Source organism: Podarcis filfolensis, assembly GCF_964270895.1.
Source record: "Podarcis filfolensis genome assembly, chromosome: 7".
Classification (NCBI taxonomy): Eukaryota; Metazoa; Chordata; class Lepidosauria; order Squamata; family Lacertidae; genus Podarcis; species Podarcis filfolensis.
Window position 1 is genome coordinate 26,796,300 of NC_139603.1, and position 72,089 is coordinate 26,868,388.

The 72,089-nt window shown below is 44.7% G+C and overlaps 1 protein-coding gene across 1 annotated transcript; it reads right to left on the bottom strand.

Annotated features, from left to right (window-relative positions):
• Positions 1 to 15,342: 15,342 nt before the first annotated feature.
• DUSP22 (dual specificity phosphatase 22) lies at positions 15,343 to 59,488 on the bottom strand. Its single transcript, XM_083624108.1, has 7 exons — positions 59,049 to 59,488; positions 52,866 to 52,899; positions 45,136 to 45,218; positions 35,769 to 35,818; positions 27,915 to 27,989; positions 26,143 to 26,314; positions 15,343 to 16,947 (listed from the first exon to the last, which is right to left on the bottom strand). Exons 1-7 carry the CDS (start codon positions 59,067 to 59,069, stop codon positions 16,759 to 16,761), a joined length of 624 nt encoding a protein of 207 aa, XP_083480234.1. The 5' UTR covers positions 59,070 to 59,488; the 3' UTR covers positions 15,343 to 16,758.
• Positions 59,489 to 72,089: the final 12,601 nt, after the last annotated feature.

The window sequence follows — 72,089 nt, forward strand, 5'->3', positions numbered from 1 at the left end:
CACCTCATGAGAAGAGAAGATTCCCTGAAAAAGACCCTGATGTTGGGAAAGATGGAGGGCACAAGGAGAAGGGGACGACGGAGGATGAGATGGTTGGACAGTGTTCTCGAAGCTACCAACATGAGTTTGACCAAACTGCGGGAGGCAGTGGAAGACAGGAGTGCCTGGCGTGCTCTGGTCCATGGGGTCACGAAGAGTCGGACACGACTAAACGACTAAACAACAAGTATTGTCACACCACTGGTTTTTGAAGCTGCGTATGCACAACTGTAAGCCACAACCCACACCTATCCTGTAGTTTCTTGAAATATACTGCATCTTGATGAATTTCCCCTAAAACCAACTATAATCCGATTTGAAAATGGAAGCCATATGAAAACATCCACATCCTCTGTGTATGTGTGTGTCCAGTGGTGTCAGAGCCAGCTCAAGACATTTTGGCACCTGAGGCAAACCACAAAATGGAGCCCCCCTTCCTGACAGTGAAGAAGGAATAAGGGAAGATTTAAATCAGGAACAAGGGGCATATAAAGATCCACATCAAAAATAAAATGAATGAACAAATGTTTCTCCTCATCTTTAGAATCTGCGAATTCATTGCTTTTTAGTTTTTAATAGCTTTTGGTAGTTTATAGTGAATCTTCATTGTTTTATTCGTTTTGTGAGCAACTTACGTTTTGGGCTGGCTGTATAAATTCAGTTAAGAGTAAATAAATATATCCTAGTATGACTGAGGGGCTTTTTGTTAAAACTTTTTTTCTGTGACCTGTTTCCACATTAACACCCAACAGATTTTTGCAGATGTATCCTAGACAGCACTAGAGTTGCCAACTGTTACTAGTCCTTCTTCTGTGTAGAAATTACTCAGGTGACACTTTTCTCACTCGCTGCCAGGAAAAACTTCGCCTGCTTCATGTTCCCATGTTTTGAAATGCATGGAATCAGGATCAATAACAACCAGTGGGTCTTATAACAAAAGGTCGCCATAGAGTATTATTGGTCTAGATACCACGTTCTATTCTCTCTCCCACAAATGCAACAATTATGATAAAATAAAAAGTAATAATCAGTATTCTGTGGCCACTAAATATGCTCAGTCTTCATTGGACTATACTGGTGGGGGTCCCCGCTTTAGGGTTTTCCCCTCTTTTTTTAAAAAAAAAGCACATTAGCAAACCCTGGGGTTTTCCTGAGTGTACAGACTCAGTGTACATCTGCGTGGGCAGTGCTGTTTTGGTTACATAAGGACCAGTGCTAAGAAAATTAAGGGTTTTTTTGTTCGTATACAGTACTGCGGAATCCTAAACATTGTGACCATGCAATGAGAAAAGTTCTGTTGTTTTAAAATTAAATAACAAGGGAGGGAGTGCCATTAACAGATCATGAATGGAGTAAATTATAATCTTCATGGATATAGCTTGGGGGAAATTGAGCCTGGGGTTTTTCCAGCCAGCTTGGATAGCAATATGAAGCGTCCTTCTGGTTTTGTGACAAGTTCAACAAGTATTTTTAGATAATGAAAAGCCAACTTGTGACCCAGATAATATGAAGCCGTTGAGCTGGAGGTGTGAGGGGTGATTTCTGGACACGGTTGAGTCTCAGGGTAACACACAAGTCATAAACATGCTGTCACAGGATCATGACAATGGACTAGTTCATATATTACCCATGCAGGTTTAACATCAAATAAATACGTGGCAGTCAGCTACAACCAATCCCTGCTTTCTGATAACTGGGTGTCTATAATGCATATGTTTTTAAACATACATCACTCGGGGTGGGGGAGACATGCTCTTTTAATAAACCATAGAGTTATATCTTTAAAAGTAACAAAAAAAAAACCACAAAGGGAACAATGTTGCAAAAGCAATCAGGACGCATCACTCAGATCAAACTGGATTTTAAAACACGTGCTTCATTGGTTTATCTGGGATGCGGGTGGTGTTGTGGGTTAAACCACAGAGCCTAGGACTTGCCGATCAGAAGGTTGGCAGTTCGAATCCCCGCAACGAGGGGAGCTCCTGTTGCTCGGTCCCTGCTCCTGCCAACCTAGCAGTTCGAAAGCACGTCAAAGTGCAAATAGATAAATAGGTACCGCTCCAGCAGAAAGGTAAACGGCATTTCTGTGCGCTGCTCTGGTTTCGCCAGAAGTGGCTTAGTCATGCTGGCGACATGACCCGGAAGCTATCTGCGGACAAACGCTGGCTCCCTCGGCCTATAGAGCGAGATGAGTGCTGCTACCCCAGAGTCGTCTGCGGCTGGACCTAACAGTCAGGGGTCCCTTTTCCTTTACCTTTATCATTGGTTTACACTCCCTTGCCATTTTCGAACAGAAGTACCTCCCAGCAAACTCAGCAGAACATCTGAGTCAACATTTTGGGGGAGATAAGAAACCTTCGTCTTTGGTGTCTCCATGCAAAACTCTCCCATTTTTTCTTGGGGTGGGGGAACAACACAAGGGAATTATGTAGTTTAAAAGCTGCTGGTTTAAACACATGCAGGTGGTCCAGCAAAGACATTTCATTTGTTTCCACCTCTGTTAGGAACATAGGAAGCAGCCTTATATCAAGTCAGAGCAGCAGTTCATCTACTCAGTATTTTCACTGCTTGGCAGCAACTCTCTGTTTCAGATATTTTCTCAGGTCTGCCTGGAGATGACAAGGACAGAACATCTTGCACGCAGAAGATGTGAGGAGTCCCAGAAAACTCCACAGAGTTGTTGCTACTCCACAGTCTCAAATTTCAGCAAAAGGACCTTTTAGCACATGCAGTCTAATCCCATGCCTCCTTGCTCTGAATTCAGTGAAAGAAACATACATCAGGTTGCAGCCTTAAAGAGGAACACACAGAGCATCGAAAATCTGGCACCCCGCATCCCCCATGAAAGACCTATTGCTGTTTTAGAAAACAGTTGGAAGATCAGTAACTTGACCTGCTCCACTCAACGATGAAATTATGAACAGGTTCTGAAGAGATTACGAATTTTGTCTGACGGTTAATGGTGACCCACAATTTTTTCCCCTCCAACAAGCAGCTGCAACGGCTGTTGACGGCTGATGGAATCTCAACTGCACCTTGCTAAAGCCCAGAGAGAATCGCCTTCCTCTCTTCTTCATGAAAAAAAAAATATGCCACTAAATGCCTGACTGCTCACCGTGAACAGGAAGGAGACTCGAAAGGTTGAGCTCCCAGCATGGCTGAGTGCTTTGCTTTTAATTGCTTTAAATGATACACTTACAGGGTTTTTAAAAAAAAAATAATGCAGAGAGTAACAACAACAAAAGTGGACTATGCACATATAGCCAAAGTAAAGTGAAAAAGGAGTCAAGAGAGGGGCATTGCATCTGAGTCACAAAAAGTGGGAGCTGTCAATCAATTGACTGAGAACTGAAATGGAGAGGAGACAATGTGCTTTTGCAACACTTTGGTAATGTTGTAGCAATGGTAATGTGCTAGATCAGGCATAGGCAAACTTGGCCCTCCAGATGTTTTGGGACTGCAACTCCCATCATCCCTAGCTAACAGGACCAGTGGTCAGGGATGATGGGAGTTGTAGTCACAAAACACCTGGAGGGCCGAGTTTGCCTATGCCTGGGCTAGATAGTAATCCAGCTAGATGCTGGATTATTTTAATTGCATTTTTACAGGCATGCCATGGACTACCTGAATGAAGCTTGCTGACCGCTGGTGATCCACAGGAGACATTTTGAGAACCCCTGCCCTAAGTCATTTCCCGAAATTTCCCTGAGCACTTGGGGATTCTATTAGCAATGCCGAAAAGGCTTTAAAAATGTGTATTTTTTTTAAAAAAAAATATGGGTAATTTTTTTATTCAATAAAAAGAAAACGCATAAGCTACTTTTTCCAAAAGGTTCACAAATAAAAGTATAGATAAAACATGGCTAAAATCCTCAAGCCAATTAAAAAAGCAAATATACCAAAATAAGCATTTAAAAAATGCTTGAGGATAAGTTACTCAAGTTACTTGAGGATAAGTTATTTAAAACCTGAGGGGTTTTCTGCATACTCGATCAAGTCCCTGATTGTCGGTTAATGCCAACACATCAAGCTGCTGTTAACGGCACAGCTACAGAAATAGGCTGAAAATTTGGCAATCTTGATTGACAGATGCCATTTACAATAGGGTTCCTGTACCATTGACAGCTGTGTCGAAGTGGGAATTTCCTCAGGTGCACCCCTGCATGACAGACTGCACCTGCCAGTTCTTTCCCCCCCCACTGCAGTAACTTGGCATCTGGTTGCTTTATGTTAAACTTTAATACCAAGGCTGTAATCCACAGCTTTTAATGTTCCTAACATTTTTACTGACCCTTGCCCCTGGGCCTTAAATAGCAGCGCACACACAGCACACAAACTTTTCAGGCAACACTCTCCATGGCAGGAAATGTTGTCCCTGGTTCATTTCTGCCTGTAGGCACTCTCTGTTAGATGCAGAAGCAGGTTCAAGGTAGAAGGTGGCAGCTCTAACACTTCTCTGCAAAATACAGGTGAAACTCAAAAAATTTGAATATCGTGGAAAAGTTCATTTATTTCAGTAATTCAACTTAAAAGGTGATACTATAGGGACGCGGGTGGCGCTGTGGGTTAAACCACAGAGCCTAGGACTTGCCGATCAGAAGGTCGGCGGTTCAAATCCCCGTGATGGGGTGAGCTCCCGTTGCTCGGTCCCTGCTCCTGCCAACCTAGCAGTTCGAAAGCACGTCAAAGTGCAAGTAGATAAATAGGTACCGCTCTGGCGGGAAGGTAAACGGCGTTTCCGTGCTCTGCTCTGGTTCGCCAGAAGTGGCTTAGCCATGCTGGCCACATGACCTGGAAGCTGTACGCCAGCTCCCTCGGCCAATAAAGCAAGATGAGCACTGCAACCACAGAGTCGGCCACGACTGGACCTAATGGTCAGGGGTCCCTTTACCTTTACCTTTAATATATGAGATAGACTCATGACATGCAAATGATATGTCAAGCCTTTATTTGTTATAATTGTGATGATCATGGCGTACAGCTGATGAAAACCCAAATCAACAATCTCAGAAAATTAGCATATTAAATGAAATCAGCAAAACAAGGATTGCAAATAGAGCAATATTGGACCTCTGAGAAGTAAAAGCATATCTCGCTTTGCATGTCATGAGTCTATCTCATATATTAGTTTCACCTTTTAAGTTGAATTACTGAAATAAATGAACTTTTCCACGATATTCTAATTTTTCGAGTTTCAACTGTAGATATTCTGTCTTGCTTCCAAAATCATGCAAAGCTAAAAACAAATAACAAAAACACAGTGTTCCCATAACAACGACACCCTGTGCCTAGGGACAGCAGACGAAAAAGCTTTCAAGAAAATGGGGAATATTCAGGCCAAGGCCTTTTTTTAAAAAAAGCAGGGGTTTTGTTATTCTTTTATTGGCATCCTAAATCAAGGAAGAGACTGATTGTGGTGAAGTTCAATCAGAGGAGAATTCCATAAGTAGCTCTCAGTGCAGAGAAATCTCTGTCCATGGTAGCTGTCCATGAGGCAGACTTGAGGGACCCAGAGCCAAACTTCCCAGGTTGAACAACGCATACAGGAAGGGAAAGAGGGGAAATTGTAGTCCTTAAAGTAAATGTAAAGGTATAGGACTCCTGGATGGTTAAGTCCAGTCAAATTTGACTATGGGGTGTGGTGCTCCTTTCCGCTTTCAGGCTGAGGGAGCCAGCATTTGTCCACAGACAGCTTTCTGGGTCAAGCGGCCAGCATCACTAAACTGCTTCTGGTGTATGGGTCACCATGATGAGTGCCAGAACGCATGGAAACACTGTTTACCTTCCCGCCGGAGTGGTACCTATTTATCTACTCGCACTGGTATGCTTTCAAATGGCTAGGTTGGCAAGAGCTGGGACAGAGCAACAGCAGCTCTGTCCGTCACGCGGATTCGAACCTCCGACCTTATGATCAGCAAGCCCAAGAGGCTTGGTGGTTTAGACCACAGCGCCACCCATGTCCCCAGTCCTTAAAGTACTGTAATAGTTGGGAGGCAAACACCATACTTGTTCATGATCATCATCATAAACTTTATTGCACTAGCCAAAGGCCTTGGCATCATTCACAAAGGAAAGGAAAAGAAAAACAACAATAACCATCAAAACATCAGGCACTGCAAATACAATAAACCACAGTCACGTCTCCTAGAAATTATTTATTGCGTACGATAGAATAGCAGGGGGTTCTCAGATAGAATGTTGTAGAGTTTTGCTTTTAATATTTTGTTGGGAGCCACCCAGAGTGGCTGGGGCAATGCAGTCAGGTGAGCAGCATATAAATAATAAAATATGAATCATCATCATCTGATGCAGCCCTGGATTTTCACGTGAGCAAAGACCCACCCACTTCTTCCAATGCCTGATACAATACTGGATCCCAAGGATTACCGGGTACTGAAGCAAGAGGGGTAAGTAACAGTCCCATAGTATTTCCCTGGCATATTGGACCACTGCATGTGAAGCATAGTTATTGGACTAGATCAGATGGAGCAGTCCAAAAGACCACAACCACATGAAGCTCTCGCATTTGGTTTTGTCCTGCCTTAGGGTCCTGGGTATAACTGGAGGAACGGCTAAGGGAGCTGGGCATGTTTAGCTTGGAGAAGAGGAGGTTAAGGGGTGATATGATAGCCATGTTCAAATATATAAAAGGATGTCACATAGAGGAGGGAGAAAGGTTGTTTTCTGCTGCTCCAGAGAAGCGGACACGGAGCAATGGATCCAAACTACAAGAAAGAAGATTCCACCTAAACATTAGGAAGAACTTCCTGACAGTAAGAGCTGTTTGACAGTGGAATTTGCTGCCAAGGAGTGTGGTGGAGTCTCCTTCTTTGGAGGTCTTTAAGCAGAGGCTTGACAACCATATGTCAGGAGTACTCTGATGGTGTTTCCTGCTTGGCAGGGGGTTGGACTCGATGGCCCTTGTGGTCTCTTCCAACTCTATGATTCTATGATTCTATGGAGACTCGGTGGCGTTGGCTCCCAGATAGCATAAGACTTGAAAGGTGTTGTTGCTAGCTAGATCACCATCTAGGCCAGTGGCAGAGAACCAGGCATTCTGGGTAAATCACACCCACTTTCCCTGCACCTAAAATCATATATGATGTCCGCAGGAGCAAACGTCAAGTTGTGGCTAAAAATGAAGGAAGATCAGGAATGGACTCTCCTCAGTCTCCCTTTGAATCAAAAGTCAGCTCTTTTAAAATTCAGAGCTATGGGAACTCATAATCTGCCTGGAATCTACTCTCCCCTCTTATTTAAACCAAGGCTAGGCAGGCTATAGACATGTGAAATCTACTTGGTGTTGTGTGTTTTCTTCCCTAGAACCCCAGTTGCAAAAGACATACACTTATAATTAACAAAGAGGGTTAAGTACATTTTGCAGCTAGGAATTAGTTTTCAGTGCCACAGCTCACAGACCTTTCACACAAAAGTCCACCGTGGGCTAGCTTTCTTCCGTTCAGCAACCAAATTTAGGTAAACGGAAGTATTTTTGTTGCTGCTGTTGTTAAACGATTGGGCGGCAGAAAAACCTTGCCGATCCACTGCAAATCACAAGTGGATTCCAATCTACCTCCTGCCAACCTCTGATCTAAGAAATCACAGACAGCAGGTAGCTGAGATGTCCAAATCGCACAAGGTATCTAGTCCCTTCTGTGCATCAACATTGACTTTTGGATTGGAGAGGAATCATGCCCCATGTACAACTGCCACTGGTGGGAGATTCGGGGCGCCTTTTGCCTTCCTCTGTAACACATAACTTGCCTGGCTGGCTTCCGTGTTTCTAAGCTACTTTTGAAAGCTCCCTCCTGTAATCTTCCTACTCTGCTTATGGCACACTGCGGTGGGGAATGACACAGTGGGTGGCTGTTTAGAGGGTGGCTGATCCTGCCTTTGAACTAGGACTTTGGATAGCAATGTGATGATGCCAGTTTTCTATAATTATCTAATTGACTCCCAAATCAGATCAGCCTGATGTCCACTGAGTAGCTTTCATGATACATGCTGGAAGTCACTCCACAATGGATGCAGGGTAAATGCATTGTTGGATGATGGGGTATAGTTGTGCGTTACAGTGCGGTACCTCGGGTTACAGGCGCTTCAGGTTACTGACTCCGCTAACCCAGAAATAGTACCTCGGGTTAAGAACTTTGCTTCAGGATGAGAACAGAAATCGCACGGTGGCGGCAGCAGGAGGCCCCATTAGCTAAAGTGGTACCTCAGGTTAAGAACGGTTTCAGGTTAAGAACGGACCTCCAGAACGAATTAAGTTCTTAACCCGTGGTACCACTGTACAGAGTTGGAGAGGCAGCTAACCAAGTATTTATCCAAGTTGTTCCCTGGCTGAAGGCCTTTTTGATAGGGTGTCATTGCACACACACACATCTCAGCAAGCTTCATCTCCAGAACAGGAATTCATTTCCTTTTCCCAAGTCAGACTGTGGGTCTGTCCAGCTCAATGTTGTCCAGTGTTCTCCAGGGTCACAGATTGGAGTCTTTCCCAAACCTACCTGGAGATGCCAGGAGCTGTCCCTGGGACTTTCTGTGTGCAGAGTCTGTGTGGCACAGCAGTCAACCCCTACTGGAAACAATAACCTGTTGCTTAGATTATTGGCTGAAGGGATGAAAGAGATAAGGATACAGTGGTACCTCGGGTTACAGACGCTTCAGGTTGCAGACTCCGCTAACCCAGAAATAGTACCTCAAGTTAAGAACTTTGCTTCAGGATGAGAACAGAAATCGTGCTCTGGCGGCGGCAGCGTGAGGCCCCATTAGCTAAAGTGGTACCTCAGGTTAAGAACAGTTTCAGGTTAAGAACGGACCTCCAGAACGAATTAAGTTCTTAACCCGAGGTACCACTGTATTTCTCTTCTGCTTGTCCATGCCTGAGTTGGCCTCTGTACATCGAGGGAGACCAGATGCAAATGAGGACAAGACTCTTCTACCTATGCTAGGGGACGAAGGAGGGGAATTTCACAGCAGCTGCAGTTCCACCTGCTCACATGGTGAACTGCGTTGACCTAATTTCCCTTTGCCACACAACTATTAGCAAGCTGCAAGACAAGCCATGCCATCTTTTGCAGCTGGTTGTCTTAAGCTTTCCCACGGCCCATTTCCCCCTCATATGTAAAAGTCTCAAGGTGCCAACTTTTAATGGCTCCTGCTCCTCTTCCTAACAGCGGCATGATCTTTCCAGACATTAGGAGGTGATAATGCTAAATAAATTAAGTGCTGTGAAAAGCCCCCACTCCACCCATTTCTGCCAGGGACACTGATGTTAAAATCGGAAGACCATAGGTCATTTGGCAGCCCTAGTTAGGTCAGAATGAATGCCGAAAGACAGCTTGTCTCTGATCCTAAACAGATACCTGGAAATAAATCCTGGTTTTGGTAGAATCCATGTAACATGTATTGAGGATTACTAATTTTTAAAAAAAATTAACTTATTGATACTTATTCAAAGATATACAAAAATACACACCCATTACAAAGTATCTTTTTAATAATATACTGAGATAAAACAGCTACTTAGTCTGAAAGAGAACAAAGTCAGGAGGAAGAAAAGACAAGGAAAGGAGAAACCTGAAGAATGAGGAAGGAGAGAAAAGGGAAAGAAAGAAAAAACTAAAGAAGGATAACGAACGTGTGTGTGTGTGTGTGTGTGTGTGTGTGTCTATTTACTACCTTAATTTCCCAACTCTAAACACAGAATGATTTAAACAACAACCATCACCCATCAATAACAACTCATGTGTACGAAGGATAATGATTTGGAAGGAAGACACCCCCCCCAATAGCTCTCTACTAGAGATATTTATTAAAAATTCTAAACAGTCCTTCACCCAAAAGGAGTCCAAGTTGTTAAGAATAAGAATAAGAATAAGAATAAGAATAAGAATAAGAATAAGAATGTGCAATAAATGCAAAAGACCAAAACCAAAGAGCAGACCAAAATGCAAATGTATGCCCCTTTCCACCTGCCTGGGCAAACAAGACTTAACCTGGCAGCTCTTATTGTCCTTCAGTCTAGAGTCATCCACAAGAGGCTATTGAAAGCAACAGCCACTGGGGGGCCTTCATAAGCTTTCACAGGAAAAAAAAAGTGAAGCCAACTTTACAGTGCTACTTGCAAGGTTTAGGGAAGTTTTGCTGCTGTATACAGTAGCATCTTCAAAGCAGGTAGTGTTTTTCCCTGAACTGCGACTGTGGTGCAAGGAGCAGACAGACAAATCTAGATTCCAGACAGATAAGGAGACTGAATGCACCTCCAGCCCTAACAGGTGGGAAAATCAAACAAAGCAATTAATACTGAAAGCAAATTGGAAGTGAAGGTGCAATCCCTCTTAAATCGAATACTTAAGGAGCAAGGGGAGGGGAAGGAATAAGAATGTGAAGATGAAGGAGAAGATCATTTAATATTAATTACACTTCTACCCTCCTGCCAACCTCGCAGTTCGAAAGCACACCAAAGTGCAAGTAGATCAATAGGTACTGCTCCGGCGGGAAGGTAAACGGCATTCTGTGTGCTGCTCTGGTTCGCCAGAAGCGGCTTAGTCATGCTGGCCACATGCTGGCTGTACGCAGGCTCCCTCGGCCAATAAAGCGAGATGAGCGCCGCAACCCCAGAGTCAGGCATGACTGGACCTAATGGTCAGGGGTTCCTTTACTTTACACTTCTACCCACATCTTCCTGAAAGGATTTCTTTTTTTTTTATGATTTTTTATTAAGGGTTTTTATAACAACAACAAAACATATAACAAATACATAAACAGACAAAAAACAAAAACAAAACAAAAAAAAACATGTACCATTTCGAATCTTAATTTCTTATACCTTTCTTCCCCGACTTCCTCATGCCTCCCTTTTCTGTATTCCAAATTCTTATCAATTGCTCAGCAAATCTTCCCTTATTTTAATTTAAATTTAATCTAGTCTTCCTTATTCTCCTTGTCTTAACCCTTACTAATAGTAACCATTTACTTTCCAGTCCAACATCATTCTAACTTTCGTTAATTTTGTAATATTTCTTTAAATAATCCTTGAACTTTTTCCATTCTTCTTGCGCTGTTTCTCTTCCCTGGTTTCGGATTCTGCTCGTCATTTCTGCCAGGCCCATGTAGTCTATCACCTTCATCTGCCATTCTTCCAGTGTGGGTAGTTCTTGTGTCTTCCAGTACTTCGCAATAAGTATTCTAGCTGCTGTTGTAGCGTACAAAAAGAAAGTTATATCCGTCTTTAACACCCCCTGTCTGACAATACCCACCTGAAAGGATTTCTTTCCCCTTCAATTTATCCTCACAACAACCCTGTGAGGTTGCTTAGGCGGAGAGATCGTGAGTGGCTCAAACTCACCCAGGGAGCTCCGTGGCTTAGCTGGGACTTGAACCTGGGTGTTCTTAGACCTGTCCTTCAGGCTAATGCTACACTTGACTTTCCTGATGGGCACCTTCTTCCCTGCATAACCTGATCAAAATGCTATTCACTCCCTCTCATAATCAGTGGCAAAAATGCCCCAGGATACCAAAAAATGTTTGATAGATATATTTGTTTTCCCATCCCTAGCCCCACCTTTTGGTTCACAGTCAGCCCCTCCAGGCTCCTCTAACATCCTAATATATAGCAGAAAAACAAGGGAAAACATCAAGATTCAATAAAACAACAACAGAGCCACACTGATAACAAATGCAAGCTCAAGATTAATACAGCTAGTAGTGACTCTGAATGCTCCTGCAGTCACACACACACACACACACACACACGCACACACCCATGGATGCCAAGCATCAAAAATATGGTATTGTAAAAGGTTTTTCCCACCCACTTTCTGAACAAAGAGCTGGCCTTCCAGAGAGATGTGCCGTAACTTTCTAGGTGTTGTTCTACAGGGGTGCTGACAGTGCAATCCTAAAACTTGTCCACACAGAGTAAGTCCCATTGGGTTCAAAGGGACTTACTCCCAGGTAAGTGGGGCTAGAATTGCAGCCCTAATATATAAGACAGGGGTCAGCAAACTTTTCCGGCAGGGGGCCGGTCCACTGTCCCTCAGACCTTGTGGGAGGCCGGACTAGATTTTTTTTTGGAGGGGGAATGAATGAATTCCTGCGCCCCACAAATAACCCAGAGATGCATTTTAAAGAAAAGCACACCTTCTACTCATGTAAAAATACCAGGCAGGCCCCACAAATAACTCAGAGATGCATTGTAAATAAAAGGACACATTCTACTCATGTAAAAGCACACTGGTTCCCGGACTGTCTGCGGGCTGGATTTAGAAAGCGATTGGGCCGCAACTGGCCCCCAGGCCTTAGTTTGCCTACCCATGCTCTAAGAGCAGCAACATACATAGCAAAGCCCCTAACAGCAACGCCAGAGTTTAGAATCAGAAGTTGTAAACACAACAAGACAGGCATGGTCCAGTCTGTTAAAATCACTTTTAAAGTTCTGTCGGTTTTTATGGGAGACACAAGTGCAGCATGGCAAATATGCCAGTGTTAACTGAAAAAGACATTGAATTACCTTGTGCTTTCATTTCATCTAGGCCAGCATGATCCTTATTCGTATTAGGGCGTATGGCTATCCCATGAGCCTCAGCAACATCCAGCCATTCAGCTGCTTTGAGCCACAGCCACGAAATGTAACAGAACCAGAGAGCTGTCTTCTTTCTGAGACAACCAGAGAGGGGGAAGTGTGGGATTTTTGAGTGTCGGTCTTTGGTGGCCAATGACTGTGATCTTTCTTTTCCCCTCATGTTATCATTACATCCAAGGATGACAATTATGGTCATCTACATATCTCAAATGACTGGTTGTCCTCACTCCTGTCTGAATCATCAACTCTTGGGTTTTTTCCTTCTCGCTTTCTTTTATCATTCAGGGATGGTTTGTCACAAAGGGTGGGTGGGCCTTCAGACCAAATGGAAATATGGGTTTCTACGAACACAAAACCCCATTCCTGTTAAGTACTAGGGCCTGCATTTTCAAGAAGACATGTTCTATGTCTGTATTAATGTTCAGTTGTTTTGATTTGAGGGCCTATACAACATTTGCCAACCTGGTGCCCTCCATATATTTTTGGACAGCTCCTGTCAGACACCAACAGCACATGTACACAAGTATGTAGCCGACCACGTTTTTACTTAGAGTAGACCCATTGAAATGGAGCTCAGTTACTCATCTGGATTTCAGTAGGTCTACTCTGGTGTAGACTAGCCATGGATATAACCCCAGGAGAGGCACTGAGTCTGTTCAGATTTTAAAAAGCTGCCTATAGAAAGCGGAGCAGAAACCTACATGTTTATCAAGTAGTGTCAGTACCACCAAAACTAGCTCTCTTCTTGATATGCCCTGAGGTCTCACCTGCCTGCACTCATGCCTCTCTTCTGCTTGCTTGGTCCACCTCAGGCATAGGCAAACTCGGCCCTCCAGATGCTTTGGGACTACAGCTCCCATCATCCCTAGCTAAGAGGACCAGTGGTCAGGGATGATGGGAGTTGTAGTCCCAAAAACATCTGGAGGGCCGAGTTTGCCTATGCCTGGTCCACCTCATCTCTTCAGCTTGTTTCCTAGCAACCCAGGTGGGAAAGGTTGTAGGCTTGTCAGGACATGAGCCTGTGAATTCTTTAAAGAGAGCATCACACCCAATGAAAACAAGCCAAGGCAGCAAGCCACGATGAGTGTCCAATAGGTGACACAAAAATCACGATCTGATAATGCCCCCAGATACTTGCTTTTCAGAAATGAAAGAAGGCATTTCAAATCTGCCTTTTCGTTGTTGCTAAATCAATAACCACACCACAACCACTTCCAGATATGCTGTAACAATCGAGAGAAGCTGCACCAGGAGGTCAGGTATACAGTCAGTCTCCTTCTGTGATCAGCCCATGATGCCAAACACCCAATGGGAGGTTAATAATAATAATAATTTATTATTTATACCCATCTGGCTGGGTTTCCCCACTCATTAGATCCCAGTATTTAATAATCTACTGTAGTGATAGCTAGCATGGTACCCTCCAGATGTTGTGAACGACAGCTGTGATCACCCCTGACTGTTGGCCATGTTGTTCAGTGCTGATGGGAGTTGCAACATATAAAATCTTACTCCTGATCTAGCGAGAAAGAGTGAGCCAAGGGAGTAGCACGTTTTCACATGCAAAGCTTATTTTGCAAATGTATTTGTACTTACAAGCCCACGCTTCCATGAATGGTCCCAAGGTGGGTTACCAAAATAAGCACAAAATAAAAATGAACGAGCATAAAGGTAGAGGCTAGGCATTTGCAATAAAGCCCAAAGGGTTTTATTCACATGGGAAACTAGTTTGAAGCAAGATTCACTGTAAGCTGCCTTGAACTTAGTTCAGATTTTGATTCTGCCATGAACTAATTTTGGAGGGACCCTTTTTGCTTTATTATATGCTTTTATACTTTACTGGTAGGCCTTATGATGAATTGTAAGAGGCTTGTTTAATTTCATAGTATATTTATTAATGAAATATTTCCATCAACATATTTTTTATTATTTAAATTTGGTTATATTTTGTAACGTAGTGAATTCTGAGCATCGCTGGTGCTGAAGAGAGGATGGGAGCGAACTTGCTTTGTGTGTCTTAACCAAACTCTCTTCTCCCTATTATTCACCCTCCCCATCTACAATACAGTACAAAATACCTTGTTTGGCATTCATCCTTCCTTGTTCTGTGGCTGTAAGGTAAAGTACTTAAAGCAAATTGAGTACTAAAGTGCTACAAGTGTGACCAGCAACAAGAGGTTGCCATATGGAGTGCTCCGATTCAGGATTTTAGGCAACCACACCCTTTTCCAGGCATATGAAGAATTGGGGCACATCCACACCAATGGCTTCCCCCAAAGAATCATGGGAACTGTAGTTTGTTAGGGGTACCTCTAGGATTCTATGGCCTGTCCTAAGCACATAGTGTCGTCGTGCTCTTGAAATTGCTATCAGGCTATAGGACATTGATTTTACTCCTCCTGCTACCACTGCTTCAGGTAACCAGTGTTCTAAGCATTTGATCTGCAATACTTTAAAGAAATTCTAGCCCTAACAATCTTGGGAGGGGGTTCCCCACTTCTTAATTTTAGTGGGGCATTTTTTACTGCCATGATGAATCCAGATGGCTCGTTTCCCCTGTAGATAAGACACAGCTCACAAATCCGATTGTCTTCTGGGAGTTTGTCCAGATTCCATAACACACTCAGGTTGGTTGATCATTCAATGGCATCACCAACAACTGATGTCAACCGCAGTCATTCTTATCCAGAAAAATGCAATGAGATAACACTGGCTTTTTTTATTTAGAAAAAGACTGGAGCTTTTATTGAATATATGCCATTGGGGAGGGCAATTAAAGATGGAACTCCATCAAGCTGACTCATATACAAGAAACCTTTTTTCAGTAGTACTGTGAGAATAACATTCGGAACTTTAATTCAGCACAACAGTCATTGTATCTTTAGTTTCTCTCTATATATACATCTTGCAATATACTTTCAGATCCCTCCAAAATATAAAAATATTTTGAGTGAACAACTTCTCTGAGGTGAAAGCCATGACAATAAATACTGATGAGGTTAGTTGCGATACTTCTGCTTCACTCTAGAGCAAAATATATAACTTTATTAGCCATACATTCCCAGATAATTTAAGAAGGGATATACACAAGAAGAGACAACCATGCACACAGCCAGAGCTTTGTCCCCTGATGGGACTGCAGCATTTCCATGTCGCTGAAGAGAGCAGCTGGTTTTTTTTACGTTGGAAAATGGCTTGCCTCTTCAGCCAAGGAGCTTCCTGCAGCAAAACCAGAGCTCAAGGTGAGCACAAAGGCCTCCGTGAAACGCACTGCCCTTATTTAGAGCACTACGTGCCGAAAGAACCAGAAACTTTGAAAAGTGCAGCTGTGCCAAACCCTGGTTATACAGACAACCTGAAGAACACGCGAGGGATACATAGAAAACAATTTGGCATCTCGACAGTTAGAAAGTGGCATCCTCTTTACACAGCCACTGGGAGAGAAAGTGGGGCTTGGTGCCCACATAATGGAAGCCAATGTCAACCTGCGAGTGTGGTGCCAAGTTGGGAATTCTGGAGTCCTGCTCCTCATATCTCAGAGATGTGCCTACTAAGAAAACGTAAGGCATCTCATCATGGAGCCAACACATACAAAACAAGCCCTCTTTGTGCATGTGCAGGAGGGCATCAAAGGTGCTCTGTCTAGTGACTGGCTGAATTCAGACACCATGATTAAACTACGGTTTATTGTGATGGAAATGAGTCTAGGAGGGCCTTGGCTTCACGTGTTTCCTCCCTCCCCTCTCTAGCACATCCACAAGGAGTTTTTTTACTTCTGTTTTTGATTAACTACCGTTCGTTGTGTCCTCTAAACTTGGGCATATCCATGCCAATAGTTGGACATAGTTAATCTTAACTATCATTTTCTGAAACAATCCAACGTCAAGTCATGGTTTATGAAGCTGTCTTGTTTCAACAAGCCATAGTTATGATGAGCCACAATTTAGGGTTCAGACACAAGCAAAACTGTGGTTAATCTAAAACCTCCATTCTCTGTGTGGTTGTGCGGGGAGGAGAGGAGGGGAAATGCGTGAGTCCCAGACATACTTAGGCTCATTCCCACCATGATGATTTATCATGTTGTCCAAACAAAGCCACGGAAAAGCAACGCATTAGTGTCTTAGTTGCTGCTACTGAGGAGCAGGCGTTGACAAGGAGGCCACCGATGCAAAGCTATCATTCCACTGCCTTCCAGAAGTACTTGACTGAGCTGCTGCTGCTGCAGCTGCATGCGCCTTGAACTTCTGCAGAAGGTCTTGGGCTTCTTGCTTGTCTTGCAATGGGCTTTCTCCATACTCAGCCCTGAGCCACTCTCTGACCTGGAGGGACGAAACAAAGAAAAGGCAAAGAAAAACACTGAAACACAGCATGATATAAAAAGGGTTTGAGCGGCTTTAAATGTTTTAGGTAGTTTTAAAATTGATTTGGAAATGATTACAGATCTCAGGGAGGGATGCTGGATTTACGTTTAAGCTAAACAACCAATAGCTTAGGACCCCACTCTCTTGGGGACCCCAAAAAAATTTAAAGGGAAAAAAACCTGGATGTACATTTCCAAAATATAAGATAAAAAACAAATAAAATAAAACCTACATACAGCAACAGTGTTTTGTGTTGTGTAGGCTCCTATGATGTAAGTAATGGGTCCTGCCTGCCAGCCTGCTCCCTAAAATATCACTGGTTTGCTCATTTCTATGTATAGGGTGCCTAAATTCTGCCTGTGCAAATGGCTTTAGATACCTATTAAGTCCATAAATTACCATATAGCATATATTCAACACAAAAAACAGCGAGATTTGTTGCTGACAAAGGACAGCTGGACATATAAAGGGCCCCATTACCTTAGGGCCTCATCAAACCTTAATCCGGCCCTGGATGCATGTGGCCCTCAGCTTTGTTTCATGAACCCCTTGGCCTAATGTCAAAAAGCCCTCTGTGAGTGGCCATTCAGACCTCTAGTAAGGGCAATATCTCCCTCCACTGTTGGATGAGGAGGAAAGAGGAGGCAGCACAAAAAGAGAGCAAGGAAAAGGGGTAGCCCTGCCCACTTTCAGCTCTGGCCCCTCCCACCTGTCCTTTGCCCCACCCACTGTTCACATGTGGCCCCCTGACAGATCCTCTCCAAGTGGATATGGCCCTTGATCGAAAAAAGGCAACCTCTGTTCTGCCTAGTAGACTTAAGCTATAGGAAGGAAGATGTCAGGTGACTATTAAAAGAAAATTCTTAACGGTATATACAGGCAGTGGCGAAGCATGTCTTCAAGGTGCAGAGGGATGGAGGGCATGGGCATGCTGACGGGGAATACATGGAGGGCATGAGGAGGACGCAGAAGGGCAAACCTGCATCCATAAAATCAGTCTGACTGGGCTGATTTTAAGGGCGCATGCCTGTTGCATCCTGCTAACGCCCTGCCAGCACCACACTGCTTTGAGAGGCTGGGATGAGTGATCGTACTCACAAAGCAGTGTGGGGCTAGCAGGGGTGGTATGAGGAGCAAAATGCACCCCACAAACCTGCGCCCCAGCAACAACCCCCTTGTGCTGCCTATGCCACGTCACTGTGTACAGGTGAACTGTGGAACCAATTGTTGTTGTTTAGTCGTTTAGTCATGTCCGACTCTTCGTGACCCCATGGACCAGAGCACGCCAGGCACTCCTGTTTTCCACTGCCTCCCGCAGTTTGGTCAAACTCATGCTGGTAGCTTCGAGAACACTGTCCAACCATCTCATCCTCTGTCGTCCCCTTCTTCTTGTGCCCTCCATCTTTCCCAACATCAGGGTCTTTTCCAGGAAGTCTTCTCTTCTCATGATGTGACCAAAGTATTGGGGAGTCTTCTCTTCTCATGAGGTGGCCAAAGTATTGGAGCCTCAGCTTCACGATCTGTCCTTCCAGTGAGCACTCAGGGCTGATTTCCTTAAGGATGGATAGGTTTGATCTTCTTGCAGTCTATGGGACTCTCAAGAGTCTCCTCCAGCACCATAATTCAAAAGCATCAATTCTTCGGCGATCAGCCTTCTTTATGGTCCAGCTCTCACTTCCATACATCACTACTGGGAAAACCATAGCTTTAACATAGAGACCTTTGTCGGCAATGTTTTCTAATTGGATTGAAGCTGGTTTGAGGGGCGAAACACACATGCCAAAAAGCAGTATTTTTGTAGGAACCCGTGGATCAATATGGAGCGGAGGGTGTGGAGGAAACAGTAAGGTGAACATATCCTGGCTCTGGATTTCCTGCATCAAGTAGGGACTTGGGCCAGATGTCCCCCTGCAATTGGGTATATATATATTTTAAAAAATAATAATTTATGATTGGCTAAATAGGCCTTCAATTAATCAGGAGGCACTTTGAAAACATAAAAAACCACTCTTTAAAATACAAGTACCTATACTAGAAAAATATTTAAAGGGTATAAAAAAGAACAATATGGGAAGCAGCACTTAAAATGGAGGCATCTTGTCCTGTGAAAAAATAAATGTGGAGGTGGAAGTTTGCTTTAGCTCTTCTGGGAAAGAAGCGAACTGAAAATTTGCATTCAAAACTGGATCGTCAATACAGAATTCTTTTTAAAAACCACTATATACCTAAGCGATTTTAATCTAGGTAATTGGAATTTGAATAAAATATGATATTTATCTAGTTGATTTGAATCTATGCAAAAAACCAAAAAAATCCACCTCTCGGTCCTTTTTTAATGCAAGCCTCCCCCCCCCCCTTACACAAAAACATTATGGAGTGTCTGTCTGATATGTTGCAAAAATGGTATACCTAGGCTATGCAAAGATGTAATATGACATTAGATGCTATTCGAAAGGTCAAAAGTTTGGGGAGAGATCTTTCCCGGAACTACCAGAGGCTGTTTTCAGAAAGAAATCTAAGTACAATTCGTGGTTATCTGACGCAAGTTTACATTGCCCCGGTGCTATTTTTCTAGAAAAAGAGGTGCCAGAATGCACCATGAATGACTCCCATGTTTCCTTATAATGTCAATGGCACCCATCAGAGAGGTGCAGGAACTGAGGTCCAGCGAGTTCCAGCTGAAATAAAGCCGTGATCACCCCCAACATATTAAAGCCCTGTTATCTTCCAGAAGGGATGGGACAAATTTCCATCTGCAATCCTGAAGAGCTGCTCTCCATCACTGTTGATAAAGCTGAGCTAGATGCAGGGCTTTTTTTATAGCAGGAACGTGGCGGAACTGTGTTCCCTTACCTTTTAAAAATTAAATAGTTTTTTGTTTGTGGGCGGGGACGGGGGGGAGGAGTCTGGAACAGATATACACCCAATGCCTGAGCCAGAAATCCACCTCTATCTGTAATCAATAAAGCTGTGGCCATTTCTAATTCAGATCATTGTCTGCTTGAGTTTATTAATCACATCTTACATTTAGCCACTGCCAGGGTGGGGTGGGGCTGTGGCACTGTGACTTGGGCCCACAATAAAGAAACATACAAACTTTGTGGTGAGGGCCTTCTGGTGGTTCCCTCACTGTGAGAAGCAAAGCTACAGGGAACCAGGCAGAGTGGCCTACTTGGTAGTGGCGCCCGCCCTGTGGAACGCCCTCCCATCAGATGTCAAAGAAATAAACAACTACCTGACATTTAGAAAACATCTGAAGGCAGCCCTGTTCAGGGAAGTTTTAATGTGTGACATTTTTATGTATTTTTTATCTTTGTTGGAAGCCGCCCAGAGTGGCTGGGGAAACCAGCCAGATGGACGGGTTACAAATAATTAATAATAATAATAATCATTATTCCCCACTCCCCCCCCCCCCCCGAAAAAAGTACTGACTAGATCAATTAGCAGTCTAGCTTGGTATGAAGAGCTTCCTAGTTCAGTGTGGCTCACTCCCTAACACAGGCATCCCCAACCTTCAGCCCTTCAGATGTTTTGGACTACAATTCCCATCATCCCTGACCACCTGTCTTGTTAGCTAGGGATCATGGGAGTTGTAGGCCAAAACATCTGGAGGGCTGCAAGTTGGGGATGCCTGCCCTAGCAAGTGTGTTTAGGATTGCAGCAGCTTATAATATTTATACATTGAATAGAAAAGGAATATACAAATGACAGAGTGGCAGGAGTGCCAACTATGAAGGTGCGTAAAGGATGAAGGCAGCAGCATCTCTCCCCAACTATTCTCATACTAGGATAGCCAACCCAGTAGGAGCAGCAGCAGCAGTTTTCTGGTTGTGGGAGGTGGACACAAGCCTGGCAGTAATGTGGTCTTTAAATAAAACAAACAGGAAATAGTTTCCCTTGGGGGACAAGGAAGGGACAGCCGGCAACCTTTGAAAGGGGGAAAATATCATATTAAAAATATTTGTGAAATGGCTAAACATAGCTGAGAGAGAGAAATAATCTTAGCCAAAGGAGGTTTCTTTTTCTGCTCCTTTGAAAAGGCTCATGTAGCAGAAAAAAGCAGTGCTTACCCAACTGGGTAACTAAGGGAGGGAGGTACAATTAAATGAAGGAATTTAAGTCAATTTATTTCCCTGGCTCTAACTCTTGGGATCTCATTCCAGATGTTATTGAGAGCCAGCTCCCATCATGCCTGACTCCTGGTCATGATATCTGGGGCTGATGGGAGTTGGGAGTCCAACAAGAGTTGGAGGCAGCCATATTGGCTACTCTGACCATCCTTAAAGCAAAACGAACATTAAATGCCTCAGACTGCACTAGGTGAAGAGGAGAGATGGATTGCACCTCACTCATCCTTGGCAGCTACATTATTTTGAGGTGTCACATGACTTGAAGGGGCAGGGGAAAGCAGGGATCATAGAAGCACTTCCTATAGAGACCCACTGAGCTGAGAAGGATTCATTGCGTAGAGTTCCATGCTGTTAGCAGTCAACATCAAAACTGCCCATTTCTTGGCAACAGATACATAACACAGAGCATAGGAGCCAACTCCTAGGGGCAAAAGTCCACCCGATAAAGTATTGGAGGGTCCCACCGCAAAGTTGATGGGCATTGCCCATCAAGTGTCATGCCATGTGCAAGTGTCATGTCATGTGATTATGTGGGGTGGGGCTTACCTCCCATCCCAATATTTATTTCAATTGGCACCCCTGATTCAGAGGGAGAAATGTACAGATCCCATACATACAGTGCTTTTTTTCGTAAAAAATGTTTAGGGGGAGTCTCATTTTCCTACTCATATTGAAATACTGCCCCTCAATGAGGCCGAACTTAGATTCACAAAATGTTTAGGGGTATGAATACCCCTGCGTCCGCCCCCCCCCAAAAAGCACTGCATACATATATAGCAGGGATGAGGAACACGATCTGGTCTGCAAGCCAGGTTACTTCCCCTAACCTTCGCAGGCCATGTTTGGCAGGTAGGCAGGGCTACCCACCTGCCAATCACCCGATGTTCCAATGACATCAGGGGATGCAATGTGTTCCACAAGATGGCGTTTTCAAAGAGGCTCAGCAAGATCCACCAATCAGATTATTGTTTCGTCTTTACTTGAGAGCCTCTTTCAAAGTGCTATACAGTGGTACCTCGGGTTAAGTACTTAATTTGTTCTGGAGGTCTGTTCTTAACCTGAAACTGTTCTTAACCTGAAGCACCACTTTAGCTAATGGGGCCTCCTTCTGCTGCCACGCCGCCAGAGCACAATTTCTGTTCTCACCCTGAAGCAAAGTTCTTAACCCAAGGTACTATTTCTGGGTTAGCGGAGTCTGTAACCTGAAGCATATGTAACCCGAGGTACTGGGAACTGATCCACCTGCCACCCCACTTTTGGCCCAGGCAGGTTTTCACCTTCACTATATATATGATGGCAGGTGGACATGGCACCCCTGCCATATGGGCAAGATGGATGGAGCAGCCCCTAATAATAATAATAATAATAATAATAATAATAATAATAATAATATATTATTATTTATACCCGCCCATCTGGCTGAGTTTCCCCAGCCACTCTGGGGAATATATTTGTAGGAATATATTTTCGCAAGATAGTATGTGCTTTTCTATGAAAGCTGCAGGCTCTTCTCCTACATGGAATTGGGGGGGGGGAAGGAAAGGGGGGGGGGGAACAGCACGAAATGCCAAACCCAAATACATGCTATGATCTTCCTAAACACCATTTGCATAATGCAAGGACAATCCATCATTTCAAGTCAAAACTTTATCAGATCAGAAATGACTGTGAGGGTTCAAATTAAGGAGGGAGGCAACCAGGCTGGAAAGTCCCTCTGTAAAGTCAGTTTATTTCCATGGACTCTACTCCTCCATAGCTTGGGAACGGTAATCCTTTGAGATGAAACAAATATTCAGAGCTGAATAATACATTCATGTTATATGCAGCAGCCGATTCAGAGCTACCAAGCATACTCTAACAAAGCCAGTTTGCCTCTCCTTTAAAATATAAGGCGCTAAACAGACCTTACAAATGAACTGAGTTGCCCAAAATGTACTAATGAATGTATCAGATATTAGAGGACATTTGACATGTCAGATCCATGCTGCCATCCAGGGAGGCCTTGGGGGCAGAGGTCCACAGCCCCACTCAGCAGAAAAAGCAGGATGGCCCCCCAAAGCAGGAGGAAAGACTTACCACACTGTGAAGTGAACAAATACACATTCCCATTCTTCTGGGGTAGTCCCCACCCTGCGCTCAGCTCTCACCTGTGGCTCCTAGCAGCTGTCAGCATGTGACAGCAGCCACACCCCAAGAAATGGTTTTGATTGGCCAGGTGAGGGTAGCTGATTTGGGACTTCCTCTGCATGCAAAGACAGACTCTGGCAGATGGAGTGGATGAGACGAATAGTGGGTCCAATGGTCAAGCAGGCAGTTCTGCACATGCTGTAGGGCAGTGGTTCTCAACCTGTGGGTCCCCAGATGTTGTTGGACTACAACTCCCATCATCCCTGGGCTCTGGCCTTGCTAGCTAGAGGTGATGCGAGTTGTAGTCCAACAACATCTGGGGACCCACAGGTTGAGAAAGGCTGCTGTAATGGAGACTTCCGGGTTGGCGCCTCCGGCAATGGCGGAGCTCCTCCGAACGGGAGGAACTTGCTCCGTGGAAAGCAGGGTCTGACCGCCACGGCGAAGGCGGAGACCGTCTGAAATCACAAGCGGGAGAAGCTTGTGAACTTGGGATTCGGCTGGCACCTTCAGCGCCTCCCCTACTCGCGGGGAAACCCTGTTTTGGGGATCCGGAGTGATGTGGGGTGAGTGGCGCGGTGCTTCGAATTGACTGCTTCTTTCACGGAGTGAAGCCGCATTGCTGTTGCCGGAGAGCGCTGACTTTTTCCTGTGGACAATTGGATTTTAAACAACTACCCGTGAGTAGAACGGAAAATTGGATCTTTAAATACCTTAATTTGGCACCGAAACGGGGAAGGTCTTAAACAGGAAGTCCGCCTTCCCCTTTTGTAAATAGATTGAAGCAAAGACGTTATAAGCTAAAGTCTTTGAAAGCTTTTGGCAAAGGATTAAATTTCCATCGGCTGAAACTACAAAACCCCCCTTGGAAGCAGGAGAAGAGGGGGGAAATTTTGGACTTAGTGAGCCTGCAGGAGAGAGTGAAAAACCAAATTACCACTGCTCTGAACCTGGAAAAGGGCTGCCAGAAAGAGTGAAGTTTTGGGAGAGTTCATTGACTGCGAACAGAACATTTTTGACAGCTAGTTAAATAAGAGAAAGATACTGTTTCCATTGTCCTCTTCTGCGTTTAAAAAGGAGGAAAAGTAACTGAAAAGTGAAACTATCTTTATAGCTTGGGTTGTGCTTGAAAGGATTAATACAAGTGGAGACTGTTTCCCTCTAGACGGAGCCTCTGAAACTGTTACAGGAGTATAATTGGGGAATCGCCAGCTGCGAGATAAGAAATTGTGAGAACCAGAGACTGACCTTGGACCATCTAAAATGTTGACAGGAGAAGCCATTGTGACGGTATTATGTAAGATAAGCTATTCGCTGGAACAGCTTCATAAAAAGACGGATGACATGTGTTTTAAAATTGACAACTTGGATCAAAAAGTGACTAATTGGAGACAAAAAGTGAGCACCAATACAGAAATAATTCAGGACTTGGTACAAGAATCTACTTTGGCAGAACAAATTGTGGAGGAGAAAGAGAAAGCTGTGGCTGTTGAGCCTAAAGGAATACAAGTGGGATCCTCAGTCTTACAGAAGCAAATTGAGGATTGCAAGTTGAGGCCTTCTATGATTGAATCAAGAAAAAGCCAGACTTTGAGGATTGGATCCCGGCTTGGACGGAAGAAGGAAAGTTGGAAAGATCCCTCTATGCAGGGATTAACTGACTTTTGGGACATGGACTTGGGTCGGGAGGAGATTGGAGTTCTGGGGGTTTTTGGATTTGGAGGAATTTTGAAACATGTCATGAAACACCTTATAGACCTTAGCTTCAACAATGGAAATTTGGCTGACCTGTCCAGAAGGAATAAAAGCATGGTTAGGTTGGAGTCTTTCCGAGATCTGCTCTTTGGCATTAAAGAATACGAAGAAGACCTGCAGAAGGGACCTGGAAAAGAGTTAAGAGCCTCGGACATAAGATCTCCAGGTTGATGGACTATATGGAGTTGACGGAAAGGACTGGCAGAATCCGAAACCAGGGAGAGGAGATAGTGGAAGAAGATTGGAGAATTTAAAGTTTATATATAGAAATACTGTAAAATTTAATGAGTGATAGAAAAACGGTGGAAAGAAATTTTATGGCCTTAGCAGAAATATCATAAGGAGTTAAGCATATATAAGCATTTTAGTTTTAATGAAAAATAAGGTTAAAAAATATGTTAAGATATTTATAATATGATAGAAAATAGAGAAAGATGGAAAGGATTTGCTGAAACAATTAATAGAAGCGGAATACAAAAAGGGAGGTGAGAGAAAGTTGAGGAAATAAGGGAATGAAAGATAGAGTATGGAAAAGGTGTGAGGTATGTTTTTAAATGGTTTTTGTTTTGTTTTGTTTAGGGTTAGGGTGGGTTAGGGTTTTGTTTAGTTTAGTTTAATGTGTCTAGTTTAATGTGTTTAGGTTGTGTTTTGTATTGTTTATTCATTGTATTGTATTGTTTCTTTTTCGTTTCGTTTCCTTTTTGTTTTTTCTCTCCTGTATTTTTTCCTTTTTCTTCCTTTTCTGTAATCTTTAAAAGTAATAAATACTATTTTAAAAGAGAGAGAGAGAGAAAGGCTGCTGTAGAGGGAAGTGAGGGGCAGATGGAGCTCATCAGCCTGGGAAGGTAGCCCATCTAGGAGAAGGTAAACTCTGATCCTCAACCTCCGCTGCCTTGTGGGATATCTTCAGGAAATGGCTAAGGAGTAAACCCAGAGTGGAGTCCCTAAGATGGTTGGATGAGGCCTTGTATGCCTCCTTCCAGCAACTCCTGCAGCCAAGCTGCTGCTAAATGTCTTGCTCTGGCCCCACCCAGTGCCGGCAAGTGGCCCCAGAAGTCTACCGAAGAGAGGTAACGCGTCCCTCAGGTTTAGAGAAGTTCCCCAACTTTGATTCCCCAACGTGGAGTCCTTACATACTTACGTGAGCAAGCTCAGTTTTCTCAAACTCTTCCAGCTGCCGTTGGAAACCCGCGTTCGGGTTGGCGCACGATCTCGATGCTCGCACTACCGACAGCGCGTCCTCCCAGCCGAGATCAGTGATGGTCATTATGTAGGCCACAACCAAGGTGGCACTCCTGGAAACGCCGGCAAGGCTGCATTGCCAAGCAGGTGTGGACAAGTAGATACACAGAGGTTATAGTAAGTTGAAAGCACATCTTGGACATTAGGTTTGACAGAAGGCATGTTTTTCTTTTTTAAAACAACAACAACAAACCATGCAAAATAATGATGATTCTCATTCAACAAGTGTATAAATTTCAAGTTTCAAAGCAAGGCATACTTCCCAAAGCAGTGCAGTGCTGAACATGATGGCAATGTTCCAAAATACAAGCATTTGCGGAAAATGCTTTGTCCTGTATACCTAAAGGAGCGTCTCCACCCCCATCGTTCTGCCTGGACACTGAGGTCCAGCGCCGAGGGCCTTTTGGCGGTTCCCTCGCTGTGAGAAGTGAGGTTACAGGGAACCAGGCAGAGGGCCTTCTCGGTAGTGGCGCCTGCCCTGTGGAACGCCCTCCCAGCAGATGTCAAGGCAATAAACAACTATTTTACTTTTAAAAGACAACTGAAGGCAGCCCTGTTTAGGGAAGTTTTTAATGTCTGATGCTGTATTGTTTTTAATATTCAGTTGGAAGCAGCGCAGAGTGGCTGGGGAAACCCAGCCAGATGGGCGGGGTATAAATAATAAATTATAATTATAATTATTACCAGTGTTACAGGAATGTGCCACAAGCTTATACCAGTTCAGTGGGCATGAGTTCCCGCAAAGAATTCTGGGAATTGTAGTTTGGTAAAGATGACCTGCCCTCAATGAACCTTATTTCTAAAGACATTGCACCAGCAGGCAACCTAAAATGGGCACCTTCATGCCTTCAGCAGCATAGATGCTCCGTGCAACTTGGAACAATGCACAGCTGGAACGCAGTATCACATGCATGCGCACAGTCAGGCTTCAGCAACATTGGGAGCATAGCCCGGCTCTCAATGCCACATTTTTTTCTGGACCCATGGAAGGAATGACGAAAGTGGGCCTATTGCCTCTCTCCAGTACAATAAGCAACAGGGGGAAGCGGCAATGCTTCAGCGACGTATTTGCTTCCCTCTATCTTCGGGAGCGGAAGGCAAGATCATGACTGAGACTGGAAAGGCTGAGAAGCAAAAAGGGTGCATCCTGCCAGACTGCATGGTAATCTAACGGGGCACAATTTATCTCTGCCCTGCCCTGTGCTCATCCCAGAACACTGTTTTGAAGTCAAGCAGAGGCCGATGCACCGAGAAGATTCCCATTTGGCTACGCATCAGGCTCATGGGGCTTGGCCAGCCTTCCTCTGTCGTGATCTGTGCAGGCCCCATTCCAGCTTCATTCACTGGAAAAGCTACCGTTGCCAAACTGAAAGATCATAGAAGCTACGGTTGCTGAAACCCTGTCCCCAAAATTCTCCTACCCTCCCCACCACCACAGCAGTGGTCTCAAATTATTTCACCTTTTCTGAAATTCAGAGCTGAGTGTGGATCCTTACGCAGCCAAGACACACTATTCACACACCAAATGTATCAGCAGAAGGAACCCAAAGGGTTACAGGACTACAAAATATCTTCACAGGGGAGAACCTAAGGAGGGGAGCCTGAAAACAGACCAGTGAGCATGAAACCAGGAATAATCAAATGTAGAATAGTCTTAAATGAAATACGTACCAGTGAACAAGGCAGCTCTGACCTCCAAGTCGGCATTCGTGGATAAATTCAATGCTTTCTTTGAAGTGTCTGACCCTTAAAAATTAGATGTAGACTTGATTTAGTCCCAGTTAAACTAAGGGATTTCTTATTCCTCTGCCCCACTGATTTGCCTTCTGAAGGTGGTTTGCAGTATTGCCCAGTGCTGTCTTTCAGAGTGACATGGTTGCCTTGCAGCCAAATATTTGGATAGCAACTGCAGCATACTGAGTAACACCAACTTAGTGGGTTTCTGGGGAGAAGCTGCTTAGTGGGCTTCTGGGGAGAAGCTGGGGAGAAGGGCAAAGGCATTCTTGTTCTCCCAGGCATGTGGAACTTGACGTGGTTTGATTTGTGGCCTGTTCTTGATTTTCATCTTTTCGTTGGGCGGGGAAGGACATTCCCCTTGTTACTGAAGGAGCGTCCCTACCCCCATCGCTCAGCCCAAACACTGAGCTCTAGCTCCGAGGGTCTTCTGGTGGTTCCCTCACTGCAAGAAGTGAAGCTACAGGCAGTGGTGGAGCTTCATGCTCCGGCACTGCGGGCGGAGAGCAGGTGGGGGCAGGGCTGGCGCACGTCCCGGGGGCATGGCGCCCAGCGCAGGTGGGGGGGCAGCCGCAATGTCACCCTGGGGATCGCGCTGCTGGGTGAGGTGCGCTCCCCCCGCACTCCTCTTCCTCTGCCAGTGGCTACAGGGAAACAGGCAAAGGGCCTTCTCAGTAGTGAGACCCACCCTGCGAAACACCCTCACATCAGATGTCAAGGAGATGAGTAACTATATAACCTTTATAAGATATCTGAAGGCAGCCTTGTATAGGGAAGCTTTTTAATGTGTAATGTTTTCTTACATTTTTATAAATGTAGTGCCATCTCAAACTCTGCATGTTTGATGGCTACCTTGCCGGTGATTATCACAAGGAGACTGAGGTAGCGAGCATCCTCCACCCTCATTTCTTCTTCCCAAACTCCCTGGCCTCCCACTTTTTGCAGCCAGTAAATTGGGTGGTGACTTGTGGCTGTACGCACACAGAGTGTGGTCCAGATGTATGAATAACACCAAGCAGCTCAGTGGTCAGCAGCACACTCTGTGCACCAGGATCCCTTGGTCTAAGTCACAACCCCTTGGCTTGATCAAATCTCAGCCCAGCCATGAAGCCTATGGGTAACCTTAGGCAAGCTACAGCCACAGCTGTCAACTGTAATAAAGAGATATTTCATTTATTTATTACATTTCTATACCACCTTTGTCTTCCAAGGACCTCAACATGGTGTTCTAGTCTACTTTATACAGCTGTTGGTAAGGATGGGTGGGATAATGGGTGATAAAATACAGTGGTACCTCGGGTTAAGTACTTAATTTGTTCTGGAGGTCCGTACTTAACCTGAAACTGTTCTTAACCTGAAGCACCACTTTAGCTAATGGGGCCTCCTGCTGCTGCCGCGCCGCCAGAGCACGATTTCTGTTCTCATCCTGAAGAAAAGTTCTTAACCTGAAGCACTATTTCTGGGTTAGCAGAGTCTGTAACCTGAAGTGTATGTAACCTGAAGCGTATGTAACCCGAGGTACCACTGTATTAGAATTTAGTGCTCCCCTCCCCTTCCCCAAACCGTAACTACAGTGGTACCTCGGGTTAAGTACTTAATTCGTTCCGGAGGTCCATACTTAACCTGAAACTGTTCTTAACCTGAAGCACCACTTTAGCTAATGGGGCCTGCTGCTGCTGCCACGCCGCCAGAGCACAATTTCTGTTCTCATCCTGAAGCAAAGTTCTTAACCTGAAGAACTATTTCTGGGTTAGTGGAGTCTGTAACCTGAAGCGTATGTAACCTGAAGCGTATGTAACCTGAGGTACCACTGTATAGTGTTAGTAGCTCATTTGAAGCAGCTGCTCCACGGTTGGGGACACTTCACCACCACCCACAGCACAGTCTGAAATAAACATTTGTACCCAACGCAGAAGAAATCCCCACAATCGTTCTCAGAGTGTAAACTTCCTAAATCTTACATCTGCAAGGCTAGAGTCTTCCCACCCACCCCAAGCCTTTCAGCTCTGGCAGCACGGCCTTGGGAAATTACAACCCCTTTTGTGGGGTTTATCTTCAGCTTAGACAACAATGTGTTGAGAGAAGGTACACATCATGGAGGATAAGTCTATCAGTGGCTACTAGCCACAATGGGCATGTTCCATCTCCACTGCTAGAGGCACTATGCCAGGCATAGGCAAACTTGGCCCTCCAGCTGTTTTGGGACTACAACTCCCATCATCCCTAGCTAACCAGTGGTCAGGGATGATGGGAATTGTAGTCTCAAAACATGTTTAGGGCCAAGTTTGCCTATGCCTGCACTATGCCTTTGACTACTACTTGCTGGAAATCACCGGTGGAGAGAGTGGTGCAGCAATCAGGTCCTGCTGACTGGCTTCCCATGGGCATACAGTTGGCTGCTGTGAGAACAGGATGCTAAACTACAAGGGCCTTTGGGGCTGACCCAGCAGGGCTCTTTGAATTTGTTCTTACTGCTGCAACAGGTCTTACAGCTATTAAGAACCCATCTTCTCACTCTTGCCACTTTGTAGCGCCACTAGATGCTTGGGCCCTTCCTAGTGGCATAGCGTGGTTTGCCAGTGCCCAGGACCACTCGGAAGGGGTGGCTGAGAGGGAGATGCACGGCGTACACATGCATATTCAACGGCCTAAGGGTGTCCATGTCACCCAGGAGATTGCAGCCACAGAGATAATAAAAGAAGAGTCATTACGTTGTCCGGAGAGGTCACTTCCCGGTTTGTTTTCAAAGGAGCCCAGCTATATTGAGGCAGCACTGGGTGTTGAAATCTCACACATCCTAACAATGTCGTGCCCGGGGCAACCGCCCCTGTGGCCCCCCCGAGGCAAAGCGAGAGCCACAGGGGAATAAATGGAAGGCCCAGGGAAATCCAGAGCACAGGAGATCTGGGTCTTGGTTACTTAAATTGGGAAAGCTACCAGATCACACATACACAAAGGCATCTACTAGTATAGTCACGGTAACCACAGTGAGCGGCAGTGTCTCAAGGGAACTCACTGAACCGAACAGCCAGGAGGGGAAGCCTGTAACTCAGCGGTTAGGTTCATGTTTTGCATGCAGAAGGTACCAGGTTCTGCTGGGGGATTCCTCTTTGAAACCTGGCGAGCCAGTGCCAGTCAGCATAGATAATCCTGGCCTAGATGGACTTAACAGTCTGCCTTGGAAGAAGGCAGATCCCATGTCCCCATCTTGCCCTTTCGCCCAGCGACAGCGCCAAGTGCACATCTGGTTTCTGGGAAAGAGCTGCATGCCGGTAGCTCGTTCAACAACCAGTTCAGCAGGCCGGAAGCGCGACTCATTAGGAAACAGGGATCACACTGGGGTTTTTTCCACGCTCACCATTTATAGTGGCCTGGCAGCTGTTTGATCCAACGTTTTCAAGAGTGAATTTGTAGCTGCCCCGGCTGCACTTTTGGTCACACATTGCCATTATTAGACTGCGAGTGTGGGGTTTTCCTTTCCACACTAATGGCGGGTTGTGCCCAAGTTGAGAAATGTTCCGTGTCCATTACCCCGTGCCCACACCCCTTGTGTACTCTTGTTCTCCTCCAGCCCAGTTCACATTGGAGTTAGGAGCATTCTTCCTTTGGGTATATATGTGTTTAATGCTCAACAGCCCTGTATGTAATAATAATAATATTTTTTTATTTATACCCCACCCTTCCTGGTTCAGGAAACCAGGCTCAGGGCGGCTAACAACAAGTTTAAAATACTTAATTGATGCTACATAAAAACCCAGCATAAAATATGGTATAAAGCGTAAATAACAATAAAATCAAAAATCAATTTAAGGGGGAAATCCATCCAATAAACATTAGATGATCACCAGGGCTAGCTGGCTAAATTAGTCCCACTTGGGCCAGCGAGGAGACCAGGGGAGAACCAGCTGTGGGATCCCAGAGCGGGCAATCTTCACAGAAAGGGGAGGGGGAAGGAAGGAAGGGGAACAAAAGATCATGCCAGGTTCAAATTGAAAGCCAGGCGGAATAGCTCTGTCTTACAGGCCCTGCAGAAGGAAGTTAAATCCTGCATGGCCCTGGTCTCATGGGACAGAGCATTCCACCAGGTCGGAGCCATCACTGAGAAGGCCCTGGCCCTGGTGGAGGATAATCTAACTTCCTTAGGGCCCGGGACCTCTAAACTATGATTATTCGTGGACCTTAAGGTCCTCTGCGGGGCATACCAGGAAATTAGAAAAAGAACCACGTTTGTGCCTGAGCTATGGAAAACCTGGCTATTGTGATGAAATTTTGTCTGCAGCTAATGACTGCTGTCGTGGGCAGGACTTTGAGTCAGGACCATCATCTCTCTCTCTCTGCCATCTCTTTTCTTTGAGCTGAGATCACAGGACGCTTGCACAGGTCAGAGGGGAAGGGGTGCAAGACAGGCATCTCCCAAACCACACCCAACAACCCCTCCTGCACAGAAACTGGGACCATGACTGGCACATGCCACACAAATGGAAACAGCGAGGTTCCCTCACTGCAAAAAGCTAAGCTACAGGGAACCAGGCAGAGGGCCTTCTTGGTAGTGGTGCTCGCCCTGTGGAACGCCCTCCCATCAGATGTCAAAGAGATAAGCAACTACCTGATATTTAGAAGACATCTGAAGGGAAGTTTTTAATGTGTGACATTTTAATGTATTTTTAATCTTTGTTGGAAGCCGCCCAGAGTGGCTGGGGAAACCCAGCCAGATGGGTGGGGTACAAATAATAAATTACTATTACTATTCCGGATCTCTCCCAAAAGTTTGATTTTTTTAATTATTATTTTTTTTTCAATAGAAAGAAATGGATTTTTTGAGTATATTGTTCTGGAACCATGCCATTTAAAACAAAAAACAGAAAACCCCCAGCAACTATATCACTATAAATGGTAAGTTTGGAAAGGCCCTTAGACCAGGGGTCAGCAAACTTTTTCAGCAGGGAGCCAATCCACTGTCCCTCAGACCTTGTGGGGGGCCGGACTATATTTTGAAAAAAAGAAGAACGAATTCCTATGCCCCACAAATAACCCAGAGATGCATTTTAAATAAAAGGACACATTCTACTCATGTAAAAACACGCTGATTCATGGACCATCCATGGTCCGGATCTGGCCCCCAGGCCATAGTTTGCCTACCCATTCCTTAGACTCACAACCTTCCAACATTTTGATTCACCTGGGGGGGGGGGGTGCCGCATAATTCACTTCAGGGTGGTAGCTTTTCAAGACATCCAAATGCACCTGAATTCATTGAATCTGTAGCTGGAAACTCTTCCAATGGTACAAAAATGTCACATCTCATTTTTTGCACCAAATTATTATTATTTTACGTCTCTTAACTAGTCTAATAGATAAAAAGTCTTAACTAGTCTAACGTACAGATGACCCAAGAGGAACTGCAGAAACCATCAGCAAAGAGGAATATCCTAAAGAACCCAACATGGTGCTTTGACGTCCCAGTGAGCAGCTGATTGTCGGGACTCTAAAGCGCTGCATCACTCAATGTCATTGTAATGCCAAGTGACTGAACATGAGGAGTTCCTGCCAACCTGTTATATTTAGCCCAAGGTGGGGGATAGATTTAGGGGACAGAGGATCTGGTCTGCTGGCCTGATCCAGTTCCCTAAGCCACATTGGAACTCTTGGGAACACCAGTAAACACTGATGAAAATATTCCATGTGCCAAGCACCAGCGGAGTATGGCACTGTATCTTCAGATTGACAGATATAGGGAGTGTCAATTTCAGGCTCTCTCAATACTGTTACAACTATAGATAGGTAGCCGTGTTGGTCTGCCATAGTCAAAACAAAAAAAAACATTTTTCCTTCCAGTAGCACCTTAAAGACCAACTAAGTTAGTTCTTGGTATGAGCTAAGTTAGAACTAAGTTAGTTCTTGGTCGTCAACAGGCTCATCACAGCTATCTGCCAATCACCCATTCCCACCACCCTTCTGAGTAATACCCCTCCCCACCTTCTCACTATATAGAAGGATCTGGCAACTTCTGTTTCAGTGTATCTGAAGAAGTGTGCATGCACACGAAAGCTCATACCAAGAACTAACTTAGTTGGTCTTTAAGGTGCTACTGGAAGGAAAAAAAAATTTTTTTGTTACAACTATGTGAGGCTCTATGGGCATAAATGGAACTATATATGCAACAGCACCATGGAAAGAGGAAAGGTGCTCAAATATTGCTCCCCAGATCAGTATTCCCAACATGAACTGAAATAATCAATCAACTCGTTTTTCAAGATATTTGGGATCTCTCTGTTGCACGAGAGAAGCAAATCTACTAAAAATATCTCTCGAAAGCGTCAGGCCAAAGGCTTTGATCTGAGAGAAAAAGGCAGCGCTACATTTCCTTCCGTAGGCACCAGGCAGGCCCTTTGAAACTACTTTTGTTTCTCTATAAAACAAATGATCAGGAAGTGGCTGAAACCCCCCTCCCTCCTCACCTCTCATACGCATAAACAGTGAAGACGAGAAGAAAAACTTGGTTCCTGTCCAAGTGTTCTTGTAAAGTTGATGCAATTACAGGGATACCTCGGGTTAAGAACTTAATTCGTTCTGGAGGTCTGTTTTTAACCTGAAACTGTTCTCAACCTGAAGCACCACTTTGGCTAATGGGGCCTCCTGCTGTCGCTGTGCCATTTCTGTTCTCATCCTGAGGTAAAGTTCTTAACCCAAGGTGCTACTTCTGGGTTAGCGGAGTCTGCAACCTGAAGCGTCTGTAACCTGAAGCGTATGTAACCTGAGGTACCACTGTACTCTTCAGAGTCAAGGTAGCCCAAAACCCCTTTGCCTTGAAATGATATGGAGGGAGAAACCTGATAGGTCAACCCAACCTGAGAAGTGGCAACTCAAATGCAGCTCCCCCAGCCAGCTATTGTGGCCTGTGAGGAGCATGACAATCTCTCCTCTCCTCCCCTTCCCAATTCTTGCATTTCTAGGTAGGAGGCAAAAAAAGAAAGAAAGGGTTTTTTAGAACATTTGGCTGCATTTGGCTTGGTGTATCTCCAGTTGTACAGACCTGTTTTAGGAGACTGTAGCCAGGCTCACAGACACCATGTTTCTGATTCCCATTATCTACCACTTTTCTATCCTGGCGTAACTCTTCCAGGAGCACTGATTCCTTTTATCCTTCCAACCACCTTAGGGCTTCCATACGTCTGGAATTTCCCAGACACAGCCGGGATTCGGCCCTCATAAACAGCGTTCGGGGGGAAATCACTGAAATGTCCAGGAAATCCAGACATATGTCAACACGTCCGAAGTGTACATTTTGGCAAGTTTCGTTAAAAATAGCTCAAAACCTCTTCTTTTCTTTTTTTGAGATTTTGGCCAAAAATTTTAAAAAGCTCAACAACTTTTGTGTTTCTGAAATATGTCAGATAAGGAGACATCAACTTGCTCAAAACTACCTAGGAAACCTCATGGCACAGATAGACATTTGAACCCAGATCTCCCGAGTCAAAGAGTCCGCTATTACACATATCTCTCATGAGTAACAGGACTTTCAGACATAGGGCTGTATCCAGCAAACTTCTACACAGAGTAGAGCCAACGAAATGAAGGGATACAAACCAGCCCATTAACTTAAGCGGAACTATTCCATGTAGGATTAGCACAGAATACCGCCACCTGTTGCATGTAAAAATAAAAAGGAAAATGGAGTCCTTAAGAAGTCAAAGATATTTACATATCCAAGAGGGAGGCATTCCATATCAAACAGTACCAGGTCTACGGTTCACTTGTCTAGTGTTGCCATTTTTTAAAAAAAATACTTACAAATTCTGTGAGGGCGAATCTGCAGCAGGAATGCACAGATACTTCACTCCCTGCATTAAAAAAAATATATAAATATATCAAGGAAGAGAAAGTGCACACACATTCAAAGACTGTCTTCTTTCACTTGGTGCTGCTCCCAGGAAGCCATTTTAAGACCTGGTTTCATCGGCGCACGATCACGAACCACCATGTACCCAGACGTCAAAGTGAATCTTGGCAGTGGAAACATTACCTCTATCTCTTCTGTTGCATTTGTCATTTTAACATGTCTTGTTTGTCCTGCAATGCTATAAATTGCTAATCTGCTATTTTACACAACTTACTGCTTTCTTAAAATGAATGTAGATTAAGTAAGCGTGCATTCAATGTTGGTTGGGGAAGGCTGTTATTATTTGCAGTGCTATATTGAATTAGTTAAATAAGTAATGGAAAGCAAAGAGTAACGGTGTAGCACGGGTATTGCTTTTTAATAGATGTTTTCGTTCTCAAGATTATTACAGTGCTGAGCTGAATGAAGCCTTCCCTCCCCACAATAAAACGTATTCTTAATCAGTCCTCACCAAAATAATTCAATCTCAGACAGAGTTAGAAGTGGGCGTCTCGGTAGAAAGAGACAGAGAAACCTAAGCTAAAAATTGCTTCACTATTTCCATTCTACTGATTTCATAATGGGAAATTAAAAGAAACGTTATTGGATGTTAATGACAATATGAATTAAAATGTAAAGTACAATCAAGGTAACCAATTGTATCTGTAAATGAATATAGACAAACAACAAGATGTGTATATACAGAAAATTTTATTTTTATATAGACACTGTATGGATAAAGTTGAAAGAAGAACAACAATATACAAAATCAATAAAGACAATGCGAAAAACATAGAGACGACATTAAAAAGCCAGAAGAAGGAAGGAGGAAAGTCAACTCATAGGAGTAAATGTAAATGTAAATATAAATGTAAAGTAATGTGTATCTGTATAGTATGCAATCATAAAATCAATAAAGATTATCTTATAAAAAAATTTGCTTCACTAGATATGTATAACTTGTGGAAGCGTCTCATCTAGTCCAACATTTCAACAGCAGCCAGTCAGACAACTTTGAAACCTCAAAAGCTGGGCACAAAGGTGATACTCCCTTGCTCACTGGAAGCCAACTTAAACCAAGACAGACCTTTGACCAATCTTATAGACTCATCGAACTGTAGAACTGGAAGGGACTATCTTGCTAAGTGTTGCTTATATAGAATGACATCTCTCTACAGCATCCTTCCTTCCTTGGTATCCTCCAAATGAATTGGACTACAACTCCCATAAGCACCAGGCAGCACAATCAAAAATGTATGGGGGGCACCAGGTTGGGGAAGGGTGCTCTAGGGCAGGGGAAGCCAATATGGTGGCTTCCAGATGTCGTTGGATTCTCGGTTCCATCAGCCCCAGCCAGCATGGCATGGGACGATGGGAACAGTAGTCCATCAACATATGGAGGGCACCCGGATGCTCCAAGGCCAGGGTAGCCAACATGGTGCTCTCCAAATGTACAGTGGTATCTTGGGTTAAGAACTTAATTCATTCTGGAGGTCCGTTCTTAACCTGAAACTGTTCTTAACCTGAAGCACTACTTTAGCTAATGGGCCTCCCACTGCCGCTGCGCCGCCGCTGCACGATTTCTGTTCTCATCCTGAAGCAAAGTTCTTTTTTTAAAAAAAATAATTTTTATTAAGTTTTCCATTTAACAATCCAATCATATCACATGAATTATTCCAGATTATACCAATACATATCATAAAATCCAAATATTTTGCCAAATTATAAGGTTCTTAACCCAAGGTACTATTTCTGGGTTAGCGGAGTCTGTAACCTGAAGCGTCTGTAACCCGAGGTACCACTGTAGATGAATTACAACATTCATCAAGCCTGACCACTGGCCATGCTGGCTGGGGGCTGATGGGAGTTGGGAGTCAAACAGCATAAGGAGAGAACCACAATGGCCCTAGGGTTCCTTACAGTGGTTTCCTCCAGACCCACATAGAGATTCATCTCCTCCTGCTTGCAAAGCATATGCTCTCCTGCAAAACTCTTGCCGTCCCCGTCTCATATGTTCCTTGTTTTGTGTGTGGGATTCCACCACATGCAGGTTGCACAATAGCTTGGGCAACAAATCCATTCCCCTTGCCCACAAAACTAGACTTCTCTGCAATGAGGCTGGTGCTGGAGAAATGCATTGGAAACTACAAGGTAACAACTACTTCTACTTGATGGGACATCGTGTAACCTGCCTGCGAACAAATGCTCAGTGAACAGTGGGTACCGTGTGAGCCCCCCACAAATTCTGTGCGAACGCACCAGAATCAATGCTCACAAGTCACCTGGAAGCGGCTTTAGTGTTGCACTGCCGTAGAACAAGAAGATAGCTTTCATTTAGCATCGCCACTGATGGAGCCAGTAAGAAATCCTCGAAAGAACAGCACTGCCCTTGCATTTACAACACACAGCTAAGGGACGCGGGTGGTGCTGTGGGTTAAACCACAGAGCCTAGGACTTGCTGATCAGAAGGTCGGTGGTTCGAATCCTCGCGACGGGGTGAGCTCCCGTTGCTCGGTCCCTGCTCCTGCCAACCTAGCAGTTCAAAAGCACGTCAAAGTGCAAGTAGATAAATAGGTGCCACTCCAGCGGGAAGGTAAAAGGCGTTTCCGTGTGCTGCTCTGGTTCGCCAGAAGCAGCTTAGTCATGCTGGCCACATGACCCGGAAGCTGTACGCCGGCTCCCTCGGCCAATAAAGCGAGATGAGCGCCACAACCCCAGAGTCGGCCACGACTGGACCTAATGGTCAGGGGACCCTTTACCTTTACCTTAAGTTCAATACTTAAAGTCTACACTTATTTGAGCTATGAATGCTAAAACTGCTCTACTGCTTCAATCTAAATGCCACTGCATAAAAACAAGATTTGCAAGAATTGTTTTCCCCCCGTTCCCCATGACTCTCCTAAACTTTTTTGGAATTTCATTACCCATAATTCCTAGCAGGAAGGCTTCCAAATTTTTAGGGAAGGAACGTTTGAACATTTTCTTCTGCTTGTTATAAATCATTTTCCAGAACTGTCTAATCTTTTTACAGTTCCACCACATGTGGATCCATGTGCCTTCAGCCTCCCTGATTTGCAAGAATTTATATATATATTTGCAGTCGTAGTTGATCAAAAGCAGAATCCTTCCTGTGCACACCCGCATGCAAGCTGTCTAAGAATTGTCCCAAAATGACCTCTAATTGTCAACAAGCCACTGTTCTAGTGCATACCGTATTTTTCGCCCTATAGGACGCACTTTTTCCCCTCCAAAAATGAAGGGGAAATCTGTGTGCGTCCTATGGGGTGAATGCAGGCTTTCGCTGAAGCATGGAGAGCACCGACCCCTCTTGCTCTCCAGGCTTCAGGAAGCTATCAGCAAGCCTGGGGAGCCCGCGGGAGTTCCCGCAGGGCTCCCTAGGCTGCGGATAGCAGCCTGCTGCACGGAGCGCGGGGCGCGCTGAAGCAGAGCGCCCCGCGCTTCGGGCAGATATCAGCGGCTGGGGGAGGGAATAAAAAAATTTTCCTTTACCCCCCCCCAAAAAAAACTAGGTGCGTCCTATGGGCCGGTGCATCCAATAGGGCGAAAAATACGGTATATTCTATCTATCTAGCTATCTATCTATCATCTATCTATTTTTGATACGTATACATTACATTCAACAACAACAAACTTTGCTGCTTATTATGCAAGCAGACTGCATCGGGGGGTTTGTGGCTAAGTGTGGACGACTAAAGGAAATCTGACTGCAAGAGAAAAGGGGAAATGACAGCCACCAGTGTAACTGATTCAAGGCGCGGATAATATCGAAGGCAAGGCTGGTGAATACATGGCAGTGGGGTGAATGGAAGACCCGGCCGATTCCAGCTGGTCTTTGAATCACATCCCCTGCAGGTCCAATTTCAATGATTCGGTGGTATTGTGAACAACTTCATCCAATCTGCATTGAATTTCACAATATAAAGAGCAGGATAGATGCATAAAAAATGGGTTACTTACGTATGGTGAGGGAAGCAGCAACCAACATAGTTACCAGGCATGAGCAGTTTCATGCAAATTCCCAATTTTGTGTAGGCATCTTCTAAGTAGCGCCGTAAAAGAACCATCTGTCTTATCACAGGTCATCATGACAAGAGCCTCACCCTGAAACTTACTACATCAGGGTTGCATACCCCACAACTGTCCCAGAAAAACAGGGACATCCATTTTTTTCCTGCGAGAGCATGGTGGATATTTTGGGAACCATGGTCTCATGTGATTTTGGGGTGTCCTCTCACCCCCAAAAAACACAATATCACACATTTGGGGGCACTATGCCTGAAAAAAGCTTTGGGGGGCAGGGTGCAGTGTCCAAAAAAGTGCTTTCTTTGGGACTGCAATCTCGCGCAGGTCACATGACTCACATGGCAGTGTGGCCCTGGAATATGGCATTCTCATTTTTCCTGACGTCGTATTAGAGGGTATGGGGTTGCTGGCATAATATCTAGAGTGGGACATCAACCAACAAAAACCAAAAGTCAGTCAAAATACAACTAGGCCAATTTCTCCAAATTCCAGTGCCTTCGAAAAGGCGTGCATTGGAAGCCAATAAATTCATTTTCCTCTCAGTTTTCTATTTCATCAGACAAGAGTAACCACAAAGAGAAGCTTTTTTATTTCTCTTTAGGCCCTGAAAGTCAAGCGAACTGTTAAACCGATACAAAGGGAGAGTTAACAAAACTAGCGCAAGTATTCAGATTTCAAGATTGTCATAGCTGAAAGAAGCAAGAGTTCAGCTCTGCAGAATGTCTGATATTCGCTCATATTACTCTAATAGCCATCATGCTGGTACCAGGTCAAGATGCTGGAAAATTCTGATGCTAGGTAAATTGCCTCACCAGGGCTTTGCCCAGATAAAAACTACTCACTCAATTTTACATTTTAAAGAAAAGCTATCATCAAATTTTACACATATTTCAGATTTTCCAAACCCATGTATTCGTTTTCAGTTAACAGGAAAATCATGACAGTAGGTATTTGAAGCTAGTTAACAGATTTGCTCATGAAACCCACAATGAGTTCTACATTTATATAGAAAATACAAATAAGAATTGTATAAAGAAAATGCTTTAAAATTTCTAGGGCATGGAACTGAATAGCTGGCTATCTCTTTAGAAAGGTATTTTAGCCTCTGTTTTAACACTCTAGAGAACCGACAACAATTTGAAAATTATGCTTCACAATTTTGTTAGCCACATAACACCACTTCTGATTCTGAAGGAGACAGACCACTCAGTAATTGTTGTTGTTTTTAACTAAGTCCCAATTCTTGTTCATTTAAAAGAATAAAGAATGAGCAAACACAGAATAGTAAGATCAAAATCTCCAGAATTTACAATAGCAACTTGCATTCAATTGCTATAAATGAATCTGAACAATAGATTTTTAAAAAAATCTTTACTTTCAAAGAAACTTAAATGAAACAGATGTCCACATTAAAGATCATTAAATGAATTGTTTCATTCTTAGATACACATTCTCAGCGAAAAGAATACTTATTCAAGTTCTTTAAGCTAGTAATCCAAGTACTCTAAATTTGTGGTGAAAGAAGAAAATGTAACCATCTACTTTTAAGTACATTCAATCAGTTACATGCTGTTCAAACAAATTTAGGATCAGATATTTAATTCCCCTGATCTAACACCAATCTCCCGTTTGAAAGTTTGCTTTGAGACTTCAGAAACTTTGAAACTTTAGATGCCTGTCTTCTCGGAGACTTATGAATCATCATCTTTTTTAAATGGAAAGGGCAATAACCAATCAGGACTTTTGAGCTGTCCTAAATGACCACAAACTTCTAGGCTGAAATTAAGCAGTTTAAAAAGAAAGAAAGAAATGCCTTATTTTTGGCATTGAACTTCTCGGTATTTAAATTTATGTAAACCTTTCAACGACAGCTTCCAAGAAACACTTTAAGAGCCAAAAACAAAACCTCGGGGCACCTCATTTTGAAGGAAGATGCAAATAAAAACCCTCAAACACCTGGCAAGTTCTTTCAGGTTAGCCCAGAAAAAAAACCCCATGTGTTATTTTGACTTGCCACATCAACAGATGAGGGGTGGACATACCTCTTTCGAATGAGAGGCATTTCATCAAAATGGCTTAATTAGGAAACAGTTGGTTTCTCAAGGTTTTCTCAAGCACAACAAGAGGTTATCAAGAGTTCTGCTCAGTACAGCTAAAGAACCGCTTCGGGAGAGAAGGGGGGGAAAAACCCCCAGTAATTTGTTTATTTGTCCTTTCAGTTGCTTTAAGGAGCAGTCGCCCAAGTACAGTACAAATGCTCATGACTCATTTTATTATTGAAAATATTCAAAAGTTTCAGCAATAAGCAAAGCCATTTCGCCGTTATTTTATCGTTGAAATATTTGTTGAAAACGCATGAGGGAAACAGGCTGTGCAAAATTCAAAAGGCAACCAACTAAGGTGGATTGTGCAATTATTTCCGAACTCAAGAGAATAACCAACCAGGACAAGTTCCATTCCACCACTAATAAAAGTGATAATTGAATCACACTCTTTAAGATTGAATTTGCTTCGGAAATGCCCTGACCATCATTGAGTGTGGTTCCTATTGACATCGCCTTACAAAAACAGATCCTCATGCAACTGAATCACTGGTGTTGAGAACCAAAATATAAGAAACATTAAAACTCCAATGGTAAACTCTTGAACTAAAACTTCTTCAGGTGAAGTCAAAATGATCATTTCAAGTAAACCTAATGCTTCTCTGAAGAGATCAGTGGAACCTGGGCTTTCCCCAGATTCCAAGCAATTGTTTTCAGATCACGATTCTGTTTGATTCTTTAACGCTATGAGGGCACAGACTACAGAAGAGGTGGGGGGGTCCTGCCCTCAGCTTGGAGAATAAGAATTAAAATTCAAATGTGCTTAGTAACAGGGAAACTGATCAACCCATCAAATGAAATCCGACAGTGCTTCACACACAGAAAAATCTCAAATTCAAAACAGAGAAACATTTAATTAGCCAGTACTATGAAACCTCTGAATCTTAAAAGCCACAAATTTGACAGTAAATTGATAAAACGGATCGAGGTATGATGAAATTTACAGCACCATTCCCCGCAGAATTGCAGCTGTGAAGAGGTCAACTGCATCCTGTAACTAAAGAAAAATAAAATTGCCTCCCAGATTTCTTCAGTCAATTCATAAAGTATTAAGAGTGACCAATCATCCCTATTATAATCTGGGACAAATCCAAGTCAATGTCTTATTGACTATTTTTTGAAGATATACATGCACAACTCATGTGAAACTATCCTGCCAGAAGCATATAGGTGGAATAGTGTTGCTTTTTCTTAGCAGAGTTTCCCCCGTCAGTTTTGTAAAACGTGAACTTGCTGTGAAAATTTACCCTGTAAACTCTGAAAGACATGTTAGTCAGAGTGCCCTTGTGCCTTTAAATTTGGGTCCACATCTAAAAAGAAGAGATGACAACTCCCACTGATTTTTAAGCTCAGTGCTATCCAAATCAATCCATCTGTACTATACAGTTAAAGAAGTATCTTGCCAGCCATGACTTCCTCCAAAGAATCCTTTTTAGGGTGCTGAGTGTAGGAGATTCCTATTCCTCTCGCAGAGCTATGATTTCCAGAGTAGTTTAACAATCAACTCCTCTTCCCAGGGAACTATGAGAATTCTGGCTCTGACCATGGAATTGGTGTTGGGGGGCGGTTCTCCTAACAACTACCAGCACCCCTAAACTAAAATTCCTAGGATTCTGTAAGGGAAGCCAGGGCTGTTTAACATGACATGATACGGCTTTAAATGCATAGCGCAGATGGAGCCTTTGTTGCCGATCACAGAAAATTCAAGGCAACTTTCCAAGTGGATGGCAATATATGTCACGAAAGAATAAACCCAGCCCATTAAGCTCGCCAAATTTGTTACACACCAGATAACCACTGTGTAACCTAGACTTTCAAACTGAGCAAACTTTCTTGCTGGAGGGGTGTGTGTGTGTTTAATTGTGATATTATGCTCTTGGCCATAAATTTCAACCTTTCTGAATGTTGCCATCCAAAGACAGGCCTCTCCACCCCCCTTGCAAGCACAGCCCAAGGATCCTAACCCAAGTCCTGTGAAAACAGATGGGGGAGAGAGCTTCTGTATCATCCGTTGTCCAGGATATTGCTCCGCCATCAAACAATTGCTCCGATTCAGCACTAAAGATTGGGTTTCCCCTGGGGGAAAGAGGGGAGACAAGGGGAAGTCTGAATGAACCCATAGATTGTTTCCCAGCTGAACCTGGGAAGTCGGCAAGCAAACTGTGAGGGCAACTGGGAGCTTCGCCCTGCTCCTGACCAGGATCCGGAAGCTAACCAGGAGCAGTGGAGCAGTATAGATTTGGAACGGTGGTTTGCAGAGGGGCATAGTTCGGAAGACAAAAGTTGGGGCGAACTGGGAGGTGGTCAGCAAGGTGGAGAAGAACTGGAAGAGAGAGATCTAACAGACTCTCTCTGGCTGGAAAGTGTCCAGCCTATCAGTCCAAGGTCACATAGAAAAGATAAGGTGGCGATACAAAAACGGGGGGGTTGCGAGATCAGGTTCCAAGACAGAAGTGACTAGGGGGGAAGTGGGAACACCTTTGTGCTTTGTTCTTTTGCTGTGATCATTAAAGACTCTTTAATAATAATAATAATAATAATAATAATAATAATAGTGAATTATTTATATCCAGCCCTCCCCAGCCAAAGCCGGGCTCAGAGTGGCTAACAACAGTAAAAATAACACAGTTTACATAAAATCACAATCAATTAATTGAAATACATTCTAAAATCAACTCAGAGTCAAATTAATGGCAACCATTGGGCTAGAGTTCTATGAGGATTGCAGAAGGAGAGAGGGTGTCAGACTGTGCCTTGGCCAAAGGCCTGGTGGAACAGTTCCGTCTTGCAGGCTCTGCGGAAAAATGTCAAGTCCCACGGGGGCCCTAGTCTCTTGTGACAGAGCGTTCCACCAGATTGGGGCCACGGCCGAAAAAGCCCTGGCTCTGGCAAGGGACTCTTTTCGCTTTGTCCTGCTTATCTACAGCCAACGGTGGGGGGGGGAGGGGAGGAAGCCAAGTCCCCGGAGCCTGACAGATCAGGTGAAAGCCAGGTGACAGTGCCCATGATGCACTGACCATTGTACGAGGCAAGTTTAAAACACCATGATGGAGTAATGTAACGGGGAGTTTAAGAGAAGGCTGTGGCGAGGGAAGCGATGATGGCTCAAGCTGTACCAGCTTTCTTCCCTTACCTCCAGCATAGGCCTGGCACTGTCATGGATCGAAAGAATGTGCGTTATGTTGTTCTTTTTCAGCTGTTCGGTGTCACGAGCATCTGTGGAAAAGGAGACCAGGGAGGAAAAGCCATTAGCACAGTCAGCGATATTTAACTCAATTATCAAGTAGCACCACAAAAAGCATAACTTTGAAACGTGCTCCTCTCCCTATTAGGAGTGGATTGCTGAGCTACAAAGAAGAGAAGCTTTCCTGAGCATCAGCTGCTATACAGAAGCACTGACTGGCTACGTAATGGTCTTAAGAGAGCCAGTGTGGTGCAGTGGTTAAGAGCAGTAGACTCGTAATCTGGTGAACCAGGTTCGCGTCTCCGCTCCTCCACATGCAGCTGCTGGGTGACCTTGGGCCAGTCACACTTCTTTGAAGTCTCTCAGCCCCACTCACCTCACAGAGTGTTTGTTGTGGGGGAGGAAGGGAAAGGAGAATGTTAGCCGCTTTGAGACTCCTTCGGGTAGTGATAAAGCGGGATATCAAATCCAAACTCCTCTTCTTCTTCTTCTGTCAACAACAACAGTGTGCTGTGCTGACTAGAGTGCTGGGAGTAAGACAGCGGAGACCCGGGTTGAAATCCCCACTCACGAATGAAGTTCACTGGGTGAGCTGGGCCCAGTTACGTTTTCTCAGCCTAACCTACCTCACTGGGGTGTTGTGGGGAGAGAACAATGGGTGCCGACTTGAACTCCTTAAAGGGACGGGAAGATATAAATGCTATAAATAGATTGTGCTGGGTGAGTTCTTTTTTGGGGGAAGTCAATGGCTCTTTTACAACCAGACATACATGATCACGAGAATTGTCACCGTATCACAAATTGGCTTGGGCACCTTTAAAAGCTGCATAATAGCTCAAAATTCAGCAGTCACAATCTTTGTCACCAATCACAGCATCTCCATGCTGGGGGGGGCGGGGGACCGAGAAAAGCTTTTGAACGCATAAACTGGAGAAGGATGTTTTCTGAAGAAGGGAAAATCCCTGGCATCTCCCATTATAAACCACGAGCCCCAAAAGCAGTTCATTCAATGGAAAGTGCTGCTCTGTAGATGTTCAGTTAATCTTCTTAATCATTTAAACAAACAATTCATGTCACAATGAGGAGAATAGAGGGGGGCGGAATCTAGATTTATCACCAATTACGATCTTAAAAGTTGGACATTAGACGTCAAAGTAAATGGAGGGGGGGAGTGAATTCTAGGCCAGTGGTACTGACTCCTGGTTCATTTCCAGGCTCAATTCAAGGTACTGATTTTAACATTTTGAGTCCTAAATGCACCCACCTCTCCAGCTACTGAGCTCTCCCCCAGATGACCTGGTGGGGATCTCTCCTAACTTTACAAAAAAGGCCATAGGTTGTTTAATTAAGACTTTATAGGTGAAAACCTAGAAATAATACCCATGCTGTCATTTGCTTTTCAGTAAAGGGAAGAAAGGTATTGCTAGCCTCCTATATACAGGTAAAGGTAAAGGGATCCCTGACCATTAGGGCCAGTCGAGGGAGCCGGCGTACAGCTTTCGGGTCATGCGGCCAGCATGACCAAGCCGCTTCTGGTGAACCAGTGCAGTGCACGGAAATGCCATTACCGCTGGAGCGGTACCTATTTATCTACTTGTACTTTGAGGTGAGCTGGGACCGAGCAACGGGAGCTCACCCCGTCACGGGGATTCGAACTGCCGACCTTCTGATCGGCAAGTCCTAGGCTCTGTGGTTTAACCCACAGAGCCACCCGCATCCCTAGCCTCCTATATAAAGGTAAAGGTAAAGGTAAAGGTACCCCTGCCCATACGGGCCAGTCTTGACAGACTCTAGGGTTGTGCGCTCATCTCACTCTAGAGGCTGGGAGCCAGTGCTGTCTGCAGACACTTCCGGGTCATGTGGCCAGCGTGACAAGCTGCATCTGGCGAGCCAGCGCAGCACACGGAACGCCGTTTACCTTCCTGCTGGTAAGCGGTCCCTATTTATCTACTTGCACCCGGAGGTGCTTTCGAACTGCTAGGTTGGCAGGCGCTGGGACCGAATGATGGGAGCGCACCCCGCCGCGGGGATTCGAACCGCCGACCATGCGATTGGCAAGTCCTAGGCGCTGAGGTTTTACCCACAGCGCCACCCGCGTCCCCTGGCCTCCTATATACTGTACTGTAAAATGACATCCAAAATACATGCATTGAAGATTTCTGCAGGAAAGAATTCATGGGTGATAAGACTATCAGTGGCTACTAACCCTGTTGGATACCTCTACTGTTTGGACACAGATGCTTCTGAAAACCATTTGCTGGGAACTGCAGGAGAGGGGAGAGTCCTCCTTGTCGTTGTTTTTGATATATTTTCATTAAAGATTTCTTGGTTTACAAAAGTATGTACAATGTCTCTTTTTTCAAGTTACATTTTCTACAGATCAGTTTCATTTGCTGAGACATTTGTGTTACATTAGGAAGAAAAGGGGGAAAGAGGTGGAGGAGGGACTGGTGAGTGGGGGTGGGGTCCGGTGGCAATGCTTCTATTCTACTTAGTGTATGTGTGAGGCTTTGTGTCAGTGTCACTTCAGCGAGTTCTCTTTACTATTCGCTTGTATTCCTTTGGTGGTGAAAGAGGTTGGCCTAGGGTGTGGTTGGCTGTCTTTGATTGGCTCTAGTGAAATTTGTTTTTGTGTGTGAGTGGGGTGTGTGTGTGTTTGTATCAGTTTAGCCAGATTGATTTGAATGCTGTCGGCGGGTTCTTGTCATTGTCTTGTTGGGCTGTGATGTGATAAAGGGGAACCAAACCAGGGTGAAGGCATCTTCTTCTATTTGCCCCCGTGTCAGTTTCAGTTTGTTGGCGAGTTTTTCTAATAAGGCTGTTTCCCATACTATTTGGTACCATTGGTCTATGCTTACTCCTGACAGGTCTCTCCAGTGTCTGGCTATGATGCTTGTGGCTACTGAGAGTAGGTGGTTTATGAGCTCTTTGTGTTATGAGTGGGCATTATTGTCTTGGAAGATGTTGAGTAGGGCCAGTTCTGGGGTGACTTCTAACACTTGCTTAGTTATTTTACATATTTCTTGTATGAATGATGTCCAGAAGAGTTGGATTTTGGGACATTCCCACCACATGTGGAGGTATATGCCTGAGAGTCCTCCTTGTAATAATAATAATAATAATAATAATAATGTGGGCTTCGCTGCTGGACTAGATGGGCCACTGGTCCAGCAGGACCTTATGTGCTTATTTATTCATTTATTTGTATATTTTCTTACACTTGTACCATACCTTTCTTCTGCATGGAAACCCAAGTCAACATACACATAGGCTCTAAGTGGTGGTGACCCACTGAGGCACTAACCAGACCAAAGCCTGCTGACCTTCAGCAAGGCGGTGACCTCATGTGCTTGCAGACCATACCCAGAAATCTACAAATCTTGCCTAGGTTCTAGCGACACTCAACATTTGAAGTACATGTTGGTGTTTTGAGTAGATGTATGCTCCTCTCCTACCAAGCAAATATCAACTTTGGATTTGTGGGCAGCAGCTTGGATTGTAGGGCATGTGCTTTGCATGCTCCCAAGGACCTATGTTCAACTCCTGGCTCCTGTAGGCAGGGCTCAGAAAGACTCCTGTCTGAATGCAACCAAGAAGAGCCACCATCAGTCAGCACAGAGTCTAGACTGTGTAGACTGTTCTGAGCTAGATGGGAGATGCTCTGACTCAGTAAGGCGCTGGCAGGATTTTAATGTAACAAAGCTTTGTTTTGTTTTGTTGCTGTGTTATTTGGTGGCCTTGAGGTAGGTGGAGGAGCATGTTATGATTAGATTCCAGTTTCATGTGGAGAGACCAGAAGAAACCAACTCTCTCATCTTTCTACCCCTTTAGATATCTTCAAATATCTAAAGAGCTGTCACACATAGGATGGAGCAAGCTTGCTTTCTCCTGGATCCAAGTTACAAGGAAAGTTACAATGGATCCAAGTTACAAGGAAAGAGATTGTGACTAAACAACAGGAAGAACTTTCTGACAATAAGAGCTGGGTGCCACATCTTTGAGGGAGAGCGCCACCAGTGACAGGGTCTTTTCCCCCTCATGGTGCCCTGACTATAGAACGCCCTCCCCAAACACGTTCACTCGAGGCCTACTTTGTTTTGAAGTTTTGTGACTTATATACATGCTACAGAATATGCCATTTTTACATCTCATAGAATAAATTTTAGAACATTTCTCCATTCAAGATTTCACTGCCTAAGGATAAACGTGATCCAGACTTGAAGTATCAGTAATTCCAGTGGAACATTGAGGGAGCCAATAGCTGGGGTGAGGAGCTGCGAGCTTCAAATGCACTAGTCTGTTCCTTCCAAACAATAAAACCGTAAAAACCATGGCAGTTTAAAAGGGGCCTTTCAAATGTAGCCATCTTACATTTTAAGTCCAGAACAACCAAGACAAGAGGAGAGAGTTATTTAGAAATTGGCCTGTGGCGTTCCACTTAGCATGCCGAAACACAACCAACTGTAGATCTTATTGCTGAATTGGGAAGAGTTCCCAGCAGTCGTCCTGGTGAACTAACGGGCAGCTTGCTGAAGGATTAAACTGCCGCAGCTTAACCACCAGCATTTATATATCGCCTCCATAGAAACAGTGGACAACACTTCACAGGCCAACTGATGCAGCAGCCAGCAGAGGTTGCAAGTCAGAAAAGCTGCACAGCTCGAAGTCGGTGGTTAAGTGCTGACTCACTCTGCAATATCAGCCAGCTTCTCTTTGCCTCGACTCAATCACAGAGGGAGAAATCTAAAAAGAACCAAATTGGGAAACAGATACCAGGTCTCGGTTTCGCAGCGCTGGGTGTATTCAACCTTTAGCCACCAAGGTCTCGGTGTTACAGCCGACGAACCTCAGATCAGTTTGTACGTTTGTTTCTCACAAACGCAAAACCACACCACCGTGTTATTTAATCCACATTACTTACCTTCTTCCCACGTTCACCAGTTTTATTCTTTATCCACCATTTAATCGTTTATTTACATTCCCCAAATGACACATTCTTGTCAACTGCCAAAGCACTGAACCAATAAAGGGGCTAAGCTTTTAGTCAAACCTGATAAAAACATAGTGCTGTCAACGTTACACAACTAAGCCTCTTTGGTTTGAGGCCTGTTTTTGGAACTGTAGCATGATCCTTTTCAGGTATGAACTTAAGCAGTGCTACTGTCCCAAGGTGTGGCTTGGGATGCAGTTGGCAACAGTGTCTAACCCTGCCATCTCTTCCTTGCCGCCCATCCGGACTTTAGGTAAAGGTAAAGGAACCCCTGACAATTAAGTCCAGTCGCGAACAACTCTGGGGTTGCGGCGCTCATCTCACTTTACAGGCTGCGGGAACCGGCATTTGTCCGCTTCCGCAGACAGTTTTTCTGGGTCATGTGGCCAGCATGACTAAGCTGCTTCTGGAGAACCAGAGCAGCGCACGGAAATGCTGTTTACCTTCCCGCCAGAGCGGTTCCTATTTATCTGCTTGCACTGCATGCTTTCAAACTGCTAGGTTGGCAGGAGCTGGGACCAAACAACAGGAGCTCACCCTGTCACGGGGATTCGAACCGCCGACCTTTCAATTGGCAAGCCCAAGCAGGACAGTGGTTTAACCCACAGTGCCACCCGCACCATCCGGTCTTTACCTGTTTGAAAATGCCATTACTCTGCCACGAGCCTGAAACTGTACCATGGCCCACTACAACTTTAGAGCAAAAAAGAAGTAATTTCAACATCGGATTTGCCATTGTCATCTTGTTTTCCCTTAAAATGGTTGTGGGCAGAGGTGAAAAGGGAAAGCCTCTCAATCCCTCACTTTTAAAAATTAAAATCTCTACTGACACACAGTCTGGCACTGGTGTTGGTGCAAATATTCCAACATTAGTCACATGTCATACTAAACTACATGAATTGCACAAACAAATCTGGGAAAGGAGGCTGGAAGTTTACCATTACATCTGAATTTAAACTGAGCTTAATCTGAACAATGGATTATTGAATAGTTTAATGAAACAAGCCAACTCCATAAGCTACAATCTGAAGTTGGCTTGTTTCAGAAAACCGGAGTCAAGCCTTACCACAGTTTGTTGAGGTTTGGCCACTACATAAACTGTGGTTAATTGAAAACAGAAGTAAAAGCTGCCAATCTTCTGCACTGCAGGGGGTTGGACTAGATGACCCTTGGGTTCACTTCCAACTTTACAGTTCTATGATCCTTACAGATCATGCTTGAGCTATGTGGCCCATCCAGGGGAGAGGGTGGTGCTGTGGTCTAAACCACTGAGCCTCTTGGGCTTGCCGATCGGAAGATCAGCGGTTTGAATCCTCACAACAGGGTGAGCTCCCATTGCTCTCTCCCAGCTTCTGCCAACCTAGCAGTTTGAAAGCACACCAGTGCAAGTAGATAAATAGGTACCACTGCAATGGGAAGGTAAACGGTGTTTCCACGCGCTCTGGCACTTGTCGTGGTGACCCATTGCACCAGAAGCAGTTTAGTCCCTATGACCCAGAAAGTTGTCTGCGGACAAACACCAGCTCCATCGGCCTGAAAGCAAGATGAGCGCCACAACCTCATAGTCGCCTTTGACTGGACTTAACCATCCAGGGTTCCCTTACCTTCTACTTCTGTGGCACCAGGTGCTGAGCTTGCCCCTAGAGTACCATTTCACATACTACTATGTCTCAGACTTACAGCATGGGCCTCATTCATCCATTCCTCAGCTAATGTCTACAAAGACTGTGTTGAGCTAAGGAAAGCAGGGTAGCTGAAGACCAAAATGAGTAGGTAGCAGTGATGGAACAGATGTGGGGAACTATCATTCCTGCAGCTCCCTCTCTTCAGGCAATGGGAACTAGCATCAGACTTGCCGCTCAGCAAAGCTTCTTCATATTGTTCTGTGAGAACCTGCTGAGCTCTGTCCCATGACCATTTTTATTTTCTTTAATTGGGCAAACCCGAATTTGCCTTCCTCAGATTTTTTATGGGTGTTTTAATTTTGGAACTGTTTAAATTGTATTGTTTATGGATAAATTTTGATGTATTGTTTCTGATATGGGCCAATGGCCGCAATAAATCTATCTATCTATCTTCCTCAGATTTTGGAGTGTGCACCATGCTAGCTTCAAATACAAGACTCTATGGGCTGTGGCAATGTACTCTGCACCAAAGGGGAAGGAGTAGGCAGATACCCCACTTGAAAGCTTAGTGGTGATGATCACAAAACCAGACAGGTTTAGGTAGAGACTTGTGTCTCTTTCACATAAGCAAGTGCTGGCCAGGGGCAAGGAACCTGTGGTTTTTGATGGCTTTTATTAGAATACAATTCCCATCAGCCATGACATCAGCCAAGGCCTGATGGTTAGTCCAACAGTAACAGGAGGGCCACAGGTTTCCTACTCTTGCCTTAGAAAAACCATCCAAAGTTTGGGAGAGACAAAGTAAAAGTAAAATTCCTGACATTCCTGTTCAGCTTTTTTTTAGGAAGCCCTCCCCACCAAATAGTGATACATCCAGGTTTTCCCTGACATTTTGCCAATTCAGCAAATCCCCCCCATGCCATTTTTACACCCAAAAAGCAGGACATGCCAGGAATTTTACTGATGTATGGCAAACCTAGACAAAGCTGTCACACACAGAGAGAAACAAAGTTTGGAAGCAAAATGTGGTTGGGCACTATGACTGCTAATGACACTGAACTTACCTTTAAAATTTCCAAGGAACAAGCCAGGAAGGATCTGTGAGAAAGAAAGAAATATAATATCAAATGTACATCTCTTGTGGTAACATGATCTGACACAGTTCAATTTGCATACAGAATGGAACATAACACTGTTGATATCTGCAGAGTCTGGCAACATGGTAAGGGCAGCATGTTCTTCCTTCCAATCTTCCCCACTTCACTTTGAAGCTTTTTTCTTTTTAGTTTCAGGGTCCGGTAGCTTAACAGCAGTTTAATAAAGGCAGGAGGGGACCAGTAAAAGAAACCTAAACTAGTGTTTCTCAAATTCGAGTCTCCAGGGGTTTTTTTGGATTACAATTCCCATCATCCCTGACCACTGGTCCTGCTAGCAAGGGATGATGGAAGTTGTAGTTTGAAAACAGCTAGGAAACCCTGCTCTAAACTAACAATCTATCACTCATTTTACACCAAAAATACTGTAACTTTACTTAAATCAGTAATGGGAATGGCTTGATTTGAAGCCATCTCTGAACTCGGGGCTGGTCCTCAGTTGTCCCTTAGATGGTTTCTGACTTCTTTTGAAGTGTCCTGAACTTATTGACATTACATCTTAACATAAAGTTGTACCCATTGGTTTATGTGTCCTTCAGCATGGGTCTTCATCACCATCCACAATCTATCTCTTACACATTTGGAATTAGAGGAAGGAGCAGACACTGGCAGTCCAAGGACCATATCTGAACCTTGAGGGTTTCACTAGTTCTCTATTTGGAAACTTAAGAGGTAAAAGACATGAGGAGATTGTGGCTGTGGAAACAGGACTGGAGATTATGGGAGACGGGACAACTCTCCATGCCCTCTTCATTATATGGCCATCATATATATTGATAGCCAGAAATTTTGGGGTGGACTATCCGTGTCCATGGTATGATTTTCACCCCAGATCTGCTATGAGCTCCCAGCTACGTGGTATCTGCTGGACAAAGGGAGCTATTTGTGTACGGCGGCTTTTGTGGCAGGGGATCTCCAGCCCTTCCACCATTTTGTAGAGGTGAGGAGGGCACCGAGAGGGTTTGAAGTAACAACCACATGCAAACGAACAGCTCCTGGCCTATAAAGCAGCTCCAATGTCAGATTAGGGTGGTTTTGGTTTGCCCTATTTAAATAGCTGCCAGGGAAGGAGGACACAGAGAGAGAGAGAGAACTCACAGCATGTGAAAGAGGAGAAGCTGGTTAAATCTTCTGCCCCATGCTGCAGCTCTGATGAATATATCCCTCCCCTAAGGTGCCATGGCGATTAGTGGTATCCCCCATATGACTAAATGGGTCACTCGAAGCCGCTTAACAGCCAGGGCTGACCAGTACCTCATTTTTTATCATTCCCAAGTCCTGAACGAAATCCAAACTCAAAGTAAGCAAATGCAAAAGACTGCAAGCTGCATGGATCGAGCGTGGCAAGAGGTTATATATCAAAAGCCTGCCAGCTTGAACAAATAATGTGCTCAAGATTTATCCGGCCTCTCATACTCTTTGGCAGACCAGCCTTCTTGTGACAATGACACAGAAAGGGGGGGCAGGAAACTTGCTCATCGTTTTAGGAATGTACACAGGCTGATATCAGAGGTATGACAATGGCAAGGAACATGCAACTTGACATTTCCTTGCCAACTGGCACATGCCAGTTAAAGTCACAGGAAGCTTTTCCACGCCGTTTCACCAGAGAACCATGACAGCCAGAACAATGCAACCCTCGTACATTGCTTGCCTCTCTCTGAAGGGACCTGCAGGTACTACATGACCTGCATATGTGTCAAGTCATAGTCCACATAGTCCCCTTTCCCACCACAGTTGCCATTCCTCTCACCACAACACTTCTTAGGGCAGGCAGGCCTTTGCACAAGGACCAGGCCGCATCACAGTCCTGAGGGATCATTCAACCAGTAGAGGATAAGACTCTTAATCTCATGTTGGGTGAAAGATTCAGGCATTGCAGTTATGCTAGATGATCCTCGTGGTCTCTTCCAACTCTACAATTCTACAGCCATGATAAATGAGGCTGCACTCTCGTTAATAATAATAATAAAAATTTATTTATACACCACCCTCCCCAGTCAAGACCGAGCTCAGGGCAGCTAACACCAAATATAAAAACAATTGATTGAAATACAGCTTAAAAAACAAAATACAATATTAGAACATTAAAATGCAGTTAACATGCGCAGGAATTGCCACAAAACAGGCCATGTTGTTTCCATGCCCATCTCACACTTTGGCCCCTTCAAACCAACGCTAATCTCCCTGATCAGAACTTTCTCTTGATGCATGCCATACTTTTTGGGTGGTCTCGAACCCTCACTCCATACGGTGTCACCACATCAGCACCGCACGTTCTGTGGAAGAGACTGACATGGAAATGATGCTACGTGAGGAGAAAATAGCATGCGTTCCCCCATGATTTAGATCACAGTGGCAAAGAGCCACAAGTCGGCATAAGAAGATGCTTGCCTAGTCCCTAAACTTTAGTAGCGGTTCCCCCTGAGAATTATAAGATCCTCATAAATGCACTTCAGTATGCTTTGGTGTTGCCCACTGAACTCCAAAGCACAATGAAATGAAGCCACAAATGGTCTTGATGCATAAAACTCTTTGCCCATGCTTTTGGGGCGAGGGTTAAATACAGGGGAGGGAAGTGTTACTTACAACAGGGATAGGGAAACTGTGGCCCACCAGATGTTGCTAGACTACTGCTCCTATTATCCCTGACCATTGGCCATGCTGGCTATGACTGATGCGAACTGAAGTCCAACAACATCTGGAGCGTCTCAATTTTCCTGTTCATGATCTATATTCTTATAGATTTGGGGGAGACCCCCCAAACCCTAGAAATTAAGAAATTGTACGATTTAAATTAATTGGAGTGTGAAGGGAGAAACAAACTGCAGATGAATTCCTGGGCTACCCTATGCAAAACGACCTGGCCAAGCTAGGGCCATTAAGAAACAAATTAAGCCCATTGAGGGCCATGGGCAATGCAAGAGAACTGTCCTTCCCCCTCTCCCCACCTGAGGGAGGGACAGAGACAGGGGTTGGAAGGTTGCCAAGGTAACTGGGTGTGAGGTGAAAGGAAAAGTCTTGAGCAATGATTGCTGGGAAAAAGAAGAGGGAAGGAAGACTAGGATCCATCTTGGGCAGGCTGGCTGCTGGCTGGCTGGCTTGAAATGACCATGCTGTAAGATCTGGACTCCCTCCTTGCAGACTGAAGGTGTAAATAGGTAAATAAACCATATTTCTGAAAGCTGCAACAGTCTCCGCTGTGTCTGCAACCCCATGGGATCTTGCCACTGCTCGGCAGACAGAGGGGGAGGCACCCAACTTTTGTAACAATATCATGGCACATCAGATCCCAGAGGAGGGAAGTACAGTTCAGCAGTAAAGCACAAGCTTTCTATTCCAAAGATGCCAAGGTCAATCCCTCACAACTCCAAGAAGGGCCGGAAGAGACTCCTGCGTGAACCCCTGGAAACCTTGCTACTGGTTCCATGTGGACAAGAGCATTGGTCTGACTCGGAACAAAGCATCTTCAATGACTTGCCAAAGTTACTGAGGCAGATCCCCGCCCCCAGGGAGCTTACAAGATGAAACAGACAGTGGGGGGAAACCGAAGGCGCAAAGGGTGGGAGAGACCACAGTATGTGAGAGGAAGAATGTGAGCAAATGCTGCCGATTCCGCTTCAGGGAGGTTCCAGCAGCAGGCGAGCGACTGAGCGCAGCATTATAGACGGGTCAGGCAATGGGCAGGAGCAAACAACAGCCAGATGATCCAATTGTGGCAACAGCAGCTGTCAGCAATCTCTGGGGGTTGCCTTTTGTCAGAAACATTAAGGAAGCGAATAAGCCTGTCTGGCTTACGAACAAAGGGCTGCGGTGTTTTTGGAAAAATTCAAGTAATCCACTGCTGGCCGATTTCTCTTGCCTACACCATACATGGTTACGGGAAAAGGGTACACTCCGTTTACCAACTAAGGGCATTGATACCAACAGGCCTGGTCATCTCCAGGGGTGCGTGGCTTTGCAGTTAGCCTCTGAGCTTCTTGCGATAAGTCACTGCAGCCCCATCACGGTAATTACGGATGAAAAAGGTGGCCAAAAGCAGCTCGCAAGCCCACTCACTCAGCAGCCGCTTCCTCTCCTAATTGCACACTTATGACCCCAGCTACAGCCAAACTTGGCTGCTGCTGTTGGGGCCAAGATCTAGCCCGGCAAATCAAAGTACAATGTGGGTGGGACTCTTCATGGGCACGCCCACCTTTCCTACTTAGCCCCGCCCACACACTTGGCCAGAGGATCCTATCAATCTATGCGAAGGAAGCCTTTTATGTAAGCTGCATTAAAGGCCATCTCCAAGTACCTTAAATAATAATAAGAGAATTAGAGCCCTAAACCATCTTACACGGATGCTTCATTGTGATGGATAGGACTTCCACTTCCACTATGTTCTAAGTAACTCCAGCAGAGTAGTAGACAATATGCTTTGTACGGAAACAGCCCCAGATTCAAACCCTAGTATCTCCAGAAAGGGCTGGGAAATATTCATGTCAGGAACACTGGAAAGCCACTGCCTTTGGGTCCCTAGATGTTGCTGGACTACAACTCCCACCATTCCTAGCCAACATGGCCAATGGTCAGAGATGGTGGAAGTTGCAGTTCAAGAACATCTGGGAACCCAAGGTGAGAAAGGCTGGTGTAGATAATACTAAGCTGGGTAGACCGATGATCTGACTTAGAACAATAGAATTGTAGCATTGGAAGGGACCACAAGTGTCATCTAGCAATGCAGGAATCTTTTGCCCAGCATGAGGCTCAAACCCATGACCCTGAGATTAAGAGCCTCCTACTCGACCAACTGAGCTCCTGATATAAGGCAGCTTCCTGTGTCCTTTTTATTAAGAGAGACATCACAGTGTATCATGAGGTGGGCATGAAGCATATCATCCAACTTCTTGTCAGGCAGACATAACCAAGTCTGACCAAAGTGTTCTGCTTCTTTCCTCTTCCCCCACATTGAAAGTATCCGGCTTCCTTTTGTCAGCCTCCCACTTTGCAATACGGGCATCACTCCTTGGTACAATGTGGCATCAGGAAGCCACGGGTAGCAGCACCAAGCCATCACACACTGAACGCCACCAACTTCCAACACGATCCGTATCAGTGGGGGCAGCTGGGATGCACACACATGCAAACCACCAGCCCCTGTGGAAATGTGCAAGAAGCCCAGGATCTCTTCTATTTATTTATTTTTAATATAAACCAAGGATGGGGAATCTGTGACGGGATGATCTTTCCAGCAATACAATGCTATGATTCTATAAAGCTAACACCACCATTCTTATGGCCAAAGGGGAAGGCGACTGCAAGAGGCTCCTCTAGCGATTTAAAGAGCATGCACGAGCTGGCCGAGGAGGAACCCAGCTGCAAGTTCTTCGACTAACCGGAGCGTTTCCGCCTGCCTATGCAAAAGCCAAAATGCGCCTCCAGGAAACGAGCCGTGAAAATAGCACACTATGTGCGGTGGTGGTGGTGGAGGAGGAGGTTGATGCGTGGCAAGGCTGGCGCAGATCCAGCCGCGTGAATTATGAGGCGTTTGCTTTCCCCACTATTGGGGACGAGAGGCAAGACACGAGCTTGCCCAACTGTGTAAGGCTTCTGTCCTACACAGGCTCACAAAACCAGCCTACGCACATGATGATGCGTGTGCCCAAAAGGAAGTCCCGCTGGCACCTTACCCTCCCCTCCCCAGCAGCAAATAAACTTGCAGCCTCAAGTCTCAGACATTGACCTCGCTGCAGCTTACTTCCGAGTAAACAACCGGGGGGGGGGGGAGCAGAGGCGGGGCAAACCCAGCCTCCCATTTCTTCAAGCGCCTTCGTTTGCCAGCCACCCAACACCACCACCACCACCACAAAAGCAGTCGCTTGTTGCCATTCAGTATCCAGAAAGTTCCCCTTAAAGGAAGATTCGCTTTTAAACGCCCTATTTCCCACGGATCAAAACAAGCATCGAGTGGGTGGCTTAGTTTGGGGTGGGGGGAAATCCTCTCTATTTGTTTCTTCACTGGGTCGTTTCTGAAACCTCGCGCGCGAACGCATTTTTTAAAAAAACAACAAAAAACCCAGAAACAAAACAGAATAAGCAGCGTTTTTTTACCTTGTTCATCCCATTCCCCATGGCTCTAAGCGGTCTGAAACTTTAGCACCAGAGACTGGAAGCAGCCCAGTTGGTGGGACGCCGCAAATAATAAAATAAAATAAAAATGCGCGATGGGCAGAGAAGGAAGTATTTACTCCGTTGTGAAAGGGAAATTGGGTAAACGGGGTGGTTGTGTTGTTATTTTGCTGCGCAGCTCGCCAGCATCTCCCCCCCCCCGCCCCGCCCGCAAAACTGTCTGCCAGCCCGGGACTTTCCTCCTAGGCGTCTTATGATCGGAGGTTTTTCCGCCCGGCCGCCCCTGGACTCGGCTGGAATCGGAGAAGCAGCTCAGCTTGAACTAGTTGCGAGCTCGCCCTTGCCAGGAATTGCGTCTCGCTCCGGCCCTCCTTGCCTTCAACCACTCCCACGTGCGGTTAAAATCCAGGCGCCGAGCGAGCTTCCCCCGATCTCGCCGCCAGTGGCTCTGGGGCTCGTAGTTTTCACGCTAACCCCGCGCCGGGCTAAGCCGCTGCTCGAAGACTACAGCTCCCGGCATGCGCTGCGCCAAGCACGGGCTCCGCCCTTTCGAACGCGTAGCGGAGCGTGAGCTTTCATTCCTGGAAGGATGAGTAAGCGGCGTCTGGGGCTTCTAGGCGAACTGTGGGCGTGGAAGTTCAGTTTCTGAGCAGGGGCAGCCCAATTCCGCGACTTATTTCTCTTGCATATAAAATATTTCTATTTTTTGCCGTTCATGCAAATCAGCACTTTGTCAGAAAAGAGTTCAAGCCCTTGTTACAGGATCTTTTTTTTCTTCCAGTAAATGGCTACATTGGAACATTGTTTACCACGACGTGTATTTCGATGTTCCAGTTATAGCAAAGTTTTCGGACGCTGGAGATAAGCGCTTAGTTGTTGTTTTGTGGGCGTGTCGAAGGTAGTGTTATCGGCTGTGGTGTGTGCCGTGTTTTCATCCCATCCGTTTTTGCAAATTCCGCCTCCATTGCCCTCAAAACCCCTGCTGCTATTGTTTTTTACCAGAAGCTATCGTGGGGATTTCTGCATGCAGTTTTTAATCCATCACAACCTACTCAGCTTTAGTGCAATGGAATCCTATGCATGTTTACACCCAGTTAAATTGTTGTTGTTTAGTCGTTTAGTCGTGTCCGACTCTTCGTGACCCCATGGACCAGAGCATGCCAGGCACTCCTGTCTTCCACTGCCTCCCGCAGTTTGGTACCCAGTTAAATACTCCCTTAAAAAGAGAAGTGGAGCTTAAAGGTAAAGAGACCCCTGACCATTAGGTCCAGTTGTGGCCGACTCTGGGGTTGCGGCGCTCATCTCGCTTTATTGGCCGAGGGAGCCGGTGTACAGCTTCCGGGAGGTCATGTGGCCAGTTTCCCTTTCCACCACAGTGGTACCTATTTATCTACTTGCACTTTGACGTGCTTTCGAACTGCTAGGTTGGCAGGAGCAGGGACCGAGCAACGGGAGCTCACCCCGTTGCAGGGATTCGATCCGCCAACCTTCTGATCGGCAAGTCCTGGGCTCTGTGGTTTAACCCACAGCCCAGGTAAAAGTGCTACAAGCTTTAAGAACTTTTTGGGTCTCCTACAGTAGCTAATGGTTTTCTGGTGCTTTGGGTACCTCAAAAGTTAGAGAAACAAGCTTGAAACAGCTGCATGTTAAAAAAAGAATAAATTTAAAACCCAAATATAGTTTACAGCAGGAGTGGGGAACCTGTGGCTCTCCAGATGTTGTTGAACTACAACTCTCATCATCCCTGTCTGTTGGCCATGCTGGACTGGGGCTGATGGGAGTTGGAGTGCGGCAACTGGAGAGCCAAAACTTTATGGAACTGCACTATTTAAAAGCCATTCTTATAGTTGCCAAGCCTTTTTCTTTAGAAGCATCTGCAGTTGCTAGTAACTTAAACAGACCACACCTCCTCCCTATCCTTTATTCTGTTTGCAATAGCCTGTTAGAACATTGATGAAAGGGACCAGGAATCAACATACCAGCAAAGTATGACACAGGTCTGACAGGTCACAAGCAGATTCCACTCTGACGGAGCAAAGTCACCTGTGGTCAGGCTTGGAACTGTGTTTGGAAAACTGGAATGGTTTCCCCCAAAACTTGGTTTATTCTGAGACAAGCTGGATCTAATGGCATCCCTGTGGATATGCACCTCATTGAAATTACGGTACATATCTTCTCACTCCTGCTTGTTTGCCAGAAGACAGAATAACAGAGTTAAAAGTCAACTTCAGGTGCAGTGTTGGAAATCCAGGACATTAGTGGTGCTATGCATATATCCCTGTGCAGCTGATTCACAGATGTAGCAGGGGGCCTTTTATCTTAATGGTAGTACCTCGGGTTACATACACTTCAGGTTACATACGCTTCAGGTTACAGACTCCGCTAACCCAGAAATAGTACCTTGGGTTAAGAACTTTGCTTCAGGATGAGAACAGAAATCATGCTCCAGCGGCGTGGCGGCAGCGGGAGGCCCCATTAGCTAAAGTGGTGCTTCAGGTTAAGAACGGACCTCCGGAACGAATTAAGTACTTAACCCAAGGTACCACTGTACTTCCCACCATCACTGAAGCAACAAGGGAGTTAGAGAGAGAAAGGAATGACTTGACCCCCTTTTCCAGCTTTGATTCACATCCAGGCCAGAGAATAATTTATAGGGCTGGAATGTTTGTCTTGCAAGCTAAGACAAGATTCCTTTTTTGAAGCCAGGAAATAAGATTCATAGCATCTCAAGAGGAACCCTGCTTGTATTCCATCAAAGAAATAGGACATAATTAAGACGTTACTCCAATACAGTGGTACCTCGGGTTACAGACGCTTCAGGTTACAGACTCCGCTAACCCAGAAATAGTACCTCGGGTTAAGAACTTTGCTTCAGGATGAGAACAGAAATCGTGCTCGGGCAGCGTGGCAGCAGCGGGAGGCAAAGTGGTGCTTCAGGTTAAGAACAGTTTCAGGTTAAGAACGGACCTCCGGAATGAATTAAGTTCTTAACCCAAGGTACCACTGTATTAGGTGCTAATTTATCATGTTTGTATCTCTCTCCAAGCTGTATTGTTTCATTTAGGCTATGAAACAATTGGCTGCACAATGAGCTTCTGCTAGAATTTTCACATCGAAATCCCAAGGACTCTTACAACTGCAGCATGTATATAGTTCAGTGGGCACCCATGATTGTGATAGTATGGAGAAAATAGATATCTTGGACCAGGGGTCTGGATTTTGTACATTAAAAAACCTACTCAGGAAGCCCTATGGTCATTCCGATTTAATGCCATATACTAAATGAGCCACACGTCTCTCCCAGCCCAAAGGGATGGGATTAGGTACAGCCCGCCAGGCAAAATAGTGTCATCCTTCAGTAATCTGTCATACAGTGATAAGAATAAGGCATTCCTCCAGCAACAAAAAAGGGCATCGTAGCTAATTTTGCACAGCTGAGAATAATGGAGATAAAAAGCCAAAAATACTTTGTTGGTTAACTTCCATATCTTTTGCTTGTATGTGTATGCCTATTTATAGCAAGGAAAGGGAACAGGTGACTTTCCTGATGTAGTTGGACCTCAGCTATCATCACCCCTGGCTGAGGCCAAAGGTAGCTAGAGTTCAGCAACATCTGGAAAACCACAGGTTCACTACCCCATTCTCAAAAGCCCAAGTCCCTTTAAAAAATGAAGAATACTCAGGGTTCCCTTTTGCAATCTGAAGGATGGTTCTGCACATTATTGGCCTTTGTTCAAATGCAGCAAAGGTCCTGACCAGATGCAGGAAAGGGTAGTACTAGAATGACACTTGTTGCAAATCTCTGCCTTCATAAATTGGGCAGAAGGAAAAAGGAAGGTCTGTCAAGCCCGGGACCTGTTGAAGGAGGAAGGGCGCCTTCATCCCATTGTTATTGTGACTGTGTAGATGGCATGGCCTGTGTGAAGTTCCCAAAGCTTCCTGTGGCCTACATTGTGGATGGGAAGTGACAGGCAAACAATGACATACTCCCACCTTTAGGACCACAAAATGCATAAACCTCAGCCAGTTCCTGTCTGTCCAGGTTCTGTCATTGCATGGCGCTGGCCAGTGCAGAGGATGAAGTCCTCTAAAAATCATTGCTCTCCATTGTTAAATTTCACCTTGGAAAAAGCACCCAAAGTTAACCCTCACCCCAGACATAAGAGGAGAAAGAATTACTTTGCAATCAGGGTGGCAGCTACTGCAATGACAGCCCACCTCTCCCTGCTAGAAGGCAAGTATGTAGTCAAAGAGACAGGAAATACCGTATGTGAACTGGTGACTTCTACAAAGTGGAAGGTGAATGGGCTGAATGGACCGGGGAGGTTTTTGTGCCACTGTCCTGCTTCATCCAAAAATTGATTTCAGGGTAGATAAAATAATTTAAAATCAAGAATTGCAAAATAAAGCATCACCAACAATTCCCTAAAGTTAAGAATTAAAAACCATTCAGCCAGCTAGAAATGGCCTAATGTAAAACGCTGAGGCAAAAGGGGTTTAATCTGATGCTGGAAATAATACGGTGTCAGTGCCAGACCTTACCTCAGAGCAGGCTGCTGTTGTTGTTGTTGTTGTTGTTGTTGTTGTTGTTGTTGTTGTTGTTGTTGTTGTTGTTGTTGTTATACCCCACCCTTCTGAACCTCCATGATGCACTTCATCTAATGATGGAACATGAGGAAAGGCACCCAAAATATAATAGTCTTTGCCACAGCTTTCCACTGGAAACTGTCACCCTCAGCGAAGTCATTTCACTAGCAAACAAATCACTTGACCAAATATTTCTGTAAATAAAAGCAAGCAGCCACTCCAGGAAATTTCACAATATCCTTTTATATTATTGTTGTTGTTATTTCACCTGCTGTGATGGTTCCTTTATTTGTCACTGTCGCACAGAAAATGAAACTTATCTTAATCTGCTTGAATATCTGGGCAGTGCAGTAATGTAGAGAGACAATTTCATATTTAGGAGCTTTTCCACTGCTGAGTAATTTTACTGTTTAATATAAACTGATAGTATCTGGCCAAATATTCTGGGGGGTAAGTCACTATAGAAATGAAGGTAGGTTTCCTGTGTTGGTTGGAGTATTTTGCCAAAATGTCTTGTCGTAGTTTCAGAGCTGAAACCATATCAAACCATTTTCAGAGTTTCACTGTTTCTTCTGGCGTCGTGAAGCAGGTGTGTTTCACCGGCTTAGTCAGCTGTGCATCTCAACATGATTTTCAGCACATAACCAGTCAACAGTATCCTCTAACTCAAAACTGCATATACAGGAGGACGTCTCAAAATGTACGATGACAAACGGACTTGTATTGCAAAGCCAGAAGGGCAAAAACTCACCATCCCCTAATTGGTCGTCTGAAGATCTTGCTGCCCTTTCTACGTTTAATCACGTGGCTTATAATGATCAATATTTAGATACCTGTTTGGACATATGGACTGCATATGTCCTGTTGGGTGCAATGAAGTTTAGGTAAAGGTAAAGGGACCCCTGACCATTAGGTCCAGTCGTGGCCGACTGGGGTTGCGGTGCTCATCTCGCTTTATTGGCCGAGGGAGCCGGCATACAGCTTCCGGGTCATGTGGCCAGCATGACTAAGCTGCTTCTGGAGAACCAGAGCAGCACACGGAAATGCCGTTTACCTTCCCGCTGGAGCAGTACCTATTTATCTACTTGCACTTCGACGTGCTTTCGAACTGCTAGGTTGGCAGGAGCAGGGACCGAGCAACAGGAGCTCACTCTGTTGGGGGGATTCGAACCACCAACCTTCTGATCGGCAAGCCCTAGGCTCTGTGGTTTAACCCACAGCACCACCCGCGTCCCAATGCAGTGAGGTTTACTTCCAGGTAAATTAGTATAGCAGGTTCTACAACATCTGGAAAGCCAAAGGTTTCCCACACATGAAGTATAGAATTGGAGTATGATTGTAACAGAAGTGTGTAGATACAAATACATATAGGCAACAATGAGTCCTGTGGCATCTTCAAGACTAAACAAATTTGTTATGCTATAAGCTTTCGTGGACATTTTATGCCACAATGTATTTGCTGTTGTGTTGTTTTTTTTACTTTTTCTTTGCCACAATATATTTGTTACTTTTTAAAGTGCTGCAAGACTCTTCCTTGTTTTTGCAACACAGCTCCCTCTCGATACAATATGTGCATTCCTCTGACTGTTTCCAAATGTGGTGGATGTTGACATTCATAGGTGTTAATTATCTCAGATGAGCTTCATGAATTTGCTTCTATATTCCCACACCAGAGAATATTAACAAGCACATTATAAGAGGCTGCCAACCCCAAACTGCACATGTGTTACTCTTTGGCATTCATAGTTTGAAGTCCAACACAGGATGCATACTATGGTTTGTTCTCAGTGAACCAAACTACAGCTTAGTGGAACTATGTGAATGTGTGGCTCCCAGAGAGAAGCTTGCAGCCACTCTGCACCTCCCTGGTCCTTTATGTTCCTGCACCACACTGAGCTAAGCCAAGGTTTGGCTTAATGCAGGGATGGGGAACTTTTGGCCCTCCTGAGAGTTGTTGGACTACAACTCCCATCAACCTTGACTATTGGCCATACTGGCGAGGGCTGATGGGAGAGGTGGTCCAGAAACATCTGGAGGTTCAAAGGTTCCCCACTCCTGGCTTAGTAGGAGTTCTCTCCTTACTGAACACAAACTGATCAAACACAGGCATAGATGCAAGGGAGCCAGTACAGTCAGGGATGATGGGAGTTGTAGTTCCATAACATCTGGAAAACACCACATTAGCACATTGCCAGAGCACTCCAGTGCTACAGTGCCACGAAAGCAGGAACACATCCCATAATGTGTTTGTGTGTGTGTGTGTGTGTGTGTGTGTGTGTGTGTTATGAAAAATTGCAGGATTTCAGCAGGAAGCTATGGGCCATGTGTGGCGTACTAATCATGCCACATATGCCTCCTGAAATATACTCGGAGTTGAGTGTTGATTTCATGCTCTTTATTTCAGCTCGTGGTAAACAGTGAGTGAGTGGCTTTCCCCCCAAACCTCTGGCTATATATATATTATTTTCACAATGGGTCCCGTGTGATTGGCTGATTCAACTCCCCTCCTGGAGCCTGATTGGACTGTTCCTGTAGGCCAATCAGGTTGCTGATTCACTTCCTCCTGGAGCCAGATTGGGCGACTCCTGTAGACCAATCAGGTTGCTGCCTTCTAGGATCCTACCTGCCTATTGTTGTAGGATCCAAGCTCAGTACATAACACCTCCCTAGAAAGTTTTAAGTTCACAGATCATCTTGACCAGGCATAGGCAAACTTGGCCCTCCATATGTTTTGAGACTACAATTCCCATCATCCCTGACCACTGGTCCTGTTAGCTAGGGATGATGGGAGTTGTAGTTCCAAAACATCTGGAGGGCGGAGTTGAGTGCACATTAAAAGACTCGTCCAGTGGTGCCCCCAGCTCTTTTCCTCCTGAGGTGCATCAGAGGTGCTTTAAGGCCTTATCTTTTGGGAATCAGCTGGGAAAGGCACAATAAAAGGACAGCCAAAGTGATTGGGTGGCTTCTCTAACAAAGAATACTGGGACTTTTTAGTTCTTAGGCCAAGGAACGCGTACACGAATGCGTATACTTGCGCAACGTGTTCATCAAAATGCATATATTTGTGAAAATAACAGATTCTGTTAGAGGAAATGGCGTGTAAAAATGCATATATCAGGCAAAAGTGTGTTAAAATGTAGATGTTCAGGGGAAATTTGCACTAATTCACCGGTGAATTTTCATGCGGTTTTAACGATAATACATGAACTAGCGAAGATGTGAATCTAAGGCCGGAAAAATAAGAAGCCGAGAGAAACTGAAATTGACAGGTACATCCATTCTTTGTGCCTCAGATGGCATTGATGAAGATTCCAGGTTTCAGGGGAAAGAGTGGGCGAGCGCATAACTGCAGCGTGATTTGTGCTTTCTGTTCTGCTAAAAGTCTGTCACCTTCCTAGAGACTTCGCTCTTTGGTCTTGAGTAGCTCACCACAGGATAGTGATATGAAAGCCCCTAGTTCAAGACCCAGCTATTACTGACAGCTTATCGCTTCCATTTTGATCATGTTTTAAATTCGTCGTTTTGGTTTCATAAGATCATGCAATCACATTTTTCCTGGTTTGGTCCACTGATGAGGTGGCAGAACGTTACTCTAGTTGCATTGTGCACAATCCGTTGAAACGTGATAGATATGAAGTCATGGACTGACTGGACGGACTAATGTTGTAGTTTTAAGAAATATGGTTTATTCACCTATTTACACCTTCAGTCTGCAAGGAGGGAGTCCAGATCTTAAAGCATGGTCATTTCAAGAGGAGCTTATACCCCACAGCAGTGCAGCCTTGGAGTCCAATGCAATTCTCCTAGCCAGCCTGCAGCCAGCCTGCCCAAGATGGATCCAAGTCTCTTCCTTTTCCTTCTTCCCAGCAACCCTTGCTCAAAACTCTTTTCCTGTCACCTCAACCACAGTTACTCGGGCAACCTTCCAAACTCTCAGTCTCTGTTCACACTTCAAGGCAAGGTGAGGAGGACAGTTCTCTTGCATTGCCAGTGGCCCTCGGTGGCCCTGTATTGTTTCTACCTTGGCCAGGTTACTTTGCCTAGGGTAGCCCAGGAATTCCTCTGCAGCTTGTATTTCTCTCTTCACATCCCAAATAATCAAAATCCTACCATTATTCATTTCTAGGGTTTTGCCCCCACCCTGGGTCTATAACAATATGTACAGGAGACAAGAGCTTTGTAGTTTTCATTTCTGCTGCATTGTTACTTTCATTTATGCATTTATTTAAAGTTGTGCATAAATGCTCAAGAAGCATAGTGCTCAAGGAGCATTACATACCCTCCAACACTTCTCTGATGAAAATAGGGACGTCCTATTCCATAATAATATTTTTACTATTTATACCCCACCCATCTAACTGGGTTGCCCCAGCTACTCTGGGTGGCTTCCAACATATTAAAAAACATAATTAAATATTGTTGTTGTTATTTAGTTGTTTAGTCGTGTCCAACTCTTCATGACCCCATGGACCAGAGCACGCCAGGCACTCCTGTCTTCCACTGCCTCCCGCAGCTTGGTCAAACTCATGTTCATAGCTTCGAGAACACTGTCCAACCATCTTGTCCTCTCTTGTCCCATTCTCCTTGTGCCCTCAATCTTTCCCAGCCTCAGGGTCTTTTCCAGGGAGTCTTCTCTTCTCATGAGATGGCCAAAGTATTGAAGCCTCAGCTTCAGGATCTGTCCTTCCAGTGAACACTCAGGGCTGATTTCCTCAAGGATGGATAGGTTTGATCTTTTTGCAGTCCATGGGACTCTCAAGAATCTCCTCCATAATTTGAAAGCAATCAATACAACATTACACTTTTTTAAAACAACAACTTCCCCATTCAGGGCTGCTCTCAGATGGTTCAGGGGTTGGATAACTCCATACCCTCCAACATTACTCTGATTAAAATAGGGACCTCCTTCCATACCCTCTGACATTTCTTCAATGAAAATAGGGACATCCTAAGGAAAAGCAGGACATTCTAGGATCAAACCAAAAAGTGGGACAGATTCTGTAAATCTGGGACTGGTGTCTGGAATTAATACATAGCTGTGCTTCCGAAGAGCACTGTTGACAATTCTTGCTCTCCTCTCAAATCATACCCACTGTAGAACAAGATAGGGTTACTGCAAAAGTTTTTGTAGCCACATGGCCATTTTTGCAGAGGAGAGGTCTTGTGCACTGTGGTCTCATCATTGGGGACTCCCCCCCCTTTTTGTGACTACACCTGAATTTCCCCTGAGAGGGGAGTTCCCCACAGCACAGGGGACTCAGAAGCACATGCGAACAGCATTTGTCTTATGTACTCCCAAGAGAGGCTGAAGTGAACACTGTGTGGAGGAAGAATGAAACTCTTTCAAGCCATCCTTTTATACTAGGTCATTAGTTGTTATAAAGATTTTGTGCTCTGAGAGGAAAAACCACTTGAAGAATTTGTGAAGTAAAAGGAGTTTGACACACTGGAGTCTCCCTTCCTGGCTCTTTCTCGATGGGAGAGGTTTTCTCTCACGCCAAGTGCAAATGTACCTCACTTCAATGTTAGCTTTTCCTTCATGCAAGTTGTGTGGATGGGGCTGAGCTAAACTAGGACTACAGCAGTGGGCTAAACTCCCTTACCATCCCTCCAGGGTCCCAATCCAGATTGGGTTCCCTCAGCTGGCTATTTCTGGAAGAAAAACCATGCACTAACATGATCAACACCGTGTAAAGGCATACTAAATATATGTATGGAATTTACTTCTAAGTAAATTGGAAGTAGGGACGCGGGTGATGCTGTGGGTTAAACCACAAAGCCTAGGACTTGCCGATCATAAGGTCGGCAGTTCGAATCCCCGCAACGGGGTGAGCTCCCGTTGCTCTGTCCCTGCTCCTGCCCACCTAGCAGTTTGAAAGCATGTCAAAGTGCAAGTAGATAAATAGGTACCGCTCAGGCAGGAAGGTAAACGGCGTTTCCGTGCGTTGCTCTGGTTTGCCAGAAGCGGCTTAGTCATGCTGGCCACATAACCCAGAAGCTGTGTGCCAGCTCCCTCGGCCAATAAAGTGAGATGAGCACCGCAACCACAGAGTCAGCCATGATTGGACCTAATGGTCAGGGGTCCCTTTACCTTTAACTTTAAATTGGAACTAAGGCTATCTTGAGATACTTTGTTTATCTCATGCTTGTTTTCTCCTGCTCTGGAGGGTAGGACTCGAACCAAAGACTTCAAGTTACAAGAAAGGAGGTTCTGACTAAACATTCGGGGGGGAAACTTTCTGAGAGTAAGAGCTGTTTGGAAGTGGAACCAACTCTCACGAGAGGTTGTGGACTCTCCTTCTTTGGAAGTTTTTAAGCAGAGGTTGGGTGGTCATCTGTCATGGATGCTTTAGCCGAGGTTCCTGCATTCCAGGGGGGCTGGACTAGATGACTCTATGGTCCCGTCCAGCTCAAAGATTCTATGATTCGTGGCAAAGCAGCATTAGAGTCACCTACCACATTTCACAGATACCATCCATTTGTTGCTGATAATTGGCACTGTAATCCTTGGCAGAAAAATCACGACTGTTGATTTCACTTATAGGATACAGCCTAATATGTGAAATCTGGTAATAAACTGTGCAGTAATGCTACATCACAGGATACAATGTTAGGGTTTCTTTGTGTGTGGCTTGGACAGTAATTTGGATTGAACCAACTCTGGTCATGGGTGTAGCCAGGGGGGGTTGCAGGGGGAACAGCTGCCCCCCAAAATCAAGTAAATAAATAAAAATACTTAACTAACTGACCAAGTGCATCACAGATAACTCGATTCTTCCTCCCTGACAAAAAACCCTGCCCCCCTCCCTAAAATAAATCCTGGCTGCGCCCATGACCCTGATACTGAATTTCCAGGTTTCGTGTGGACCAAAATACTAAGACACATTCCTGCAGCTTTTTGTCAACCTGATGTGGATACACAGATATCGTTGGACTACAGCTTCCATCAGCTGAGCTGGCTGGTGCTGATGGGAGTTGTACACAGCCTTGCCACGTTGGCAATTCCTGTCTTCCTGAGATGGCATAGACTTGGTTCAGAGGTTATATGAATCATCACTCCCTGCAGATATGGACAAAGAGAGGGGGAAGCTATCCCCATAGGCCACTGGAAGCTACAGATTCTCCGATACAGACAGGCACACACGCTACTACTATATGTTCCTTTTCACCTGGTTCGTTTTTAAAAATAAGTAAGTGTTTGACTTCTAACTATCATACCCACGTGAAGTAAAGGTTTAGTGTTCCAAGACAAAGGAGGGGTAGAAGAGACGGGAAGAGTTAGAGGAGTATTGAACCAGAAAATATTTGGAGAATGGAGAATAAGGATTATATAAGATCATATTGTACCAACCACACCATATTAGCAGAACTTGAGTGCTACTTGTAAACACAACAAATACCGTTTGTGGAGTAGACAGGAACAATATTAAAGGATATAAAACTGTGCGAAAAAAACAATGACAATATAAACAGTACAATGAGAGTGAGTGGAAGACTCGTTTTGTCAGAAGTCTTTTTTATTTAAGTGTTTAATTAAGCATTAATTAGGAAGATTAAAGGTTTTTTTATGTACGTAAATTTGCTTTTTCTTCTTTCTTTTTTTCTGTATTCTTTTCTTTTTTCTTAATTGTTTTTTCTTTAATTTTCTTTTTGTAGTATGAGATTGCAAATTCTTTGTATAAGTGTGTGACTTAAATTAATAAAGATTATTTAAGAGAAAAAAAGAAAAAGAAAGGAGGGGTAGAATTATGCTAACAGGAGGGGGGGGGCACCAGTTGAGAGAGAAAGCATGAGAAAGATGGTTCAAAATGAAAAGAAAAGCCTGAAGGAAGTTGCTGAGTGGGGGAAAGCCCCAAAGTAACGGTCATGCTGCCCGTGGCCAGGCAGCAAACCCTACAAACCAAGGGCCTGGAAAGAGGGGAAAGAGGGGTCACATACACACAATATGAGTTTGGCTACTGAGACCCCCAAGGTGGAAGGAGCACTGAAGCCAACGAGGAGGAGGTTCTCGAGGTCCCAGCTTCTCAAAGGAATATACAATGGTACCTCGGGTTAAGTACTTAATTTGTTCCGGAGGTCCGTTCTTAACCTGAAACTGTTCTTAACCTGAAGCACCACTATAGCTAATGGGGCCTCCTGCTGCTGCCGCGCCGCCGGAGCATGATTTTTGTTCTCAACTTGAAGCAAAGTTCTTAACCTGAAGCACTATTTCTGGGTTAGCAGAGTCTGTAACCTGAAGCGTATGTAACCTGAAGCGTATGTAACCCGAGGTACCACTGTAGTGATTCAAGTTGCCAGAGTAAACTATAATCTCCTGCTAAGTTGTGATTCTGTCAGTCAGAATGCCTCCATGACTGAGGGCCCGGCCATTTTGAAACTCCAGAAACTCGCACGCCATCTCAAATTGACCGCTTCCTGTTAGGATAAGCTTAGCTC

Excerpts from the sequence above, each read along its gene's own strand:
- DUSP22 (XM_083624108.1), bottom strand. The coding sequence starts at position 59,069 with ATGGGGAATGGGATGAACAAG. Across the intron at positions 45,219-52,865 it reads GTTCCTTGGAAATTTTAAAG|ATGCTCGTGACACCGAACAG; the intron begins GTAAGTTCAGTG and ends CCTTTTCCACAG. Across the intron at positions 26,315-27,914 it reads CAGAGCTGCCTTGTTCACTG|CCTTGCCGGCGTTTCCAGGA; the intron begins GTACGTATTTCA and ends TTGGCAATGCAG.